The sequence below is a fragment of the Dermacentor silvarum genome, chromosome 1, assembly GCF_013339745.2.
Source record: "Dermacentor silvarum isolate Dsil-2018 chromosome 1, BIME_Dsil_1.4, whole genome shotgun sequence".
NCBI classification, from domain to species: domain Eukaryota; kingdom Metazoa; phylum Arthropoda; class Arachnida; order Ixodida; family Ixodidae; genus Dermacentor; species Dermacentor silvarum.
The window spans coordinates 222252235-222307333 of record NC_051154.1 but is presented as its reverse complement, the minus strand read 5'-3'; the positions used below and the strand labels follow the sequence as shown (position 1 = coordinate 222307333).

Sequence of the window (55099 nt, the reverse complement as noted above, 5' to 3'; positions counted from 1 at the left end):
GGACTTTGTCAGATGGCAGCGTGACGACGGTGAAATTCGACCTCTGATCGACCACTTAGAGGGCCGTCAAACAACCATACCACGCCATCTACGTCGCGTCTTGACGTCCTTCTGTCTACGAGACAATGTGCTGTACAAGAAGAACGCCCGCCCGAATGACCGAGCCTACCTACTAGTAGTTCCCAAAGACTTGCGGGACGATATTCTTTTCGCTTGCCACGACGAGCCCACATCTGACCACCTCGGCTCCTCACGAACGCTTGCTAGAGTGCGCGAGATGTATTACTGGCCCGGGCTGTCGGCAAGCGTCAAACAGTATGTTAAAGGCTGTCGTGAATGTCAGCGACGAAAGTCACCACCCCTGAAGCCTGCCGGGTTATTGCAACCCATCGAACCACCTCATAAGCCATTCAAGCTTGGACATTCTTGGGCCGTTTCCTCTATCAACCGACGGCAACAAGTGGGTGATTGTCGCCACTGACTATTTAACCCGCTATGCTGAGACAGAGGCGCTCCCACGAGCCACGGCTTCTGAGGTAGCGCAGTTCTTCATGTGTCACATTGTCTTGCGCCATGGTGCCCCATCCATTGTTATCACAGACAGAGGAACGGCGTTCACGGCACAGCTCATGGACGAAATTTTTCAACTAAGCAACACCAGGCATCGAAAGACGACCGCTTACCGCCTGCAGTCCAACGGCCTTACGGAGCGACTAAACAGGACCATCACAGACATGATCTCTATGTACATCGACGTCCAGCACAAAACATGGGATCGCATCCTGCCTTATGGGACCTTCGCGTATAATACCGCCGTACAAGAAACAACGCGCTTCACACCATTTCGCCTCGTCTACGGCCGCGAAGTACAGACGATGCTGGACGCTATGCTTCCGTGCCACGACGCCGAGCACCTAACTACTGACGCCGAAGAGTTTGCTCAGCGCGCTGAGGAGGCTCGCCAGCTCGCGCGGCTGCACATCGGTGAGCAGCAAGTCTCAGATGCACGGCGCTATAACATCCGTCACCGGCAAGTGCGCTACAGTCCCGGAGACCAAGTGTTGGTGTGGACCCCTGTTCGCCGCCGTGGCCTTTGTGAAAAGTTGCTCAGCCGGTATTTTGGCCCATACAAAGTGCTGCGCCGCATTAGTGACGTGAACTATGAAGTCGTTCCAGACAGTGCGGCGCAAACACGGCGTAGACAACCACCTAGCCCTGACGTCGTTCACGTCGTACGCATGAAGCCCTACGTTGCGCGTTCGTGATTTTTACGCTCCCATTTGCACCTCATGCACTTACCTCTCTGTTTCAAGAGGTAGAGAATTGTTTCTAGCTACGCTGCTGTAGCTATCACTGTGTTCCGTGCGCGAGCATCTTCATTGAGCGTGTTTTCTTTTTTTTTTTTGTTTTTTTTTTTCCTTTCCCACACCACTTCTTGAGCATCGAGCCGATGCTCTTTCGAAGGGGGGAAATGTCACCTGTAGTAGTGGGAATAGGGCAAGCGCAGAGGCGCAAGAAGAAAGAGGTGCGCGTGCTAACCGCCCGCGCTCGATAGTTGGCTCTCGCCGCCATTTTCTCCAGAGCCCAGCTGCTCATAAATAAACGTCGTTAGCCCCCTTTAAAGGCGCATGGCAATATCAAAGAAAGCCCGTACACAGTGACCCGTTGTAGCAAGCATAGTGCATACTACTGAAATTATATTGTATTAAAGTTGAACCGAAACTTCGTCCCCCTTTCCCCAGGTCTATACTTATTACATACTGTCATGTTTGGGCCAAGTAAACTTTTCTTACGGCTAAGCCTTCAGCTTGTATTGTACTTCGCTATTATTTTGACAAACCTTACTGATTGTAAACCTCTAAGCTTTATGGTACATGACTCTGTGTTCCCTAGTGAAACATATCTCACTTGCAGTAAAATATTTTCATATGTACTCTGTATTATTGTTACGAAAAGCATGTCGAATTCACACGGAACAGTTAGGAATTCCATGAGCAAACTGGGAACATGAAGTTAAGAATGCAGTCTGTGCATGGATTTCTGCGTCGGCATGGAAGACTACATCTCAAATTTCAGGCACACAAAATTGCAAATGACGTGTTGAATTTAGACAAAGGAGGCTTAAAACTTCCACGCACACGTTACTTTGCAAGATTGGTAAGAAAAAGGACATAGGCTGCGCAATAACATCAGCTGTGCCTCCAGTTCACCACAACATCGAAGACTACAACAGATGCCTGGAACATTTGCGCATATGCCAAAGCCCCTGTCGAACGAGCAGGCAAGACCAACGGCGCGAGATGCCGAGTGCTTACCACAGCGCCCTGCATCCCTTGCTGGCCTGGCTGGCCAGGTCCACCTGGAGGACCCTGAAAGTGATCTTTGATCAGCCAATGCTTGCTTGCTCGCGGGAGTTATTGCGGTCGTAAATAACGGCAATAAAGTGAGTAGTTCGTATCCAAGGCACTGTTTGTTCATGTTCCATCTCAAAATGTCGGTAATGGCAACACAAGCCAAGCAAGTGCAGTACACTCCAGTTAAACAGAACTCTAGGGGAGAGAAAAATGTGTCCCTTTTATCCGAAGTTTCACTTAAGCGACTGACACACAAAATCATCAAGAATCGGTCGTTTCGAAGAGCGTCCGAGTGCTTCGATATAACTGTGATAAAAAAAAAACTTTACATGCGCTCGGCTTCTAATAGTATATCTTCTTTTGCGCAAAGTTGTGTTCATGGACGAAAGAATCCCCAATATTCCTGCGCAATCCCCGCATTAAAAATAGGGATACAGACTTTCAGCTGCATCTATTGCCGTCTGATTCGAAGCAGTAACGCACACTGGAACAGTAATATTTATGTGTTCGCCACGAATATCATCGATGCTATTTGCAACTGTCATCTCACAGCAGTTAGCAAAGGCATCATCTGATGTCTCTTATTCCTGGTAGTGTGAACGAAGCAATAGTAGCAACCTGACTGCAAGATACTACCTACTCTGTATAGTGCTCTCTTCCTCATCAAGGATCATTAGTGATGTCCTCATGATGGAGACACCATTGCAACTTCAACATCGCTAGTTCGAATTAACTTTACCCCAACTGCTTGATGGATTGGATTTTCTTCATTATATATAGCATCACCATTTCATATATTTGTCTGACTTTTCCTGTTCCATACGCCGATGTGGTGGATGATGGTAGTTTCGGGTGAAATTCTGTTTAACCAAAGATCAGAAAAAGATGGGTCCCGTTTAACCCAAGTTTGCTAACATTATGCCTATGGGCGGCCAACCAAACTTGGTACCATTGTTCCGTTTATCTCCGGCAATTTCGCTTAAGCGAGTTTCGTAACTGAGCCTAGATTGGCGCATTCATAGTTCTAACCCCCCCTCTGCTTGTTCTGTGTAAAAAGGAAGCCTGTCAATGGAGCGAACACTAACTGGAGGAACTTCCTTTTCTCATTGTCTGTCGCGTTAACTCCGCGGCGTCGTTAATATCATCGTGTTACGCCTCAGATTTCACGATCTTTTGCAGGTGTGTGTCTTTAATCATTATGAAAACATCAAAGAAATTGTGAGCTTGAATTTCATTGCATCTTAAGGCCGCGCGTTTCATTGGACAGTCATTGTCGCAGTCATTTACGTCATGAGGGAATACTTCGGAGATTAAAAGATAGCGTCGTACCTGTCTGCAACATTTTTTTTCTGCCATACACCAAACCTCTTCTCTCAGTAAGTAACATACTTGCTATTTCAGAAATGCATTCTAAAAACCTAACTTGACTATTAATATTTCTTCATAGCGCCCGTGAAAGCCTCCCGTTATGCCCTCTTTATTTTAGCTGGCATGTTTCTAAAGGCACCAACTTTCTTTTTCATTCCTCCACGTGGAATTCAAGTAGGCGGACGAGTAGAATTGAAAAAAAATTGGCATTCAACGTACCGTGCTACCCTTCGGTCCCACAGGCCCTTCGGATCCCGGTATGCCCTGTAACATAACAAAGATTGAACTTTCAGCTTTGACATTTTGTGTTGTTATTCGATACCACTAAGAGAATAACAAAGGTGTGTCAGTAATCACAGGCGGTCCTTGAAGTCCTACGAATCCCCGGGGGCCTGGAAATCCTCGTGGACCCTGAAAAGCAATACATAAGCAATTATACTATATGAACACACGATGTTTCACAAATACACAATAGCAACTACCTAAAAAAAAAGCACTGCCAAGTTGTGGTGGTCGCGCAGTGGCAAGCTGTATATTTTTATAGATGTGCTGCCAGAAACTGCAACATGTCAGAATTGCTATTGTGTGAAGGCAGTATTCAACCCCTGCATTCAGTCTAAACATACGCGCACGTGGACAGTAAAGACATGATGAAAGCTACGAAACTCTATACCATAAGAGCCTTCAGTTGCGCTGCAAGGCATTCAACAGACTAGAGAAGCGGGCAGGGACGAGATAAAGTGGAGAAGTGAGTGGGGGGAGTTAAGTTTCTTCAGAGCTTTCTTTTTTTTTTCTTTTTTTTTATAACAAATGAGATTCGAAAATCAGACTCTCGCACGTTCACGTTCAATGCAGAAAAAAATGCGAAGGAAATTCTCAGTGACTGCGGCCGCGATTCTTACTGATGCAAGTTCTCTGAAATATGAATAATAACCCATAACTACGCTGCTCTTTTTCCTGCTTTTCAGTTTGTAACCCCACTTTCCGATTTTCGTTTAATCCACCCTTTTTGGCTGAAAGGGTACGTGCACGAAGCTAACTGTTGACTCTTGGAGTAATGGCTCTTTTGCGCCCAAGTTTTTGACAGAACAGAGAACGACATGCACTGCTTGTAAATTAATGAAATTTCGCGCACTCAGTGAAACCGTAAAACGCAAATAAAATGACGAATAAAAATCTGAATTTTTACCATCTCTCCTGGAAGTCCGGGCAGCCCTGTAGCTCCATCGTCACCCTGTGTTTTGCAGCCGATGAGAAAGGCAAGTGTTAACCACTGTTTCAAGCATACATTTGGAGTTCCTTCACCAGCAGTGGGCGCGTTATACCCTCATAGTTAGCTAGGCAGTTTGTATCGTTGACAGGGGCTAGAGAGGTAAAACAGTTAATTTCATTCCTGTGGAGTCATGGCACAGCATCATTTTCGACCAACGATCATTCAGTGGTATGGCTAATACAAGGTGTCTCGCGCAGGAATACCGTTGCGGGGTCCAATATGAACACAGCGTGTAAGCTGCCTCTTAAGACACTTACGTCCGTCGTACGGAACGCATCTTCCTGATGCGCGAATCCTGGAGACGATGGAAAGGTCAATGTAGTGACGTAGTCCACAAGAAGCCATTACTAATTATTAGTATTCCTAATTTTCTTGCTGATTCCGCCTGATGTTCGGCATAATATTGCAGTGTTAGAAAAACTAGGCCGAAATTCACAAAGCTCTTCCTTCGTAAGAAGGCCTTGGTATTGGCCTATTACGTTAGATTATACTTAGGTTGTCATGGTTAGGTGGGCGCCTGTTCTTACAACTATTTTGGGGTATCAACAGCTCTGTGAATATGGGCCCCGCTTCCCACAAATACGTGGACTATGTGCACAACACTGTTCAACGTTCTTCAGTTGCTTCTCTCTTACGAGCAGCGCATTAATTAGCCGCTTCGATAAACTAGATTGTCTTTAACGGGTGCTACTCAATAAATCGAAGGCTATACGCACCGGAGGTCCTTCGTGTCCGACCAGCCCCTGGTCACCCGGAGCTCCGACGAAACCCTGCAAGGTTAAGGTAGGCGTATTTTGGTGAGGAACTGTGTATATTTCGTCATCTCGAGACACCCTATAAGAACGCGAAACATCTCGTTGAATAGATTTGATGCAATGCTGACCCTTTCACCTTTCTCTCCCGGTAGGCCTGGAAGACCCGGAAGGCCGATATCGCCCTGTGCCACAAAATAAAAAAGAACAAAAAAATAAACTTGAGAACACACCTACGTCGGTCTCCAAAATATGTTATATATAGCTTAGTTCCAAAGTTCCATGCCGAGCCGACAATTTGCCCCAAGTTATAGCTTGCGCGAACTAACATTTTGTTGTCCTTGATTTTGTGTACGCTTCGCTTTCCCGCGGTTCTTCATAATTTCCATTCACTTTGCAGAGAAGGATGTATCGCCGACGTGAAACGTATGAGCCTTTCACACCTTTATGGCCAGTTTCTGAACATTCAGCCACGTTCGTCGGCACTTCACTACTAAACGAAGTGTTGCGTCGGCTCACAGTCACATGACTGTTGACACGCGACAACGACGAAGCCAAGAGAAAGCGATGCGCGCTTAACTATAGGGTAGAGTTATTTCAGGCTCATTAAAACGTAACGCTTCTTTGAAGATGTATTGTGGCACTCTCTTCTTGGAAAGACAATGCCACAAAGTGGCCATTACTAAGAGACGTATCGAAGAAGTTGCAAAAAGTGAGCAAAACAAATTTCAAACGATGACATGAAAAAGCATAAGTGCTTTTTGTGCGTCACGTATTTCATGCGTTTTTCTTTTTCATCGTTTTCTCTTGAAAACGCAATCGCAACGCTTCTTTGAAGACAGAAAGCAGGAAAACGCAGGCGTGGCATTTCAAACGCCTATGCTTTGAAACAATCAGGTGGCACCACTGAATAGCCACGTTTATATTACGATGGTTATTCACCTGTTCTAGCTTTTTCTGTTCACATAGATTGCATTATCTGTTCCCTGTGTCGCTGTGATGTATTCACTGCCGGCATAGTAAGCTTTTGTTGTTCGCACTGGATCTAAATTTCCGAATAAAATGATTCGTATTGTTTCAATACAACTCGCCTTAATGTACACGAGAGAAAGCTGAGTAACAATCCTATTCTAAATGTCTGGTTTTTTGTAAATTCTCAACATGGCGGAATGGAATGCTTCTTTTGGACACTGACCTTTGACCCTGGAGGCCCTGGCTTTCCACGTTCACCGTCCTTGCCGCTTCGTCCCTGCGGCCGAATGGCAGTCACAAATCAGGTCGCCAAGAAGAGTGATCCCTCGAAAGCTTGGAAGTTCTCGTTAGCGCTTCACGAAAGACGCGACTTTTTCATTGTTATTTTACATATGCATAGCGCCTTTATTTATGTACTGCAGAAGAGATCACTCAATACTCATTGTTAAATTATCATCAGCCTCGCAGCCAATGTTCCATCTATGGTTATGCTCTCGCGATTATTGGAACCTCCTATTCATCGTTGGCATAATCTTACGCTCACCTGTTACCGCGAAGTTCCACTTTTATCTCGCGCCATTAAACACTATACATCATCATCATCATCATCATCATCATCATCATCATCATCATCATCATCATCATCCACCTTTATCACGCTGCATTTGAAGAAACGCCGTAGAAAAGTTCAGTCAGTCGCTATAGAAAATAGGTCTTCCTAACGACAGCGCTTACCCGTCTTCCCGGCTTTCCAGATGTTCCTTGCTGGCCCCGCAATCCTCGTAGTCCCTGCGACCGGCCGCACCAAGTGTGCGACGCACACTGCATTGAAACATCTCAGCGGCTCGCTCAATCATGCTTCTACACACGTGCAACTAAGCTGCCGCCAAGCTCACAGAGCGAGATGGTGCATATATTGCTGTCCCAGTCTGCCTTCTCCTATGATTCCCTTGTTCGTACACATTTTCGTCGTGGCTTCCAAATAAGACATAAAAGAACGCGTGAAGAACCCGTGGGTGGCTCACAACATTTATAATAACTTATTTTGCCAAGTCTGCGACGTCAAAAGCGAAGACTTTTTTAATTCGAGCACGCTGATAGGTAATTACACAGCGAATATGTGTCCCGACGGCTGCGCTCATGAGCATTGCTTCCACTTTCAATTGACTGATTGCTTTATCTCCGTAATAGAAGAGAAGTTATTTATCACCACGTAGAAATCATTGCTATATTTCCCTATCCCGGATGTCGCGTATATTTTTTAAAGCTCCTCCCTTTCTTTTGGCTCGTGTTTTTGCTCTTAAGTGTCAGAGTTGTTGGATACACGGTGCAAATGAACCTTATGGTACGCTTTTGCATTCTATAGCACGCACTCTCCCACTCTTGAGCTAGGCTTTCGGGACCAGGGACCTGATTCAGAAAGCTTTCCTTTCGTAAGTTCGCGTTTCTATTGGCTGGTTGCCTTCGCTAATGCTACGTCTGCCATCCGGATTGGCTAAAACTTTTTTTCTTGCGAAAAATTCCAGCGTAAGAAGTTTTTGTAAATTCGGGCCCAGATTCTTCCGAAAAGCTACACCCACAAACGCGTTCGTTCCTAAAAATACGATTACTCATGCCTCCTTCTATTGAAAACTTTCCCGTTCACGCGATCCATTTCACATAGCAAACAATTCGTGAAGTTCAACGAATAGATTAGCGGGCCGATGCTGAACTCGGACCTCAGCCCTGTTGCAGTTGGCGCGATTGTTCGCGGGCGAAACGCGCATTTTTTAAACTCTCGAGAAGCCCCCATCTATATGTAACACTATGTGCAACAAAAGGGTCAGCGTGCAACAGGGTTCAGCGAATTAGCTATGAAATCATAGTTGCATGCACGGCGTGGACATTAAATTTTCACATCGCCGAATTAATTACTTACCATAGCTCCTTGCTCGCCACGCTCTCCTTTCTCGCCCGGTGGTCCCATGGGACCCTGAAACAAGTGAACGCATGCTAAGATACGACTTTTTGCAGACGACTGCGTACTTTATGTGGAAGTTAACGCCTACAATGACCAAGTTCTTCTAAACAACTCTTTATCTAAAATTCATAATTGGTGCTCTACATGGCAAATGAACATTAACCCGGAAAAAACTGTGGCGATGACTATAACCCGCAAGAAAGACCCTTTAAAATTTCAATACAGTCTGGGAAACCATTGCTTGTCGTTTGTTTCAACATATACGTAACTTGGCCTTGTCATTGCATCTTACTTAAGATGGAATGAACATGTATCATACATTGAAAAAAAGGCTTTGAGAAAACTGGGATACTTAAGACGGGCACTAGCTCAGGCCACCCACGAGATTAAACTACTTGCCTATAAAACATACGTGATACCAGTACTAGAGTATGCGTCGGCTGTCTGGGACCCGCACACACAAGTTAACATAGATAAACTAGAATCAGTACAGAGGAAAACTGTAAGATTTATATTTAATGCCTACCAATATGACACACCTCCAACAGCTCTCTTGGAAAGCGCAAGATTAGAAACTTTGGAATTGAGACGGTATCGTGAAAGAATGAAGCTATTTTATCTTATATATAATGACAAGCTAGCAATAGAGAAAAGTAAATACGTCCAACCAATCTTGCGCCGCGAAACGCGCTCATCTCACCATAAAAAAGTTACTGAACACCTATGCCATACCAATATATACAGGTACTCTTTTTTTCCTCGTTCGATTAACGACTGGAATAATTTGCCACCCGAGGTTCTCGATAGCGCCGATCTAAATCGTTCGTTCGCGCGTTGTCTGCACTGTCTTACTGACAATTTTATTTGATTTATTTTTACACTGTACTTTGTTCGGATCCCCCATGCAGTCTTTATTGCAATTTAACTTGGTTGACGTGTTTTATTTAAACTTGTTCGTCTGTACTTTTACCATTGCTTATGGCATTATTTCTATTGTGTGTGACATCTGTCGTCGTTTTGTTTGCGAGCATAACTGCCGAACTTGTTTACTTGTTAGACGTTAGGTTTTTGAGCGGCGTACGTATCTGCTCCAGCCTTTTTCACTGCGCTATATAAGTGGTAATTGCTTCTGCTGTGGTGCTAATGTGGTGTTAGTTATGTTCTAATATTACATAACTGTTTTGATTTGCGTGGGCTTTCATTCTATAGGATTTATACCTTTTTTTTCTGCAGTAGGATCGGCTCTGCATTTCACTTTGTTCCTTCTGTATTTTCTGTGTCGTGATATTTTCAATGTATTGCTCACTCCTGCCTAAAGTCTGGCATTCAGACTGGCAGCATTTTCTTAAATAAATAAATACAGGCGCACATTGTGACATGTTTACAATCATGTAATTTTACCGAAAGCAGGCCCTGAGGCGCACTTTTGAGGGAAGACGTTTATACCACCACAAACTACACTGGCATTCGCATTCCAGCGCCAACTCTTCGCCAGCGTCAACATTCGTTCTTACGGTTGTACTTCGTACAGTCTGAATTAACTCACTTCATTGGGCGGCACTTACCATCCTAAACGGTGCTAGATATTGACGTTTTTATTGTTTGCGTGTGTGCTTTGGCGTTGGCGCGCGTCTGTGGCGCACTGCACACAAATGCGAGCATCGCTGGGATACTGTGGCAACGACGCAGGGATATTGGAGTGCAAGTTAATTGCTTAGCGTACATTCTACTCGCCCACTACTCTTCTCTCTCATTTCATTTTATGGCTTAGTTATTCCTCAGCTCAGAATCACAGAATTTCTCTTCAAGTATGAGAGCTAATATCAAGTGCATGTCCCCACTAAACTGAACGGAAAGGACCGCGCGATGGAATCCAAAGTCCCAGTGTACGTAGTGATGGTGTTCTTACGCAGTAAATAAATACGTATAAATAAATGCGCGGCTTCAAACACATGAAACTCGGAACTTTCTTCTATACAACGCAAAATAATTTAACGTGAACAGCGATAAAGGCACACATTTAGTACAAGTACGCACAATATAACGTACCTTAGGTATTTTTGTATAGGCCGCTCGCATCATCCAGCACCCAGAGATATATCCGCGATGATCACATCAAACGTAACATTGCGCATGAAGAGGTAAGAGAGACATGGGTGTCCAGCAGAAGCTAACTTTGTACCTCAGTTGTCGCTTAAGAACGACTGAAAGTTCCGCAAGTAGGTAGGGTGATTTCTGTTAGTGAAAGGCAGGTGTGCAAACACAAACCCAAGTAGAACGAAGTTGTGCTGTCATTCTCGTTCTACTTGTGTTCTGCTTGTATTTTAGAAATATCTGCATCTTGTCTACATGCCATTAACTGTACGAAATAAGAGACGGAATAAAGATATGCGCAGGACGAACGCTCGCGTTCATTCCTTGAATGGCCACAAACCGCGAAGACGCACCATTGAGTGCTCGTAAACGAGCCGCACGTTGGAAATTGGCTAATCATCCTCCCGTTCACCCCTTAGGCTTGATTACTCCGTGGGATTTATGTTCGCATGTTTATGTCATTTAAAAATAAAAAAGTTGTTCACCTAAGGTACTGTGTGTGCGTGTGTGTGTGTCGCATATCTGTACACGTGTACTTGCGTCATAGCGTGATAGCGTTTCCTTGCTGTCACGCGGCCCATATCGCGATCAAATCACCCTCGCCCACTATGTGTATATAATCGCTGGCTTCAAGGCTGGGTGTGCATTTTGTCCTTGTATTCCTGGGCTGTAATTCTGCCACTTTTAAGTTGCCACCATGCAATAAAGCATGTTCAAGTACAGTCTGCCTCTTCGTTCATGGAAGCCCCGGAACACGACATAGTCTTGGCGACGAGGGTGGGACAACGGAAGCCAGTTCACCTCTGCAGAATTCAAAGTCTACCTCAAGCAAAGGGGTATAAGACACGTACGTACCGCACCGTATCATCCAAGCAGCAACGGCTTGGCGGAACGTTTTGTCCAAACTTTGAAGGCAGCGCTTCGAAAGACCAATCCGAGGATAGCGACTGCGGAAATAGCAGACTTCCTTTTGGCGTATCGTAATACGCCTCATGCTACGACAGGGGAAGCTCCTTCCACCTTGCTCCTGGGACGGCGCCTATGGACAAGGCTAGACCTGGTGCGACCATCGGTCGAGAACAAAGTGTCACAGCGCCAATTTCGTCAGACAAGGCGTCACCCGTGTCGTGAGGAAATCTTAAATTAAAAATTAAATTATGGGGTTTTACGTGCCAAAACCAGTTCTGATTATGAGGCACGCCGTAGTGGGGGACTCCGGAAATTTCGACCACCTGGGGTTCTTTAACGTGCACCTAAATCTAAGTACACGGGTGTTTTCGCATTTCGCCCCCATCGAAATGCGGCCGCTGTGGCCGGGATTCGATCCCGCGACCTCGTGCTCAGCAGCCCAACACCATAGCCACTGAGCAACCACGGCGGGTGTGAGGAAATCTTCGGTGTTGGTGATGACGTTCGGGTGCGCAACCTTCGACCTGGACCAAAGTGGCTCTGTGCAACAGTTCTCGCGCGTACGGGACCTGTGTCATACCGTTTAAGTGTCATGACTCCACGTGGTGTTTTCCAGTGGGTGCGTCACCAAAACCACATCCGCAAGGGTAACGCCGACACCACTGACTTCGAGCTACCCTTCGTGAGAAGACATCAAGAACCTCCAGTACAGGTCCCAGCTGCCGACTCTTCAACCGATAACGGCACCACGGCGATCATTCAGCGTGAACCGGTGGAGCCTTCAAACTCTGCAAACGAACATCGTTACCCACAGAGACAGCGCTGTGGGTTCGATTCTCACCGCCGCCGGGCACCCACTGGTTGAAAAGGGTACAAGCCTACCCCGGCCTGGCGTTCGGCTTCCTTCAGGGGTGATACGCTTGGGAAAGGAGCCTGCGCCCTGAATTCCCGTCGAAACCAACGTGTGTGTGTGTGTGTGTGTGCGTGTGCGTGTGCGTGTGCGTGTGCGTGTGCGTGTGCGTGTGCGTGTGCGTGTGCGTGTGCGTGTGCGTGTGCGTGTGCGTGTGCGTGTGCGTGTGCGTGTGCGTGTGCGTGTGCGTGTGCGCGTGTGCGTGTGCGTGTGCGTGTGCGTGTGCGTGTGCGTGTGCGTGTGCGTGTGCGTGTGCGTGTGCGTGTGCGTGTGCGTGTGCGTGTGCGTGTGCGTGTGCGTGTGTGCGTGTGTGCGTGTGTGCGTGTGTGCGTGCGTGCGCGTGTGCGCGTGCGTGTGCGCGTGCGTGTGCGTGTGTGTTGTGTTGTGTTGTGTGAAGAAGAGAAACAGAGGGGCTCAATCTTTTTTAGTCAAGACCATATGAAATCATCACCAGCAGGCAATGAAGCCAAGGAAAGCATAGGTATATAATTAGCTGCGCTTACAATTAAAATGTTCAGAATAATGAAGGAAAAGCGGTAATGAATGTGGACGAAATAACTTATCGCCGGTGGGGACGGAACGCACAACCTTCGCATTACTCGTGCGATGCACTACGATTTATGCTACAGCTATACGGCCATTCTTCCGTCCACTAACTTGATTTTTTATGTGAACTAGATCTAGCCCTGACGATGTTAGCCAGTGCCACTCATGTATGTATGTATGTATGTATGTATGTATGTATGTATGTATGTATGTATGTATGTATGTATGTATGTATATACATATAAACGTGAAGAATGGAGAAGGGGCAAGAAAGAGAAGAAGTAAAAAGTGCTGTCTCGGCGGTGTACGCACCACAGGCCCATGTAGACCAGTCAAGCCCATAGGCCCAGGGGCACCCCGCATCGCGAGCTGAAAAGAATGAGCAATAAATTGGCAATGTTAATTGTGCTAGAAGCCGCAGCAAAACATCGACTCAGTCAAACGAACACATCGAACCGACCATGTGCTGGCTGAGCATCTGTCGCAGCGATTCAGTGTTGTCAGGACCTTTGGTGTCTCCCGCTGTCTGGTACTGAAAATAGACGCAGACGAGAACTCATAGTGGCGCCAACTTTTTTTTTTCTCATCGCTCTATATTTTTTTCACTGCCCAATGGCATACCAATACAGTGAGAACTCTGCATAGTATTTAATTACCATGGTCGGAAGATACCCTCTAGACAGAGATGTTTAAAGGGACACTATAAGAGCAACACTGTATCAGTTGATACTGGCGGCACGCGTTTTCTTTTTCTTTTTTTCAGAAGTACATTTCCATTCATTCGGGAAGAAGCATTGGTTAATTACTGCAGAAAAGTGACGCCCTAACTTTCATTTGCTTAATTTCGCGCAGAATCATTAGCGAAAGTATACGTCAGTCTGGTGTCACGTACTTCAAGGTATATTCTAGTATTTATCTTATTTTGTGGGAGTGAAAGTTCTCGAAACTTGTCCGGTTGACTGATTGGTTACTTTAAATTGCAATGTAATTTTTGTTTACCCGTAAAAAATTCAGTAGAGTCAAGTAGGCTCTGTCAAAGTCCATTGTGCCGCCGCAAATTTCACCTGTGGCTTTCAGATTACAGATCACATAATAAACCTGTGGCTCTCGAGCACTTTAGCTTACCGCGTTGACGTCACTTTTTTTTTCGCTGCTGTGCTGATAATGCCGGAAACACCAGCGATATTAACAGTCGAATCGTAACTTTGTCGGCATGAGCTCTCATCTACGTACTGGTATCATGAAGATGTGTCCAGGGGCTCCAGGCTGCCCCGCCGTTCCGGCGAGTCCGTCCCTTCCCGGGTCTCCCTGAAAAAGCGCGCAAAATCTGTCACAAACAGGCACTTGCATGTCGAGGTCATGTTGGCATGCATAATTCCCAACTCTCGCAAAGCAAGAGCATCGTTCAACAAGCAATCATGCAGTTAGTGTGAACACGCACTCTTTATAACGGTGATAGGGTGGACAGTATCAGTAATCCAAATCGAATTCCCCCAGTAGTTCTGTACGTGTCATCTAGTAAAATAAACTCGGTGTTTTGCGTCACATCGCGTAATATATCATTCTACAGCAAAGCTCTACGAAAAGAAATACGCTCAGCCTTGATAGGCTGAGCATATGATAGGCATAGCCCCCCATCCACTGAAATCAATTGTGAAAAAAAAAAACTTTTCCCCTTTGATAGGTGACACCAACACCAATGTGTTGGCTTCCCACACATCGATGTGGGAGGCCACAGACCCGGCACATCCCTTCGCTTCCCTCACCTTGTCGCCTTTAAGTCCAGGAAAGCCAGCAGGACCCGGAAAACCCTGAGGGCCCGGCGGTCCCTGAGGACGGAGGCATAAAAGCATGGGAATTTTAGGACACACAATTGTTGCCGTCAATTCTTTCAGCATGATCACTCTGCCGAAATCGCTGACGTTAAAGAAAAAAATATCTGGTGTTCCAGACTATTCTGGTGTTTTTTGAGCCGTTAAGCCACATCATTATTACCCTTCTGGTCCCCTGTGGTTGCCGTTGCGTCCATAAATGAGCAACGTCAGCAAGCGTTGCTACTCAGCAAACATCAAACAGCAAAATCAGCAAACAGCAAACAGAGATAGAAAAAGCACATAAGGAATAAATGCAAGCTGTCCAACAAGAAGGGAAAATTCAGTTTTCAACCCACTACACTAGTGTAAGCCAAAGGGGATGTACGTAGAAAAACCTGTAGATTGACAGGGACGGGCACACGTAAACGTACGTGGACAAATTCTGTTTTGGAACTGTTATATGCAACTTTGGAGTTTCTTCCTATAGGTTTTATCTTTTACGTGGTACTTTGTTCCGGATGTTGAAGAAAACATGCGAAATATACAACAACAAAAAAAAGAAAGGGGGACGTCACTTTTCGTTTTTACGCTTGGACTGCGGCACTCAAGTGTATTTTCTGTGAACGACATCCGCATGATGGGAGGAACACAAGCGGACAGAAATGTTTCAATGGCTTTCATCGGAGGTCTATCGCTCATACAATGCGACCGTCGCTTCTCTGAAATAAAGTTGGTTACATGGCTGTTTGTCTCGTACTTTGGATGCCAGAGCCAGCTGCCGCTTCTTTGCGGCCTGCAGGCGCTTTTTTTTTTATTATTTCCTTTTTTTGTAAAAAAAAAAAATTAGTGGCAACGCAACATTCCAGGGGCGCTATAACGTAAAATGATTCCAAATTGTTTTGATTACAAACTCCTGACGTCAAATTTACGTAATCACTGACATCGGGCGGTGACCCGCAGCGTTGTCTGAACAGCCCAATCAAACACTCTCCTCGTTTATAGGAGGTCCCCTTTGTTCGCTTTCAAAACCAATAACATTGTCTACACTCAGCGGTTTTTCATATCTAAATGGCTGACAAGAGGCGAGGAGTACGCTCTAGTGGAGAGGGTTTCGATGGGGCCGAGCCAGCACAGTGAAAATAGCCGCACGAAGAGGGAGGTGCCGGCTTCTCCGATTGGTCCGCTGCGCCTTACTTAGCTTGCGGTGGCTGGTCGAAAATCGCGGCGGCGTGCAACGGAAGGATAAGAATGCCGCTAAAACGGATCCTCAGCAAGGAATAGTTGGCAGAGCGATGTCGTATGCATGCTGAAAGGGCTCGATAACGTTTTACTGCCACGCAAGAAAGGTTTATCACGTGCAAATAAATACGAGCTCACCGACAGGTGCGAGTAGCGAGGGCCTGAGCCATCGGCGGGCAGCCACCTTCTATTCTTTTCGGAACGGGGCAGTCTCGGGCTATTCAGAAAAATGTTCAGTTTTGTTCAGAATATTAATGCACTTTTTTCGCGTACACGTCACTTTGACGCGGTGAGTTTTCGCGGTTTTGTGAGGTCGCGTGACAGACAGATCAAGTGGGCGCAGCCCGAAAACATTGGACCAATAGCAGAGGGCTAATGGCGAAAAGGCGTTGAAACAGGAATAATTATTTTTCTTTTGTTTGGTTTAATCATGCATAATCAGTGTGTACACGTTAAATCAGGTGGGGAGCTATTGCGGTTTTCGTGACGTCGCGTGACAGACAGGCGAAGTTGGGAGTGGCCCGAAAATGTTTTGACCAATTGTGGAGGCTGATTGCAGAAATTGAAATCAAAACAGTTTGGAATCATTTTATGTTATAGCGCCCCAGGAGCGCAAACGAGTGTCGACGTCCCTTTCTCATACTTCGCAGACTTTCTTCATAGCCCGGGAAAAGAAAGGGCGTAAAAAGCGACGTCATGAAACAACCACATTGCTTGTTTCCGAACACGTTCTACACATTCAAATATATTCAAATTATATCTGAAGATTATTATTCAAGATTTTCTATAATTAAGATTTCAACTAATTGAACTGACCTAACTAGCTGTAATCTAAGGGCACCAGAAAAGAATGTTCCGAGTAGCCACAAGACGACGGTGAAAAACATGCCGGTGGTCGCATGCTCCTATGCGATGTGCGACTTTTTTCTTAAACTTGGGGCGCGATCTTGTACGCGTTCCAAAATGGAACGGAGGCGTTCCGTTCCATCGAGCCGCACACGATTGGTCAATTTGAACGTCGCGGTTGAAATTGACCAATCGTGTGCGGCTCAATGGAACGGAACGCCTCCGTTCCATTTTGGAACGCGTACAAGATCGCGCCCCTGGTTCTAGTTAAGTGAAGCGCCATACACCGTATGGTGAATTTTTTAAAACTTCCATTGTCATTGGTTTCCTTTGCATTGCCCTGCGCAAGGTTTCTTCCAACCTTGCGCTGTGGGTGTCGATAGCGCAAACAATCCAAAGGTTTGCCCTGTTGTTTGTAAGGGGTGTTTTTCACGAATTAACCTCAGCTCCAACACTAGTGTCTCACTGAAATAGTTTGACCATATGAGACGTACGTTTTGTGTATTATACGACATACTTTCTGAAGGATTATCATTCCGGTTATTTTACATATCGACCAATAGAGCAATGATGAATTTTTAAACGGTACAGGAGAAATGCACGTACACCGTGAGCAAAAGTATACGGACCAGGGGTTGCGCGAAAAAGCCAATTTTCTTCCTCTGTCTATGAACGCAACTTGAAATTGAGGACTGCAGTCTAAACTTGACACTGCGAGCTTTTCAGTGTAATCATCAATGCCACTTTATGCTTCTTAATTACGAAGAAATTCCCATTTTTCGGTGACCCTGTGGTCCGTATACTTTTGCTCACGGGTGTACGTTGACATAAGTTAAAAGCCGTACCTCAATGGGATAGCTGATCGCTGGATAGTTGGGTGGGATCGGTGTAGCCCCTCCCTCCGGATAATACGGAGTCTGCAAAGTGATTCAAGCAAAAAAAAATTAAGAAAAAAATACCTCTACAAAGCCGAACCAGTCAGTCAAAATAAATATCAAACAAGCCTTTCAAGGACGTTTTATCTTCTGCTTCAGTCTTGTCTATTTTTGCAGATTACTCCATCGGTCCTTAATATACATCACAGATGACGAAAATTTGGCTAAAACACACGCTGAAATGGGATTTTTCAGGGCACGATTTTTTCTTTTTTTTTTCCTGCTAAGGCTTTATTCGTGGTGCTCAGGAATATGAAAGTTTGAAATATCGGCGAATAGGAGCACGGGCAGTGAACTACAACGCCGGGTATCAGCATAATGTTCAGTGTCAGAACCCTGACACTCGGCTGAATAACGCTGAGCTGATTGTTTCAAGCAAGTCGCAAGCGTGAACTGACCTTCGACGCTATAAACGGGAATCAAAAAAAGCGACGCAAGGCGGAGAAAATTGCTCCCCGCCAATAGCCCACCAGTAGCTATACACAGATATCCCCGGCCCTCATGCGCTAACTTTTAACAGGTTATCTCCCACCATTTTGCTAGCAGTCTGCTCAATACCGCTGCGCACTGCATTGGCATGGCGCTCCACGCGGAAAAGGCAGCTCACAGTACGCGGTGACCAACGCCAATACCGATGCCTCGCCACCTTCAAGTGGCCGCCGAGACAGGCATTGAGCAACGTTAATTCTTCCGAGTAACGCCTGGGACCACTGTTGTCTTGCCGCGCGGACGCGTGATCATGCGGCTATTGTCATATTTCGCGCGTTTTCTATAAAACGCGAAAACATAATTACGCCGGACATAGCACACTGAAAACAACGAAATCGGGTGTTTTCAAACACAATTATTACTTTTCTATAAAAATTCGCGCCCTCAAGTCACTAATGTAAAAGTTCGTTAATTAATCTCATCTAATTATCGACAGTGCAATTATGAAAAAAATCCTCCTGGTGCGGTACGTGACAGGTGACAGAAAACCATCGGTCGCGTCCTCGTATATTCTATATTTTATTTGTAACAGCTTGGCTAACGTTAGCTGGGACACCCTGTATAAAAAAAAAAAAAAAAAGAAACGCCCGATGTCCAGCTGAAATGCCGATATGAAGTCTGCGAAAACACAGACTAGCGGCGACGAGGACAACTGGAACCACAATGCACTCCACAAGGCTGCCGTTCCGCAGTGGTGGCGTCGTGAAACCGTTCGTGATATATCTAAGCATGAAGGCAGAAAGAAGTCAATGCCGATCGAATGCTGGAAGTCGTTAGGCTATAGATAGCTCTCCTATCCTTCTTGGTCATCCTTCAGGCGGATTAGTGTCTGCGATGCAGAACACTGTTATTCATCCGCAAAGCCTCGCTTGCTTACTGCGGGACAAAACGAAGCGAAATGCCATTCTATTTCCCTGCAGATTTTGGAAACGATTGTTCTAAGCTGGTGCCAGTCTCAGGAATCCTTCAAAAGGGACATGACTGCATAACTACCTGGCTTCACTACCGCTGTTGCAACACGTGTCCGAAAATAATCAGAAAACAATTCGTGGTACTTTACTCACAATCTAATTAGAGATTGGGATTTGTCCTGCAAGCCAAGTTCAGCGCTTCTTCTGTAATTCACCAGGAGTCACGGAATTGCTTTATCTGCTACAAGTGCTTTTTTTTTTGTCTGTTCTGTGTGAAGATACAGACGATACAAGCTCAAAACTTATCAGGCAAGTTCTTTTTGTGCCTTTCTCAAATTACAAACTTTACAAATTAAAATGAAACTTAGCTTTTGATGATGATAATGATGATGGCGTTTTAGACATGAAAACCGAAATTTGTACTATACGGCTAGTGAGATTAAGCGAGTGGGTGAGATAAGTGAGCCAGATGAGTGAGTGAGGTAAGTGGCTTAGTGAACAAGATAAAGCAGCTGACTGTTTCGTTGTGGTAGGCTCCACCCGGCTGCGGCTCCTTCTCAGCAGGATCGGTTCTGTTGAGGAGCGGGTCTCCGTAGTCGGCGTCTAGCGGCGGCAGCGGGACGGCGCATCCGGGAACGTAGCTACTGCACAACTCATAGGCCGAGTCCGGAGTAGGGACCACCAGTAGTTGCTGCAGGTCTCCCTGCATAAACAGCATCGCGACATCCACCCACCGTGGCTCAGAAGCGCATCTTGCCTCTGAGCACAAGTTGACTGGTTCGTTACGGCGGCCGCGTCAGTTGTATTTTGATGAAAGCGCGAAATATATTAATTCCCGGAGTGTGTTGAAACGTCGATGCATATTGCGAGCCCCAGGTAAATTAATCCGGTTGCTGCACTGCCACACCTCATAATTCAGATTCGCTTTGGAACGCGGAACTCTATTAATCAGCAAGAGCTTCTACTGCGGCCAGCTTTAGTTTCTTTTATTGTGTGTGTGAGCGTGTGTCTTCTTTACTTCCTGGGGGGCGGGGTTGATGTCTTTTTTGGGCTGTTTTCAAAATAGTGTATTATCCGATGTGACTTCCTTTTTCGACCAGATGCCGAAACTGCACACGTCTGGATAGGGCTGTAACCCTCCCCCCAGCACATTCACTTTCGCGACAAATCGCGACTAAGCGATTTGTTCTTAGCAGAAATTGACCGTGGCCTGTCCCATCGCCTAGAATTTTTTAGCAAATGTGTGCAAATCTTTAGATATGTAGATGATTTTATTGTGTTCCTGGATTGCTCCTTTGAGCAGCTACAAAAAGAGTGTGATGACATCGTATCAGCTATACGTAATTGTCTTCCTCCCCTTGTAGTGACTGTCGAAATGCCTGCCAACGGTACCATTAGGTTCCTAGACGTGAAATTAGTGTTCACTGATCACCGCACATGTTGGTGTTATGCACCCAGAGCTAACAAAGCGCTTTTAGCATTTCATTCTAACCATTCTAAATTGATAAAACGTAATATTACTAAGATGTGCTTTAATAACGCACTTGATAAGTCTTGCTGCCCTTTAGTGCCATCCAGCTTCAACGAACAAGTTTCAAGGCTTTTAAAGTCCGGTTACCCAACTGATGTGTTGGTGTCAGTCGCAGAGGGTGTCCTTCGACGCAAGAAAACCGGTGTTGGTTCTTCCAACGCGGATGCTAGGCCTCCTTTTCAGAAGCGTAATGTAGCAGTTAAACCTTATATCCATCAAGTGTCGCACAATCTGAAGAAACTAGCTGCTCGGGACAATGTACAAGTTGTTTTCTCAGCACCTAGCAAGCTGGATAGATTATGTAGTACTACTGACCCGCCTGAGAAAGTAAAGAAAAGCTGCAAAAAGCAACACAAGAATGTGTTCACTGAGTGCAGATCGGGCGTCGTTTATCGCATTCCGTTGAAGTGCGGCCGATGTTACGTTGGGCAGAAGGGACGCTGCGTGAATGAATGGCTCAAGGAGCATAACTACAAAGTTAACAAAACGCCTTCAGATGGTTTTCTAGCTATTCATTGCCATACTTGTGGGTGTCTCCCTCTCTTTCACAAAACGCAGATAGTTGGAAGTAGCAAGTGTGAACTAACCCGTCTAATAATCGAGAGTGAGCAGATAAACTATCATGGTGACTCTTGTATTAGTAAGACTTCCCTAGCGTTGAGTGACAAGGAACTTGCTTTTTTGCGCATGTACAAGTAAATTTTCATTGCTGTTTGCACGCCCTGTTTTGTCACCCTGCTCCCCGCGAGCAATGTGGCTCACGTGGTCGGTGACGTATACTTCCATGGCACTATATTGTTTGGCGTGGTCAAGGCAATAAACTTCATTGTTGTGAGTAGCGCCTGTGTGTTCGTACGTCTCCTTCTTTGTCCTCGTCATTACTAAGCGCTGAAATACTGCCTTCATGCCATCACTGTTCCTTAGTAGATGACTGATCTTCCTGCAGGTGGATGGCACTGTATATCGCTTCAGCCTGTACAGCCCTGTCAGTCTTGTCTAAATAGCGCATAGGCTGTGTGTATTTGGCATTATGTGGCAACGCCTGCCGGTGTTTCATTGACTCTAGGCAACTTTTTAAACGGTTGATGCACGCATTTCTCGCTCGTTCGGAAAACTGTCGAAAACCAGAGCAACCCGTCATTTTGGCACGCAGAGGGTATTGCTCACACGATGCACTCTGAGTGCTTTATAAAAAGGCTCACTTTCAAAGCCAGTCATCTATTTGCATATATTATCTTTGGCTCTCATACAAGTTTATGCAGTAATGGTGTCATGTTTCAGAGATAAACGCGCCATGGCGCTTCTCGCATGCGCATGTATATGACCACACTCATTTTGTTTTTATTTGCCATGGAAGCGAAAGCAAAACCAATTTTGTGATCCTCGCAGATTCATCCCCGCACCGCAGACGCTGATGATGATACACGGCTAAGTACATGACGAGCATGGAATACTGCGTAACGTCCAAGGTAACATACCACAATCTGGAAATATCTGCGGCGTGGATGGGATAAAACCCGGAGGACGGTAAGATCCCTTCAATACAGAGAAATGAGGCTACGAAGCTTTGCCTCACCGCTCCCACAATTCCCACTTTCCATTCCACTTCATTCACCCCCTCTACATCCACAGCTGAGTGCCTGACTCAGGCCATCGCCTATCTGGGCCAAGTTTACATGACCGAATATATCAAGGCAGCACTAAGGGACAGAGCCATCGAGGTCCTTTACTGGGGGATTTGACTTTATTTTCTATTTTATAAATAAAGTGTTTACACTCGCGCCCGCACGTATTTGGCAAGCTACCTTCCCTCACGCCCAACTGCAGTAGAATTCGTGTATGGCTAACATGTGGCACGCTGAGAAACGCCTAGCGCAGTCTCTGTGAAAAAATTCGTCGGCCCTTCCACCAGCGAAGCTGAAACGTGCGGCCCCGGTGTTTATCACTGGGTTAATCCCGAGGGTTCATTAAAATATTTCTCAATTATGAGGTCACACACGTTCGGCTGCGACGGGGATCGAGAACGACGTCACTGACGGTATGCTCGCAGTCCGCCGTTGTTGCTTGTGTTCGATGTCTCGAGCTTTGCTAGGCGGTGTGGTTAGCAGCACCCGCCCGACATTGCCGCTTGCGATTCTTAAAAATGAAATCTGTCCGTCACGTTAAGACAATCAATGGCTCATACCCCCTTAAGCAATGGCTCATACCCCCGTAAACGCGGCCTCCCATTACGACGACAGAAAAGAAGTGAAATTCTATGCTGGAATGATTAGCGTTATTTCCAAGTAGTAATCTGGGTTTGGCACTTACAACGCCAAACATTTTGTCTTTTGGGGCCTGTCAATTAGGCACAAGTCAGGGATCGATGATCACTGCTGTACACAAATTTATTGAAGCATCCGGAAGGTTACGCTGCTAGGGTACCGACCGTGGGACATGTTATCTTATGTTTATTTTTGTAGTTAGTTTTCTCTTAATTTTTTATTTAATTAGTTTATGTATAGGACATCTTAAAATCTGTCTAAGGAGTTGCCAAAATCTTAATTTTGATTATTCACCTTTACCCCTTTGTTCGTTGTTAGGTGTATGTTTTATTTTATCCAGTGTGGCCAATCCCCCTCGTGGGTACGAGCCATGTTTTGAGGCAACAACAACAACATTAGCGGCAACGCAGCCAGCTGCGGAAGAAGACGATGACGCGCGAGCCAATGCTGATGATGATAGTTTTCTGTGCACAGGCGATGTCACCTAGCCATATATGATTTCGCCTGGACAAATAAAGCTTCACTTTAAAACACATGCTCCATTTTAGCATGTGACCAGGGTGGACGCCGAACCATTCGTTGGGCCTCCAATTCCATTTCTAGAGCCTAGAATAACTGCAAGCTAATTAATACTCTCGCTCTCTCTGGTGCTTTGAATGCTGTATTAACGGGGAGTGGGGGTTACACGGAGACAGACGACGCGAAGTGAGCTCTCCATGGTTACACGTCGAGTGAAGCATATGTCCCCGATGACGGCTGCACTTGACCCCTGTGAAGGCGGTTAACGTGGAAGATGTTCAATTAATCGCTAAACGCTGCATTTTTGTGTCACTTATATTATGTGTACTATCGAGATAGCTGTAGCGTCCAGAAAAAGGCGCCGGTACACCCATCAGGCGACAATAGCATGACCGCACCCACCTGGAAAGGGTCGACAGTGATGTCCAACGCCTGTCCGACCAGAGTGACACCAGAGGTGTCGACAAGCGCGTCGTCTGAGCGGGCCATCTCCTCAGTCTCGCGCACCACGCAGTCTTTGACCAGCGTGACCGCATCCCCTTTCACGCTCAGCGCCATACGGTGCCACCTGCACTTGGGGTCACAGGAGTGCGTCACACTTCGTGAGCTGGCCCCACACTACAGTTTCTTGCACGCGAGCTTGAAATTCTGGTGCACATGAGCTAAATGCTTTGCGACAGCTTTTACAAAACAGGAGCGACCACCCGTGCCAGCTCTATCGCTAAACTCAGCCGAGAATTAAGCGCTAGTACATAAACATAAACTTAAGAAATTCAATGGGTAGCTCACAATTCTGCTTCCCGTATTCGCGCTCTATTAAAACAATTGCCTTAGTTAGGCTCCTGCGCTTCTAAACATCAAGCTTCACTATAGAAGAAGCAATGATAAGGATTAATAATATCATTCAAGCATGAAGCTCCGCTAACTCGATCGTTGGGGCAAGCAGCTTCGTTCTATAGTTCTACTCAATTCTGGGCTCTCTGCAGGCGGAGTTAACTATAACAAGGACAATGGCATGGTAAACCGAAAATTTTAGGTTTAATAGCTGTATCCTGTGACATCAGTGTGGCGGGCGATAGCCGTCCATGTTTTCGCACCTGTTCTGCCTTACTACTGCCAACATTCCCCATTCGTCAGGTAACTCTCTCATGTGGAAGGCCATCGACTTATATACTAGCACGGAGCGTGTACCGCTAGCCCAGCCGGGAGGCATCAGATCCTACTAGAGCGTGCAAGTCCCTTATGTCCTTGCGTTTTGGTTTGAGCGCCGATCTCATAATAAAGGCGACCGTACTGTCATATCGGCAGACGTCGATTTATCTGATTTATGTTGCCTCACTTTATCTCATGTTAGCTTACTTTTCCTTGCTTTACCTTGCTTTTTCATAGGTTATGTTATTTTACCTACACTTTCTTTGTCTGGTTTAAATAATAATGACGCTTATACCGTCGCTACGGCCACATCCTCGGATACTTAGAGGTAATATGCAAGCTACCACTTGTGAAATGAAACAAATCGCAGAGAAGGGCTTTTCCCCACAATTGCTTTAAATGTGGAGAAGCCACCATGAACGAAAGTTTTAGAGCGTTGGCCATCCACGGACAACCTAATTTTTGAGCAGATTACGCCGTAAACCGGGAGATTGTTTTCCTTACAAGAATAGCGTTTCAGATTCAATGACGAAGGCGTTCAGTGTGGTGCAACTACGTAGCACATGAACAAAGATGAAGAGCAGGACACACAGACAGAGTGTTATACATGTATATACAGGGTGTCCCAACTATCATCCACCAAGATTTTAAATTATGCCACATAGCGGACAGAACCAAGGTAATGTTGTTTGCCGTCGCTTGGAGATACTGAGATTAGTTTTTGCATTCCGCCTAATTACATAATTAGTCCTAATTATTTAATTAACTTCTCCAGTATTATAATTAGATGAAAACTGTCAGTGCGAAAATTGTAGAGCAACATGAAAAACCTCCGATATAGCTTTCTGTTGCTCAATACATGCTACATAAAAGCTTTTCCGACCGTAAAGAAGCCCGCGAGATGATGTACCCAGACGACAATTGCAGATACTACACGGTTGATGATTTTAATCGTGATTTTTCTTGTGGCAAGTTTGTTTCTGCAATGCATGCAAACTGTCGAAGTATTCGACCAAAAGAAGATGACATTGCTGCTTTTTTGCATTCTTTGTCCGTTCAGTTTGACATTTTAATGTTCACTGAAACATGGCTGTCCGATGATGACACTAAACCCCACTTTCCGGGCTACCGATCTGAACATCTCTGTCGTAAGCAAAAGAAGGGCGGAGGGTTGGCTGTGTACTTTAGGGATACTTTGTCCTACGAGCTGTTAGATGATTTCTCAACTATGAACGCTGATTTTGAATGTTTATGCTTACGTATTGCAAAAACAGTGGTGGTCACTTTTTACCGGCCACCGATGGGACACAAAGGTCGCTTCTTAGAATTCATGGATTTGGTGTTGGCATCCCCTGTCTTTTCTAACACATCCTGCGTAATAATGGGAGACATCAATATTGACTTAGCTTCCAATGATCCTTACGTAGAAAACTTTGAGACAGTCTTATCAACATATGGCTTCGCAAACTATATATGGCAGCCAACTAGACTTACACAGCAAACTGCGACAATTTCGGATGTTTGCATAACAAACGCTAATGCACAGGAACTTAATAGTGGAATATTTTCGTATGATCTAAGCGATCATTTGCCTGTGTTTCTGCTTCTTTCAATTTCAAAGTGCCAAGTCAAACAAAAACAAGAAGGAGAAGGGCGGCGAGCCATAAACCCTGAAACCCAAAAAGAATTTTTTCGCCTAGTTGAGCTGATTGACTGGAGTGAAATACATAATGAAGATAATCCAAACGTAGCTTATGAAAAATTCTATTCTTTACTACGCGATTCCTTTAATGCTGCATTTCCAGTAATAAAGTTGTCCTCTCGTACTAGAAAGAAATTAAGGAAACCATGGACTAATGCTCAGCTTTATCAACGTATCAAAATAAAAAACCGGCTGTACCATAACTTTATTCATTCACGAGACCCAGCTACATTGTCAGAATTCAAAAAGTACCGTAATGCTTTAACTACCGACTTAAGGAAAGCGAAACGGCACTACTACCAGAATCTTTTTGAGGGCGTATATAACAATCCACGTCGAATATGGGAGGCTGTAAACTCGATAACTCAAGAAAGAAAGCCAGCGATAAAATTACGCAACTCGTAGTTAATGGTGAAACCCTCAGTGGTGAAGGGCTAGCTAATGCAATAAACACGCATTTTGTTGATGCAGGTTCCTATACCACCAATGTAAACGTGTGCGATGGCACAATGCCAATGGATGCAACACTGAGTCAATCTCTTTTCTTACGACCTACTGACCCAAATGAAATCTCAAATATAATAAACAAGCTTAAAAATACTGTAACTCCTGGTGTTGACGAACTTGGCTCAAATGAAATAAAGTTAATATCGCCATTGATATGCGAAGTTCTTAGCTATATAATTAACCTCACTTTGACTACTGGTGTATTTCCTAAACAATTGAAAATCGCTAAAGTTACTGCAGTATACAAAGGTGGTGACGTAAACGCTCTATCTAACTACAGACCTATTTCAGTACTTCCTGCAATATCTAAAATATTTGAAAGCATTATTTATGACAGATTAGTCTCATTTTTTGAAAGACATCAAGTAATAACTCAGTACCAGTATGGCTTTCGGAAGCACCGGTCGACTGAACAGGCTCTTGTGCACATAAAAGACAAAATAATCGAAAACATGGAAAGTAGAAAATACACACTGGGTTTGTTTTTAGACATTCAGAAGGCATTTGATTCTATACAGTTCGATTTATTACTCCACAAATTATCAAGATACGGAGTGCGGGGTATAGCATTAGACCTTCTTAATAGTTATTTGCATGATCGATATCAGTTTGTCAAAACTAATGACGCTGTGTCGATGCTTGCGAAGCTAAAACAGGGAGTGCCGCAGGGATCTATATTAGGTCCATTATTGTTCCTTATTTACATAAATGATATTGTAGAGATAGATAGTTCCGCTCAAGTTATAATGTATGCGGATGATACTAATATCTTCTTCTCTTCACATAATCTACTGACACTAGAACGTTCTGTAAATAACTACCTTACGCACCTATCAAACTGGTTAAGAAGAAATAGATTACGGTTAAATGCCTCAAAAACAACATATGTCATATTTCGTCCGGTAAATAAACCTTTACATAACAAAGTTAGTGTAAAATTTGAGGACACTTTAATAAACCAAGTTCAAGAGCATAAATTTCTCGGGGTTCAGTTTAAAGAAGACCTGAGCTGGTCTGTTCACATAAAGAGCTTAAGTATGGAACTAGCCCGTACAGTTGGATGTCTATACAAGATATCTCAGCTCATACCTCTGTGGCTAAAAAAGAATATTTATTTTTCCCTCTTTTACTCCAAGTTAACTTATGGTCTATTGGTGTGGGGGACCACTACGCAACACAATTACAACAAGCTCATTACTTTACAAAAAAAAAAGTGTTGCGCTGCTTTGAGTCTTTTCATGGAAGTGTGCAGGATTTAAGAACAGCTCCTCTGTTCAAGAAACATAGCATCCTAAGGGCGGACCAGTTATATTATTTAAAAGTTTTGCAAGAAATACACCAGAAGAAGCTTTACGAAAGTTGTGGCTCTGAAAACGCTGAATATTTTTTAAGGCACCAAAAACATCGAACACCAAAAATTAGAACAAATTATGGAAAGCAAACAATGACCTATCAAATACCTGCCATCTTAAACAAATTCGAAGGAATGCTAAACTTCGAATATACATCACGTGTATTTAAACGACATGTTATAGAAACATTGTTGTCCTCTGGTATAAAGTAGAATCAGAACTAAGTGTTTTCTTTGTAACACAGAAAGTGATCTGTAAATCTTGTCTTGTGTCCCTTTTATTGTGTATATTGAATAAATGTTGTCTATTATGTGAGAGGTTTTCACGATGCACAAGTGAAATGCATCTTGTTTTTTTATTTAATTGTATGTAAATTTGGATAGTGTCATGCAATGTATGATCTGTTGTGTTTACTACTGAACAAGCGAAACGTTCTCGTTGTTATAGGACGGTGCAAAATGTCGTGTTGTAATCTTTTCTTTGTCAACGCAGCTTTATTGTCAATGTTTGGTTCAGCACATTTTTTTCCCATGTTTTGTAAGTGCATCACTCTGAACTGTTTGGGCTGAGGCCTCGTCAGGCACAAACTGCCTTTAGCCTCTGTCCCTGCATCAGGCTTTATGTGCTGTCTGCTGCGAAAACTGAAACTGAAATAAAGAAGCCCGCGAGACTCTCTCTCTCTCTCTCTCTCTCTCTGTGTGTGTGTGTGTGTGTGTGTGTGTGTGTGTGTGTGTGTGTGTGTGTGTGTGTGTGTGTGTGTGTGTGTGTGTGTGGTGTGTGTGTGTGTGTGTGTGTGTGTGTGTGTGTGTGTGTGTGTGTGTGTGCGTGTGTGTGTGTGTGTGTGTGTGTGTGTGTGTGTGTGTGTGTGTGTGTGGTGTGTGTGTGTGTGTGTGTGTGGTGTGTGTGTGTGTGTGTGTGTGTGTGTGTGTGTGTGTGCGTGTGCGTGTGTGTGTGTGTGTGTGTGTGTGTGTGTGTGTGTGTGTGTGTGTGTGTGTGTGTGTGTGTGTGTGTGTGTGTGTGTGTGTGTGTGTGTGTCCATTCTTCCTATGTGTCCATTTACGCACTAGTTGTGCTGCATTAAATGCCTTCGTGATGTCATACCAACAAGCCCAAATTGCAACCCTGATCTCCGAAAGGGATAAACTAATAAGCAAAAAGAACGGTGAAATTCACTCCGCGAACCACATTACAAAGGAATACTCGCTTTCCGTCGTTGAAAGGCTCCGTGAAGACCGCCGAGTAGACGGTGCTGCCGTTGCCGTTGGCGGACCGCAGCGCGAACGTCGAGTTCTCGCCCACGTGCAGCGACAACTGCTCCTCGTCATCCCAGTCGTACACAGAGAGCAGGTAGCCTCGCGTGTTCTGTTCCATGCGAAACGTGGCCAGCACCGAGAAGTCCCGCGGAAAGCCGACTGCAGGGCGCACAAAAAGAATATTCGTATCAAGCAGCACCTTCCTGGCATGAGGACAACAGTATAGGCGAGCTGGTTGACTTTCCTTTTGATTGCATCGCAAAAGGTACCTGGGCACACTAGCAAGACAGATGACAGAGAAATTTATTTACTGAAAGGCAGAGGTCGGCCTGAGCACCGCACAAGATCGAAGCCACTGGATAGACGCTAACAACTGACATTTTTTTACTAGGGAGAGCACATAACAAATAAAGAAAATGGCAATCTGCGCACACTTATGCTCAATTAGAAGCATTTTCAAGCAAATCTCTCTCGTGCTCAGAAAGCGAAATGGGAAGGAACGACAAGGCAATTATCAAAGGTGATTTTTAAAGTGAAGCTTTCTATGTCTCACTGATTCATCCGTGGGCACCGAAAATGCACTGCAGGAAAGTCAACTTGCACAATGGAACTATCTCAGTATCTGCGCACATTATAGAACAACGGCTGCGCATCTGCGCACATTATAGAACAACGGCTGCGCATCTGCGCACATTATAGAACAACGGCTGCGCATCTGCGCACATTATAGAACAACGGCTGCGCATCTGCGCACGCAATAGAACAACGGCGCACGACATACGTATCGCAGAACACTACAGTTTACATTCGCAGTTGTACCGATAAGAACAATGGGAACTGCAACGCCACGCTATTCAGACGAACGGTTGTTGTTGTTGTTGTTGTTGTTGTTGTTGTTGTTGTTGTTGTTGTTGTTGTTGTTGTTGTTGTTGTTGTTGTTGTTGTTGTTGTTGTTGTTGTTGTTGTTGTTGTTGTTGTTGTTGTTGTTGTTGTCGTTGTTGTTGTTGTTGTTGTTGCAATATAAAAAACGGTTAACTCTAACACCTCAGGAAGCTACGAAAAGCCTTATTAATGACAACGATTACGGTATTAAAATTATTTAGTAAGATCAAATTAACGATAAATTCGCACTTCCTTACCAAGCCTTCTCAGGATTTCACGATATAGGTGTAAACAGTGACATCAACAGGCGATGGCACATACATTATGATTCATCGCTTCATTAAGAAATCCACATTAGAGTTGCCTTGAACAAAACATGCATTACCTTTTTCGCACATTTTCATTGTGATATATAGTGTGCTACTGCGGACGATGCTCTTCGTCAGAGGCTCTTGCTGTCGCGCCACGAGCTTACGCGCCATTTATGCCTAGTGCCTTCTTAATACTTGCAATAAAGCAACTCGTCTACAGTTGATTTAGCTCATGAAAAAGCCCACATACTTTTGGAGTTGGAATCGCTCGTCGCCCATGCCTTTCTATAGAAAAGTCCGAATGCAATTTGTATCATCCCTAGTGGCTATATAGAATGCACAACGAATGAAACGCAGGGAATGCCGGAACATTTCTGCATTTTACATTTAGTAGGTGTAATAGGGAAATCGGAGCTGGCCCCGAGATAGAGCTTCCTCTTAAATATGTTGGTAGTTCCACCTATTCGATCAACGGAACAGGTCACCTTTGCCAAGGACTAAATCCATGTCCACCTACCAAATGATGGGACAAAGATATAGCTTCATATAAAAACAGCATCCCGACTTTCCCAAATCGGTTAGGTTCTATTCAACTATGCCTATTCTACCCTCCCTACCGAAATAAGGAGTGTAGGGATGTTGTGTTTCTTCCTTTCTGGTTTTCTCTTTCTCGTTTTTCTTTATTTTCTTTTTTCAAGTCATGCATCTTCAGCGCATTGTTTAGCCAGAAATAAAAATAAGGAGCGATATCCTTGCCAGCCAGCGGCACGCACATGGAAATGCTTCGGCCGTTGACACTGAGAGGTTGGCGCCGCGCGAGATGCCGTAAGCGGTGTCCGGCCCGAGGAACATAGGTGTGCCATCGGCGTCCAGCCAAGCGGGCCGCTGCTCGCAGATGCCCGGCCGCACCTCGACACCAGGAGGAAGCAGACCCAGGTCAACGCGGCCAACCAGGTCGACAGTATCTGGGCACACAATCCCAACCACCACACTGGTCTTATCAACAAGCTTAAGCCACAACAGTCATTATAGAAAAGAAAAACAGCACAAAAATCAATCTATGAACCACACAGAATGCTGCGACATAGATACAATGTCACTTTCACTAAAGAAGGTTACTAAAGCTTTCAAAGCTGATCGCTGTGATGATGGGTTATTCCATGGCCCAAGCAACTTTTATATGCTGAAAGGGTCATCAATGTAGCCCTCAAAGCACATCTTTGCTGTTCAAACTTAAGACAGCTTAATAGAGCGCGTTCTACGTTCTCCCATGAATGGCCGCACGTGCAACGAGGCATATCTGAACGACGTATACGATACAAAAAGTCACCTGTATACGCCACTTATAACCTGATGCGATGAATGAGAGAGTCTGTGTCCCGGCCAGCACCATGCAAAAAATCGGAAACTGTAGATGGGGGTCAACTCTGTACAGAAGACTGTTCATAAATTTGATGTCAAATCGATAAACCTGTGTTATAGACTTGCATAAGTGTTTTGTTTTATAGTTAGCATCATCCCTCGTGAATCGAGTTAGTGCGACAGGAGTGAAATAATGTGCCTCTCTAGCAATTTTGTCGGCTTCGGTGTTGCCTGCTATACTGACATGTCCAGGAATCCATTGCAGCTTCGTTTGATGGCCTGACGACGCAGCTGTAGCTATTTTAAAGGAAATCATGTATATCATCATTGCGTTTGGATCACACAGGCAAAAGCTCCGTAAGCATTGAGGAGCCGACTTTGAGACTGTGAGAATAGACTACACGATAGGATTTTTCTGTGCTTGAATAAATTCAGTGGCCAATAGTATCGCATGGAGCTCTGCCACCATTGATGATGTCTTATGTGAAAGACGACAACTTTGACAAACTCCGAGTGATGAAATTACAAATGCAGACGTCGATCCTGACGAAGTTGTTGAACCGTCAGTATAAATGTGCATACTTCCAATGTCATAATCATGTAGGTGACACAGAGTTGACATTTTAGCAAAAAGAGTGCAAACAGCATTTTTTTTGTCCAGTCTGGCATTGTGCATGTATGACATTGTCCAATGGGAAGAGGCCGTCAGTCGCTCACTGCCACCAATCACTTTTGAGCCTTCGACTACCTGCCGTCATCAAAGCAGCATAAAATAATACGAAGACACCTCAAAAACACAGTTATGCAGTTTATATAACACATGTCAGAAAAAAATAATATTTAATTGATTTTTATTACCTTGCTGAGACAGAGTAACCCACTTCCGTCTTTGGCTGGCTGTACTGTTTGGTTAATTCGCAAATTGGAAGCATGATCCCAACAAAGCAAGATGAATCGCATGAACATCAGCTTGATAAACAAAATTGTTATTTCTTACAGCTAGGACGTTGAACTTGTCGACTGCTTCTTACCAATACCGGCGTATATGTATCGTGCTCACCTATCACTGTTTCCTGCATGTTTCCAGCATGATCGCGACTGCAGATAAACATGTTTGCGTCTGCAGATAAAAAAAATCTGATAAAAAATGTTCCACGACGTTTTCCGCGTTGCCAGTGTTGTATTTTACATTTTTTTCCGTAGCACTAAAAGACACGGGCACCATAAAAATTGGTTGTCCCTCCCTTTAAGGGTAGCCGACAACACAATAACGACACCATAGCTACGGCGATGGCCAGTATGATATGGCACATGTGTAAGAGAAGTTTTGCGAATACGGGACCTAGCTCCTGATCCGAGGATTTTACAATAACTATCTATATATCATAACCTGGAACACGACACTGGGGTGTATATGCCTCAGTCGGCGCTATTCAGTGAACGGCAGCAAGTGACAAGCTTGAGTCGACTCAAGACAGTTATGGCATCAGCATACCTGCTGTTGCAGCCCGGGTAAGAACGCAGTGCCGTGCCCTTAGTTAGCCCACAGCTGGGGCTTCCACCCAACCTAAAGCTTGCTTGTATGCGCTCTCAAGGTCAACGTGTGTCACGGCGGCGCTCACCGAGCTGTTCTTGCAAAAATCTATGCAGTTGCATGCATTCCCTTCACCAGCGATCCGTTCCTGCAAAGTCCTCGGACGAAGACGCCAGATGACATGCACTCACAAAATGGCATCTTCATACACAGATGAAAAGACACAGCATAATACAGCATCCATTTACATGCACACACAAGACACGGGTACTAAGGGAGAGCCATCATAATACGCACGAGTACTAATGGAGCGTCGCTATCTTTCGCACGAAATAGACTCCTTTATTACAGTCGCACAATACTTACGAAACGGCTCCACAAACATCTTACATTTCGTGGCCTCCCGCCAAATTTCCTGAGTCACACAAAGAGAGGTGGCCGTGAACAAGCTCAAGCCCTATCTCGCGACCCAATTAGGTGGCCAGGGTCATACACTCTCGGAAAATTTAAACCTGTACATCGAAAGGAAGTAAAACAATCCGGGCAGAACTCATCTACAATGACTATCCAAGTGTGCGAATAGCCGAAACGCCTCGTGTATGAGGCGTGTACTGCAGCCAGGTTCCTCGATCTCGCTTCCCTCAGAAAAGAATGCGCCTTCTGGCGGCGCCGCCGTGAAGTACTCCTATGCTCAGTGACACATACACAGTGGCCCAAGTTGGCGTCAAAGAGGTTCATGGAAGAGAGGCACATAACCAGTGACTTCACCCTCCCATCCCACCTTCCTTGTTCTACTTCTGGCCGACCTGGATTGCTGCACACTAGGATCTCTACCCCACATTGTAACCATGGCCAAGGAATCCCATCAAGCTAACCCAACACCACAGCGCAGGGCCAAGTCAGTCATCGACTGTAATATGATCTACAAGGATTAGGTTGCTTGCATGTAAGGCTTTTTTCTTACGAGAAGAATGTATACATGCCTGGCACAAGCTGCGCCGAGACTCTTCCAGCTGTGTGCAGCAGAAGGCACGCCACGGCGAAGGTCGCAGACAAGCGCATGAAAACAGCGACGCTGGTGTCCCGGAGTGGCCGGTGCCGCCGCCGACGCCAGCTCTCCGAGTCCGCCCACTTTGAATCGCAGCTGCAGGCTTCGCCGCTCATTTTCGATCGAAAGCGGCGAGGGGCCTGCATTTAGGGTGAACTTTCGTGAACGATGGCACACATGCAAGGGAAAGCAATTTTCGGCAGCGTAGCTAATGGCACCCTCCGGTCATGAGCCAGGCCACATGGGGATTTGAGGTTGGCGCTTATCGCAAACGTCATAAACCGCAAGTGTCATTCCACAAGCTCTAAGAAACGTTCTGCCGTTTTGAGTACATCGGATGTGACCAGTTATCGTTTACACTACATACATCAGTGGTCTGTACAAAGGAAAAGGTGTGACGAATAGCAACTGTTGGCTTCGAGTTAGATATACAGGGTGTTTCACTTAACTTGGGCCAAACGTTAAAAATATGCAAATGCTACGTAGCTGGACAGAGCCAAGGTAATGTTGTTTGCCTTCGCTCGAAGATACTCAGATTATTTCTTGCATTCCGCCTAATTAGACAGTCCTAATTAATGAATCAACTTCTAAATTATTATAATTAGATTAAAAGTGTGAATAAGAAAATTGTAGAGCAACATGAAAAGTTCTCGATACAGCTTTCTGTTGCTCAATACAGGCGACATAAAAGTGTTTTTCCGAGCGTGAAATAAGCTCACGCAAACAAAATTGCAGCGTGATTGGCCGCTCGAGGCACTTTGCGTGTACTCGCGGGCACCTGTCATGCTGTCGTGAAAGATGTCTCGTTCATGAATATATATATATATATATATATATATATATATATAGAGAGAGAGAGAGAGAGAGAGAGAGAGAGAGAGAGAGAGATTGTACTGAAGCCCTGGCCACGGTGCTGGTGAAGGTGGAAGAAGAAAAGCAGCGCTTGCTCGCCCGCTTCGCCATAGCTCCCATTGACTAGTTTCGTTTTAACGTTGAAACGCTAGATCGGGTGCTGCTAGGCAAACATGCCCACGGCATCTGGTGGAGGTGCTGGGTTTCTCTTCCACATCCCGGAACTCCGCAGTCGGACGCTACCACCTGCTCCTGCGATGAATGATATAGATAGATATATATATATATAATGAACGAGTTGCCATCACCCAAAAAATATCACGTGCTGGTGACGCCTGCGGCAGAATGGATGTTCCACATTCGCCGCCATGGTTTGTGGGTGATGGCGCTGGCTAATACTCCCAGGCTTAGTTCTAGTTGTAATACATAAATACCCCAGAAAGTAGATGGGAAAGCGGCTCCGCGGTAGCTCAATGGTAATAGCATCGAACGCGTAATGGGAAGACGTGGGATCGTTCCACACCTGCAGACAGTTCTTTTTTTTCATCAATTTTCATTTTCATTAATTTATCATTTCTTTAATTCAATTAGTAAGTACAAGTAATTTCCCCTATGTTGACTTTGGTGTCATTGTTTGTTGGCTTCTTACGATATGATTAAATATATATCATCATCATCATCATCATCAGCCTATATTTTATGTCCACTGCAGGACGAAGGCCTCTCCCTGCGATCTCCAATTACCCCTGTCTTGCGCTAGCATATTCCAACTTACGCCTGCACATTTCCTAACTTCATCATCCCATCTGGTTTTCTGCCAACCTCCACTGCGCTTCCCTTCTCTTGGTATCCATTCCGTAACCCTAATGGTCCACCAGTTATCCATCCTACGCATTACATGGCCTGCCCAGCTCCACTTCTTCCGCTTAATGTCAACTAGAATATCGGCTATTCCCGTTTGCTCTCTGATCCACACCGCTCACTTCCTGTCTCTTAACGTTAGTGCTAAGATTTTTCGTTCCATCGCTCTTTGTGCGGTCCTTAACTTGTTCTCGAGCTTCTTTGTTAACCTCCAAGTTTCTGCCCCATATGTTAGCACCGGTAGAATGCAATGATTGTACACTTTTCTTTTCAACGACAGTGGTAAGCTTCCAGTCAGGATTTTGTAATGCCTGCCGTATGCACTCCAACCCAATTTTATTCTTCTGTAAATTTCTTTCTCGTGATCAGGATCCCCTGTGAGTAATTGACCTAGATAAACGTACTCCTTTACAGACTCTAGAGGCTGACTGGCGATCCTGAATTCTTGTTCCCTTGCCAGGCTATTGAACATTATCTTTGTCTTCTGCATATTCATATTCAACCCAATTCTTACACTTTCTCGATTAAGGTCCTCAATCATTTGTTGTAATTCGTCTCCATTGTTGCTGAATAGGACAATGTCATCTGCAAACCGAAGGTTGCTGAGATATTCGCCGTTGATCCTCACTCCTAAGCCTTCCCAGTCTAAGAGCTTGAATACTTCTAAGCATGCAGTGAATAGCATTGGAGAGATTGTCTCTCCTTGCCTGACCCCTTTCTTGATAGGTAACTTTCTACTTTTCTTGTGGAGAACCAAGGTAGCTGTGGAATCCTTGTAGATGTTTGCTAAGATATTCACGTATGCCTCCTGTACTCCTTGATTACGCAATGCCTCTATGACTGCTGGTATCTCTACTGAATCAAATGCCTTTTCATAATCTATGAAAGCCATGTAGAGAGGTTGATTGTACTCCGCAGATTTCTCGATTACCTGATTTATGACATGGATATGATCCATCGTAGAATATCCCTTCCTGAAGCCAGCCTGTTCTCTTGGTTGGCTGAAGTCAAGTGTTGCCCTGATTCTATTGGAAATTATCTTGGTGAATATTTTATACAATACTGAAAGCAAGCTAATGGGTCTATAATTCTTCAGTTCTTTAACGTCTCCTTTCTTATGGATTAGTATAATGTTGGCGTTCTTCCAGCTCTCTGGTACACATGAAGTTAGGAGGCATTGCGTATAAAGGGCCGCAAGCTTTTCAAGCATGATATCTCCTCCATCTTTGATTAAATCTACTGTTATTCCATCTTCTCCAGCAGCTTTTCCCCTGGTCATGTCTTTCAAGGCCCTTCTAACTTCAGCGCTAGTTATAAAAGGAGCCTCTGTATCCGGTTCATCACTATATTGAATGAAAGTAGCTTGGCTGTTTTGGGCACTGTACAGGTCAGTATAGAATTCTTCCGCTGCTTTTACTATGTCATCGAAATTGCTGATGATATTACCATGCTTATCTTTCAGTGCATACATCTTGCCTTGTCCTATGCCAAGCTTTCTTCTTACTGATTTACTGCTGCGTCCATATTTTATGGCTTCCTCAATCTTTCCCACGTTATAATTTCGAATATCCCTTACTTTTTTCTTGTTGATTAGTTTTGACAGTTCAGCGAATTCTATCTGATTTCTTGAGTTGGATATTTTCATCTTCTGTCGTTTCTTTATTAGGTCCTTTGTTTCTTGGGAAAGCTTACCTACTGGTTGCCTTGGTGCCCTACCTCCCACTTCAATTGCTGCTTCTCAGATCAACCTAGTTACGGTTTCATTCATTACCTCTATGTTGTCTTTATCTTCCTTTTCTAAAGCTGCATATTTGTTTGCGAGCACCAGGGTCGGCTTTTACTCTTACTGCCTCTAGGTTGGCCTGTTTCCTCTTGACTAATTTCACTCTTTCTCCCTTCAAATTGAGAGAAATCCTAGACCTCACTAAAGTGTGCTCACTGCACTTTACCTTACCTAACACTTCTACATCCTGCGCTATGCTTGGATCGGCAGAGAGTATGAAATCTATTTCATTCCTTGTTTCTCCCTTGGGGCTTTTCCAGGTCCACTTCCTGTTGCTGCGCTTCCTGAAGAAGGTATTCATTATTCGGAGCCTATTCCTTTCCGCGAATTCTACTAACATCTCTCCTCTTGCATTCACAGAATCGATGCCGTAGTTGCCAATTGCTTGCTCACCAACCTGCTCTTTCCCCACTTTTCCATTGAATTCGGCCATAACTACAGTATACTGAGTTTCCACCTTTCTCATTGCTAATTCAACATCTTCATAAAACTGTTCTATTTCTTCATTATCGTGACTAGAGGTTGGGGCGTAGGCTTGTACTACCTTCATTTTGTACCTCCTATTCAGCTTTATTACGACGACTGCTACCCTCTCATTAATGCTGTAGAATTCATCAATGTTGCCCGCTATGTTGTTATGCACTAGAAATCCTACCCCGGATTCTTTCTTATCTGGAAGACCTCTGTAGCAGAGGACGTGGCCGTTAGTCAGCACTGTGTAAGCCTCACCAGTTCCTCTAACCTCATTAAGGCCAATAATATCCCAGGAAATGCCTGATAATTCTTCAAATAGTCCTGCTAAGCTAGCCTCACTCGAGAGGGTGCGCGTGTTGAACGTTGCCAGGTTCAGTTTCCATTGGCGGCCTGCCTTGACCCAGAGATTCTTAGCACCCTCTGCCGCGTAGCAGGTCTGACCGCCGCCTTGGTCAGGTGCTCCGCAGCCACTGGGAACTGAGGGCCATGGGTTAATTGTCGGAGTCATGAGGGAGTTAGTGGCCGAATACTGCACCAGGGAGGCCAATTCCTGTTCTGGTGAGGAAGTGACTTTGATGAAGCTTAGTGGGCCTTCCTAGTTTGGTTGCACCTGAACTAGTATAGCCCCACTAGCTCTCGGCGATATATTTTTTTCTTGCCGGTGTCAGGCACCACTCCATGCCTAAATATATATATATATATATATATATATATATATATATATATATATATATATATATATGTATATATATATATACATTTATCATAAGAAGCTAACAAATAAAGACACCAAGGACAACATAGGGGAAATTAGTTCTACTGACTAATTAGTAAGTACAAGAATAACCTCTATGTTGTCCTTGGTGTCATTGTTTGTTGGCTTCTTATGATATAGTCATATATATATATATATATATATATATATATATATATATATATATATATATATATATATATATCATAAGAAGCCAACAAATAAAGACACCAAGGACCACATAGGGGAAATTAGTTCTACTGACTAATTGAATTACCGAAATGATAAATAAATGGAAATCACAATGCAGGAAAATAATTAGCGTAGCTTGCATTGGAGGCGCAATGCTAAAGAGACAGCGGAGCTGATGGCACCTAGCTAGTCCTGGCTTTTGGGCTAGGCTAAGCACTACCAAGTCATCCCCAGCATTTTCCGGAATTTATTTATTATTGATCGATTATGCATTAGCTATTGATTGGCTATAGATTGGCTATCGCAAGGTATTGGCCACGTATTTGGGCTGAGGCTAAGCACTAACAAGTCATCCCTAGCATTTCCCGGAATTTATTATTTGTCGATTCTCGATTAGCTATTGATTGGCTATCAATTGGCTATTGATGAATGACTGAGCTTAAGTAGTCCCAATCATGCTTAGCTAGACTTAGCCAGGCTTAGCTTCGCTAGTTCATAGGGGCATGTGCCATTGCGCATGGACCTTTTCTGCACTACCGCCCGGATCGGCCCACATTTTTTCCGACGCATCACGGACTTACGGCTGGCTTAAACAGCTCCGCTGTTGAAAAGAACTGGCCGCACGTGGGGAACGATCCCACGTCTTCGTATTACGCGTGCGATGCTCTTATCATTGAGCTGCCTCGGCGCCATTTTCTCATTGACTTTCCGGGGCATTTATGTTTTATTGCGATAGCAATTATATGGACACTTCAACCGGATTTTTGCCGTCGGCGTCGCCGTCGCCGTGAGGTTCCGTATAGATAAAATCTTCGCCGCGCGCCGTATGCCCCAGCGGAAGCGTGCGGGGACGCGCGCTATCACGGAGAGCGAACGCACTCAATCTCCCACGCGCAAGCAAGGAAGCGGGAAGCCAGCGCCGGAGGGAGCGGGGGGGGGGGGGGGGCGCACTTCCACTCTGCCAACAACCACGCTCGTCGCTCGCTCGCACCGTCTCTTATCTCCACACGGCTCTGACCTTTATGCGCCGTGCATTCGCCGCTCAGTTTCCGTTGAAGCGATAGACCGCACGTACCTTCGCCGCTGCGGCGTATCCGCTTGCTGCCAGAGTTTTGACGGTCGTTGTCTGCAGTCATTCAGTGTGATCTATTCATGTTTGTTTGTTTGCGCTCACACCACGCTTGTTCATTCAGTTAGTAATAGTCGGGCCACATTTTCCAACGCACGCTACACATGCAATGCTGCCCGGATCGGCAGTGCAGCGCTACAGGTGTGTCCCTTCGCACGCGCTGCCCACGGGAAGCGCTTCTCATCAACACCACCGTTTCACACGCGCCTTCTCGTGGTCATCGAGTCTCTCTTCATGTCGGTCTACTTACGCCGCAGCACACCTGCTTACTTAATCAGCTCATGTTTACTACAATTCATATTGCTACCAAAGCCGCTCACCTTACTTCGTATGACATTGCAGTGTTGCTATCGCATTCATTGCTTCGCCCTTAGGGCGAAACTGTGACATTTTTTTACTACTGGAGGGTCTCGAATCCGACAACACTGATGCCCTCAGGTATCATGTGTGGATGTATTGAGAAGTTGCCTTCACCCCAAAAAGTCACAGTCCTGCGCAGCACACGCAGCACAGTCACAGCGTAAGCTGGTTGAGCGGCGCAAGAGCAGCTCCAATTTCGGCACCACGTACAACAAGGTTTTCGCGGCAAAGTGTCTTCGCCTCGATTTTGACGAGAACGATCTGAACTGTCCACCCGGCGTCGGCGTCCACGGCGAGCTGCGGCTTGTAATGCTCTCTGCACAGCAGTCTGCTGAGCCCGATGATGCCTGGTTGTAGCCGCGCACGTAGCTCTACGATTCGCTTCTTCAGCAGCGGTTCGTACCTTGCGAGGAGATGCCATAACGTGTACCGAAGAGGTACCCAGAATACGTGGCGCACATCTAACATCGGGATAGCGTTGATTGCGCGCCTCGTCTGAATCGCATCGCGTCTGAATCTCGTCACACGCTTCGGTTGCACGCATCTCATCACACGTGGCGGTTGCAGGCACGTTAACTAGATGGCTCCACCATACTGGCGGAGGCTCGGGTCGTCTGTGCCTGCGCGCCGGCCTATAGGGCGCATATAAAGGGAATTTTTCATCTGTCTTATAGCAAACGCTTGCGTGGCTCAGTGGTAAAGTATCCGACTCCCACGCAGCGAGCCTGGGCTCGATGCCGGCAGTGAGCGGGTACTTTTTTTCGCATTTCCAGCGACAGCGATTACGGGGCGGCGGGGGCATCATCGCGACCAGAAACGGCCATTGGAATGAGCCCATAACAGCTTACGCTGTAAAAAAGATCACGTGCTCATGACGCTCTGACTGCAACTTGTTGTTCCCGACAACAACTGCGTATTTCGCGAACGCGCGCATGGAGAAGCGGTGACCGCGGCTCAACCTCGCGCGCGCAGGGAGGGGAGCGGGGAGGCAGCACGTGAGTGAGGGAATGGTGGAGGGGGCTGTGTTCGAGTCCGGCACCAACTGCATACTTTGCGCGGCCGCGCGTCATCGCGCGCGCCTTATCTTGAAAGCGATCTGTAGGCGGCTCATACCTTTGTGCGTGCGGTGTTCTCGTCGCTCAGTTTTCGTTGAATCATAGCACAAAGGTCATTTCGTTCGCTGCTGTTTTCGTGCTTGCTCACGCCAGCGTTTTGACAGCGAGTGTGCGCGGTGATCGAGTGTGATGTGTTCATGTTTGCCTGTGCGCGCTAACACCATGCTTGCTAATTTAGTTAGTAAGCGAATATTTTCATGATTACACGGCCCATAAAGCTACTGTCCTTACTGATTCGTATATAGCTGTCTACTAATATGCTATCACAATCGATGCTTCGCCTATCGGGTGAAACTGCGGCCTTTGTAGTTAGCCGCCTAGACAGTTCAATTTACTGCGCATGCAACGTTGCCTCTTCAGGAAATAGACTTGAACAGGCCATATTTCGTTATGCGCTCCACGCGATCTTTATTTATTTATTGTCAATACACTCAAGGCCCATAGGGCGTTACAGAGAACAATAGTATGACACGATATGGTTGTGGCACACTTTCTTAATTTGATACTGCAGGTGATAGCAGCGATCGAGGCAGGGAGGTAGCTCCTTCGTGTAATGTGCATCCTATTGTATACCGTATCGTAAACTGCTGAACACTGTCGTTGCCAAGTTCTGCTAGCTCTTTACGCGATTGCCTTGTAGCCCGACCGAAGTCCTCACCAACTGAAATGCCAGACTCCCTGAGCTTGCCGCGTTGGGCAATAATAGTCCCTTAAAGTTTTGAAGACATAAATTTGGCAATAATTGTACGGCTCTTATTGGTTGTTGAAATAGGTTGTTGAAAGCGCGGACCGCGGAGAAATAATTGCTGAATGTTCACGCATGCAAGCGCCTATACCTTCGGCTGCAAAATAAACGCCTCGTGTGGGCCTTGAGAAGCAACGTAGCATTCGCTATGAAGGTTCGCGGTTCCCTCGATAACACTCCTGCGCAGCACTACATCGCTGCAGCGACATCATTTTTAATTTATATTTACTTTACATGCTCCCGCCTATACTCATCCACGGCAGCAAGACAGTATTTACTAACGCCGGTTTCCATTTCAATTGAATGTTATTTTCAACGTTGGAAGCCAATGATGCTGTTGGCAGTGGACAAAAAGCCTCGAAAATTGGCTTGAAAGCGTCCACTGACCATCACATTTGACAGACAGCATTACAGCAGGGCAAAGGGTAATACAAACTAGAATTGCGCATGCATGTTGAAGCTGCACTCCGTAGGCGTTAAATATATTAAATAATGGACGGAGTACGTACTCTCAAGCTTACATGTCATACGTGCACAGTTCAGCAAAAAAAGAAGACAATCAAACAATCAGTCAAGACGCAATAAGTGCTGAAGTAGCTAGTACAATTTTAAAAAATGAGAACATAAAACTATGCGTGTAACAAGCGTAAGGAAAATCGCACAAAATTCCATACTTCGGGTGCGTAAAATGTGAGACAGAAAAGAATACAAAAACAGCACTAATACGGGGCATACTAAATATAAGTTTTTTTTTATTGAGTAGTCATGGTAGCTGCAAGCTGAACATTGGATCACTATACCGGATTCGGCAAAGTGGAACGTCCCAAAGTTTGTAGAATCGAGTTTCACATGTATTTTGGTTATATGTCAAACAAGGAATAGTTTGGAGTGAATTTCATTATTTTCTCAGTTGCACTTCTTAAAGAGCAACTCCGGCGATTTTTGACCATGTCAAGGTAATCGAATATTTAGGTTCCCAAGACCCACCTGTCACGCGTCTGATGGTAGAATTATTCCGCAACTTCGACAATACGTTTAAATAACCAAAAAAGCGCAAAAACGAAACCGTAACCTGACCGAGCAGCCGAGCGAACCTCTTCATGTGCGACTTCACGAGAGGTAGTACCATGGCCGCTGGACTTTTAAAAAAAAACTTTTTTTTTATCCAGTGGCCGTGATAGTACATAGCGAGGAAGGCGCGCAAGGCATGCCGGTTTCGCCTGCGGAGCGAGCGAAACCGGCGAAGTTCAGAAGTTCAGCTGATTCGTGATCCCGCCGAACCATCGGGTGTGATACAGTGACAGCTATGATTCTGACGAATTCAATAGCCATGAATCGCCATTCGCATTCGACCCACCACCACGAGAGCCAGCGCCCATGCGCAAGGTATTGTGCTGCAACATGAAGACCGAGGGTAGCCCTAACCACTGATTTTATACGTGCTGCTTCCTATTTTAGGTGTTTTCCTCCGTCTCGAGGAAGAGCTTCGCATACTCACTATAACATGTGGAGCACGAATTTCCGCATTTGTATCCCGCAAGAACGCCGCTGAAAGTCCAAATCACCGACCGGTGCATTTATTTACATCGGCAGCGACCGCTCGTCGTACGCTTGAGATATAATGCTCGCCGCTCAGTGACCTCAATTAATGTCAGAACATAGCAAAACACACAGCTTTTTTTGCATTTAAACACATTTGCATCACTCTGAGTCACGCTGATATGAGCGACCACGCACTTTCGAAAACAGCGAGCGGGAGACCGTAGTACATGGGAGGGTTGTTATGCTTTCTACTTATCGTTCTTCGTATTCTCTTCATGCACACAATTAGTGTGTTCCGTAAAGAAGACATAGATTATAGGACGTTGCGCGTATGATCACTCATTTAGAAAACGCGCAGTTTTCTCGCGGAAACGCCGATGCCAGTATATTGACACCGTTTTGACAGCTGAATGGCATGTTCGTTTACGCTGCTGTATTGAAGGGACCTTCGCGTGCCGCCCATTTGGGATACGAGGCAAACAGCGCGCCTCAGAATCTAAATAATAAATTTTAGCACTGCCATTTGTTGGGCGTGTTGGTAAATTGACTTGGAAAGCATATCTAGCGTCAATAGCACATTGTGGTGTCGTGTCCCTCTTGTCCTTGTCCGCTGGCGCTAGAAATGCTTTCTGAATAATGAGTGGCAGCATAACAATACGTTAAAATACACCCATGTACGTAGTCACATTTAATTTAGGGAAGTGCCGGCTAGTGCGTCTGGCCGCTTTAGAACGGCAACGTAACCATGTTGACATAGCGCGCCGCATATCGTCGCTTCTAGCGTTTTGGGTGTGCACTGTATACGAAATGAGGAATAGCTTATTTCAAATCCGTATGATCAAAACTGAACTACAGAAGCAGTTTTCTTCATTCTAATGGCTTATTAGCTTCAGGTAAGTCGTTCAAGTCCGCCAGCAGAAGACGCACGAAATCGCGGCGACTGTGATAGGCTTAACTCGGCTGAGAGCGATCGACATCGGCTCAAACTGTCTGTGCGAATGGCGAGTACTGAAGTACGTGCAGCCAACAACATAACGCCACTTGCCTCCCATCTCTTGCCCGTCCACACAGAACGTAACTTTTCGCCACAGCAACTTCTCACGACAAACACTAGCGTACTCCTCACGATCAGGCCTGTCGTCTGCCATTCATTTCCAGCATGCTCTGCGTATACCTCCTTTTGACGTGATAACGCAATGTGGCCAGTAGCTGAGGATCAGGCAAGGCAGGTGCTTCGAGGGAATGAACAAATTTCATTTGAAAAAATCTGGGCAGCTCTCAAGCCTGATGTTTCAAGAAATGACGGAAGCCCCCGTGCAGAAGCACGCACTCAGCAAATTTCATTCAGATTCTTCGACCTCGAAAAATCGCCGGAGATGCCTATAACGCCTAATCAGCGCACTGAATTTTTCTAAACATTTCGAAAGCACTAGCAAGATGGATTTAGTTCTATACGACTTCAGGCAACCTGTAACCTCCTTGGAAAAATTCCGTGAGACGAGGAGGGGAGGAGGAAATAGAAAAGCAGAAGGCAGGGATGGTAATCAGAATAACGCCCGGTTGGCTACCCTACACCGGGGTAATGGGAAAGGGGAACACAAAGATTACAGGGAGAGAGAGGAGGCAAGGAAATAATGAAATTAGCGGTGAGTTCGCTGACGCGTGTGGTCTAATAGTAATTACACTAATAGTCACAGACGTTCACACAAGCCCGTCGTCCTCAAGAAGCACAAAAGTGCCTTCACCGCTTTATGGGCCGACGAGCGATGGGGGCGGTGTTCTAGTAGCACCTGCACGGAAAGTGGCCGATTGCCCAGTTTTTGGAGCGCGTTAGCAAGTTCTTTTCTTTCTGGGGCATATCGTGGACAGTGGCTCAGCAGGTGGTCGATAGTTTCTTCGGTGCCACAGACCTCGCATGCTGCACTGTCGGTCACTCCAATTAATGTAGAGTATGCCTTTGTAAAGGCAATTCCTAACCAAAGGCGACAGAGAGGCGAAGCTCCACGTCGAGGAAGTCCGAATGGAGGTCGGAGTTGGAGTGAGGGGTTTAATCGATGCAGTCGTGTAAGTCTCGAGTTTGGCGAGTTCCACTCGGTCAGTGAGAAACAGCGTGCCAGGTGTCGAAGCTGCCTTGCGGCGTCTGTCCTCGAAAGCGGAATTGGAACGCTGTGCTCTTCTTGATGTGATGTGCGAGCAGCGTTATCTGCGGAATCATTGCCACTGATTCCACAATGACCAGGTAGCCATTGAAAGACAACCTCGGGGCCTTTTTGTTGGACGTGTTGGTGAAGTTTTACGATTTCGCATGTCAGCTGTTCATGACATCCGCGTCGGTGAACTGACTGCGTGCACTGTAATGCCGGTTTTGAGTCAGAAAACAGCCCATTTTCTAGGTCTTTCAGAATCAATGAATTCCAGTGCACGACGCTGAGCCGTTAGTTATGCCGCCGTTGAGGTTGTGACATGCGATGTCTTGAACCACAGTGTTATTCCTCACGTTGGTATAACCACCGCACCACCAGAACTGGAAGACGTAGACGATCCATCGGTATAGATGTGCACGTGGTTGCTATACTTTTCATACAAGAGGAGTAAGCTCAGTTGTTTTAGAGCAGGCGCCGGTAGATTTGACTTCTTTTGTAGTCCTGGAATCATTATATGTACTTGTGAACGGCTCAAACACCACGGCTCGAGGAAACACTGGCTTGGCCGCAGGTGCGTACCCTGAAGTAAACGATGCACGATGTGCATTGACAGTAGCGCTAAATGTCGAGCAGGGGCTTTCAGCAGTGAGGCTCGCCAGGTGGTGGGAAGGGGTCCTAGCATAGCGACTGAGATGCGTACGCATTGTCTCAACGGTAATGTGCGTCGTGATTTGGTAATCCTGCGCAATGGCAATAGTTTCAGCCGTTGACGCACTGCGTGGTAAGCCAAGACATATCTTAAGGGCTTGGGCCCGAATGCTCTGAATCGTACGCAGGTTAGTCTTGCAGGTGTTGGATATTGCAGGCAGGCTGTACCGCAGGAATCCGACGAACAGCCCCATGTACAGCTTTACCATAGCGTGTGCAGCTCCCCAACTTTTTCCTGCAAGGAACCTGAACAGGTGACAGATAGCAGTCAGCCGCTTTTTCATGGAATTCTCGTGCGTAGTCCAAGACAGGTCTCTGTCAATTACGACTCCCACGAACCTGTGACTTCTGCTGTATGGTATAAGTTGTCCGTTAATTGATATGCCGTAAGCAGACATTGGCTTCCTGGTGAATGCCACCATTGCGCACTTTCCACGTGAGATTTCAAGTCCTTGTTGACGAAGGTAGCAAGATGTCATTGTGGCAGCCTTCTGAAGCCGAGCGCGAAGCTGAAGTCGTGACTAAACTCGAGACCTGATGCCCAAATGCAGATGTCGTCCGCATAGATGGAAAGTCGTACGGTGCTTGGCAGGTTGTCAACTCATCCAATCAGGGTTAGATTGAAAAGCGTCGTGCTAAGCACTCTGCCTTGAGGCACTCCTCGGCTACCGTAATGCTCGGATGTCGGGCCATTTTCTGTGTGCACGTAGAATGATCGCCTTTGTAAGTAACTGCACACCCGCATATATATCTTACCACCAAGTCTTACGGCTTCTAATGTGCTAAGGATGGCTTCATGGGTGACATTATCGTAAGCCCCTTTAACGTCTAGAAACAGAGCAGCAGATAATCGTTTACAGGCCTTCTGGTGTTGCGCAATAGTTACCGTGAGAGAAGACAATGAAACGTATTCCAGCACAGAGGCAATTATGTCTAGGACAGATTTATTGATACGGATTTGAAATCCATCAACGTCGCACCAGTTACTGTTTCTTATTAATTTAAACAGACTACTATTTTGTCTGCGCACATCAAAACAAAAAGCGCACTTTCCTTCTGCCTGACCCACGGATTGTGCACGTGCATCTTTGGATGCATGCGCCCGAATTTTGAGCTACACTATAACCCATGTTTAAAAGAATTTGCCAAGTACGCCAATGGCAATATATTACCGTGCATGCAAATTTCTGTTTATGTATTTATCTCGTTTCCGCTGTACCCAAAGAACCTATATTAGTCGCCTCCACGCTTGGTTCAACTTTATCGCGCCGTAATATGCTGCTATTATTTTTTTTTCACTTTGATATTTTTTCAAGATTCCTCGCTCTTTGTAGCTGTGAAGAGCTTGCATAATGTATTTTTCCTGTGTATTTCTTTCATGCAATTCTTCGTTATCCATGGTTTTTACTATATGCGGTAAGCTTTTAGAGTTCTCTGTAAAAAAAAAACATTTGGCATAGATTTCAACATGTAAAAAAGCTATCATAAGCTAATTCAGGACCTTCGATACAATAAACATTCAACCAATCAACTGTTGACAATTCTCTAGGGAAATCAATACAACTAGAATAATTAATTTATGCCTTATGACAATACCAGTACAGTATTTATTCCGAGTTGCGCTTCTATTATGTCTGGGGTGATAAAAAATATGGGCAGGTGATCACCGATATGCGTGCTTATTACACATGACAACAAACCTGAATCATCAAGGTTTGCGACAAAAAGATCAATCAACGTTTATGAATTATTTACAATTATTGTAGGTACTTTATTGCGTTTGAGAAACCATTTACCTCGAGATTCCTGCTCATTGCCTTTTCCTACGCAGAAACATTTTGTAAGTCACTATACAGGTCGCCTGCCAGAACTAATTTGAAGTTACTGTCGTTAACCCAACTTAAGTAAATGTAAAGAAAACAAATAGAACTCGGAACACTTCCTGCCGGGGGCTGATAAAGAACACCAGAAAACACATAGATTTTCCGCTCATACATTCTCACATCAGAACACGCGTTGTGTGGACCGTCTTCTTTCAGAACCATCCTATATATCAAACAGAACCGACTGGCAGCATTAGGTACACGTACCCTTCTCCCGGACTAAGTGTTTTATTCGGTTTTGCTGCCAATACATCCGGAGAAGGGAACCACTTGCCCGCCTCTGTCGCCGAACTGACTGATGTACTTGCATTTAAGGCTTCCGTTGAAGATTACGTCGAATGCCCATATATCGAATTGCTAATAAATACAAGTCACTTTGTTGTAAAAGTCGTGCACCGCACAGATTCCGACAGCATCGGGACAGAATTATTCATTCGCTACGCAGTTCATTTCATTGTAGAGGCGTTCGTTGTCGAGGCGCTCGACTGTGCTTGTATTCTTAGAAGCCGCATTGTTGTTTCTGCCTGTAACGCTTGTTTTCCACGGCGTTCAAAATAGATGGGTAATTAGGATTTTTCCCAATAAATTACGCGTGCAAGCAATCTAGTGTGTGCTATGAGTCTGGCACATGAGTGGGGCAGAATTGACGCCACTGCCCTGACAGAGCTGTAAACGCCACCAAGACAAAATTCAGCGAAAATTGGTGGTACGCTATGAAAACTCTCTGCGAAGTTCCGTGAGGTTGAATAAAACAGTCTTTATAAAAAAAATTCTTATTCAAGTGTTAGAGCGTGTGACATGGACACTTTCAGCTATGCTTCCCAGTGTCCCGACATAGCTGTTGGTCACAACATATTTATATTTCGTGGAAAGGAGAGGGAGGTCATGGTAAGTGCAATGTGCGACAAAATTTTTACGTTCCTGGTCTAGTTATAGCGTTGCGAATAATTACTCAGCCGTCGTTTTGCCCCCCCCCCCCCCCCCCCATTTTTCATGGGTCATAGGGCGTTCCTAATTGCTTTCCGTGATGTCCTAGGTGAACTAAACAAGACACTTTGTTTACATTTGGTGAAAACAAAGGGCGTGGTATTGGCACTGTGTGAGTAAACTTCAGTCAGGGGACTAATTATATTTGCAGTACATTACGCAAGCAAGCGATCCGGAGCTTTATGAATGTGTTTTACGAACAAATCAGAATTTACCCCGCTGTTCTGGGAGAACTGTTAATTCAACTGGTATCAGATCTAGAGAAATTTGTGTGGGCAGGGAGAAGGGGAGGTGGCAGTAGGGAGGGTGTACACCATGGTATATGCTATGGCGGAGTAACATGTATTACTGGGTTTTTAAAATTTTCCACCAAGAAGGGTTGGGTAACTTTTAAACTATGCGATATAATTCAGGAAACTAAATCTTTTTATTGAAACTGTTCGAAAGGAACAGCTTCGCTGGAAATTTGGTTGTAATTCTCCAAGGTCGCACACATCTGCTGTCTTTTTTCTTGTGAATATTGCAAGTCATTCATGTTGATTGTACTTCGTTGTGTATAACCCCGACAATACTATTACCTTAACTAGTGGTACATGTGTGCTGTGTGTAGATTTAAACTGCAAAGTACAATTCTTTGGTAAATTAGCAACATCGGGTGTAACAAATGTGCATTTTTTTTATGTGCGTTGCGCTGCTGCTGTTGGCAGGATAAGGGACCTCTGGGCACTCACAGCCTTTTGTCCCTGCATCATATGTAGATTTTACATGGCGTCAAGAAATAAAGGCAAATGCAAATTTTTCTGGCCCCCGTGGCTCACCATGTGTGATTGATCAATAGGTTTATGTCTTTTAAATGTAAAAATAACTGACAGACGCATTTCCAGGCTTTTTCACTAATTGTGATTGTAATGCGATATATATATATATATATATATATATATGTATATATATATATATATATATAGAGAGAGAGAGAGAGAGAGAGTCAGATCGTTTGTGGTCTGTCCCCCCCCCCACTCATGAAATAGTTGGTACGCCACTGGACGGGATCAATGTACCGAATGTGATATTGGGTTTATATGTAAGCTCTGGGAGGCAGCGCCTACGGGTGGCAAATCCTCTTCTTATCTGACAACGGCATCAAATCGTTTGGCTCACATGCGTGAATGTCGGTCATGTTCCGCACTTAAATTTCTGACAGAGCTGAATAAATTTCGCAGAAGCCTGCCGTTCCTGTGAATCAGCGGGAAATCAGGCGTTTGAATTAGTAATGACTCGAGATGGACCACGCGAGGTTACATTTCTTTCAGTGGCTATCACGTCTGCACACATGTTATTTCTTGCATCAGAAGGCCATCAAAAAAGAAGCCCGCGAATACACGCAAAATTGCCGCGCGACTGGCCGCTCGAGGCACTTTGCGTGTATTCGCGGGCCTCTTTTACGCTCGGAAAAACACTTTTATGTAGCCCGTATTGAGCAACAGAAAGCTATATCGGGAGTTTTTTATGTTGCTCTACAGTTTTTTCATTGACAGCTTTCATGTAATTATAACATTGGAGAAGTTGACTAATTAATTATGGCTAATAATTTAATCAGGCGGAATGCAAAAAATAATCTGAGTATCTCCAAGTGACGGCAAACCTTGGTTCTGGCCAGCTATATGGCATTTGTATATTTTGAAAGTTTGGCTCAAGTTACGTGAAACACCCTGTATAGTTGCGTCGTTGGCTTTCGTAAATGCTTCGCATTGAGTTAGAAAATCATCACGGATGATTATATCGTAATTTTTCTTTTAAGTGTCACAGCATTTTTCTTTAGCGGGCCGGCCGATTGGCCCTTGTCACCATTGGCTGATTGGAATACATTGCCCGACTGCCTCCTTAATGACTTTCAACCTGCATAAGCAAGAAAAAGGTTGCTCAAGATAAGGTAAAAAAATAGTTAAAAAATAGTTGTAATTATTCCATGAACAGCACAAACAGCTGGTTCAAGGCTCCTGTATAAATATAGAAAGTATTCCGCATTTAGCACTGAAAGGAAGGGTGCAAGAACTTCGATTTTCTTTCACTTGAGCCTCTCTCTCTCTCTCTGTATACGCGCGCGCGCGCGCGCGCGTGTGTGTGTGTGTGTGTGTGTGTGTGTGTGTGTGTGTGTGTGTGTGTGTGTGTGTGTGCGCATGTGTGTGTGTGTGTGTGTGTGTGTGTGTGTGCGCATGTGTGTGTGTGTGTGTGTGTGTGTGCGTGCGTGCGTGTGTGTGTGCGTGCGTGCGTGCGTGTGTGTGTGTGTGTGCGTGCGTGCGTGCGTGCGTGCGTGCGTGCGTGTGTGTGTGCGTGCGTGCGTGCGTGTGTGTGTGTGTGTGTGTGTGTGTGTGTGTGTGTGTGTGTGTGTGTGTGTGTGTGTGTGTGTGTGTGCTGGGCGCTTGTGTTTGGAAAAACACAAGTCTACAAAACCGAGTCATCCGCTATACCCCTTCCCACGTCTCGTAGAATACGAGTACGTCGCATATAGTAGAGACCAGAGGATATACAGGGCGTTTCTACGAAGACTTTGAGTAATGTTTATTAACAGTCGTTTTGAAATTAAGGGGAGGTTCCTTGAACATTATTTAATTTTACCGTAAATTAACAAAAATCCACTATGTACATTTTAAACCTTTGCTTTCAGCGAGCTCAACGTGATAGGCAAATTGCGGCTCCTCGCTGTCGCAGCACTGTGGCTGCCCGCTGCTGGGTGACGTAAGCAGAACGTCGCCTCGAAGGGCGCGGTTTTACGCTCACTGCAGCCTTCCGTTTCGCGCGCTTTGATGGGCGAAATTCGTCGTGTCGCAGTTCCGCGGTTAACTGAATTTTTCCAGATCCATAAGCTGATATGGCTGTTACGGAGAGCTCGCTTCAATTCCCCAATTCGATGAGCCCGCTGAGACAATGTTTAAAACTTAACTATGGGAATTTTTGTCAATTATCCACCAATTACCCCGTATCACCTGTCACCCCGTGGGCGCCACTGACGCCATGTCTTCGAAGGAACCGTTCTTTTATTTCAAAAAGGCTATATTTAAATATTACTTAACGTGTTCGTAGAACCATCCAGTATATAGCAGTCCTTACATGAAACAAAGCAGAGATATATAAAACCTGTCGTCCTTGAAGACAATAAACAACAGTAGGAAAACCATTGACTACAACATATACGCAGTCGATAACGGGTACATAAGAGACCACATACAAAAGCTAATCGTACACGAATACCGCTTGACGACTCTAAGACATTCTCAAGAATCTACGCGAATCGTCAGCCGGCTCAGAGAACAACGCTTCGAGTACGCCAAATCGCAGTCAGTATTGATATTTAATTTCCGTAAGGTAGCGCATAGTTTGGCTCTTATTGACCTACGATGTCAAGTGAAAACTAGAGAAAGACCCAAGAACACCAACAGATTTTGTCCCTTTGGGTCCCATGTGTGACAAGGGTAGTTCAAGGGTGCGTTACAGGTCCCCGAGCTCACAGCTAGGGGTATGTGCCATTGAGCTTGGACCCTTTCTGCACTATCGCCAGGATCGGCCTCCTTTTCATCGTGGCACCACCACCACCACCACCACCGCCGAAACAGGCTTCCTGAAACCCGATCAACCTGTCGCACTGCTCCTAGCGTGTTCACATTTTGAATGCGGCTTTTTACAGCAAAGCTGTTTATGGCTAGGCTTCAGTGCATTTTTCGTGTGCGTGTGCAAAAATGTGGGCCGATCATGGTGATAGTGCAGAAAGGGTCCAAGCGCAAGGGTCCTCGTCCGCAAGCCGCGCCTCCCACTGCCTGTTAAAATTTTGTGCTTTAGTTGTGTGGAGTTTATATGTGTCGGTCTGTTTGGGCATATCTACGTGATGTGCGTTAACGTTGGCGTGTCCCCGCACCACGGGCATTCGTCAGTGTATCTAGTTTGGTGAATACGGCTAAGTGTATGTAGGTCCGGGTACGTCTGTGTTTGAAGTCTGTGCCGATTCCTCGCCTGTTGAATGTTTAACTTTGGGTGAGGGCGTCCATATTGCCTCCGCTTGTGCCTTTGGTGTTCGAGGATGCCACGCGGTGTAGAGGGGGGCTCGTCACTAGGTCGGTCCGCAACTCGGATGCTTAGTACGCGAGCTAGCCGGTCTGCCCTTATTTGCCCTCCATGCCCTCGTGTGCGGGGCACCAAGTGAGGTTGTGGAATCCGATAATTTGACTCCCTAGAATATTTAGTACAAAGCGCGGCGCCGTCCCGGAGAGATACAGGTGACAGACGATTTGTGAGTCCGAGAGTATGGCCCCAGATACGTCCCTATTCTCCGCGTCCCTAATTGCAAATGCAATCGCTGGGGCTTCTTTGCCCTGACCGATGCAGCTGTCATGCGATTTTGGTTCGTGGCTACCACCGTATACTTGTCCCTGCCCGTTTGACTCGCCTCTGTGTAGTGCAAGTCCGGTTACCCTCTAAATCTCTGGTGCAAGGTTCTCGCTCGGGCCTTCCGGCACCCCGCATGACATCTCGGACTCATATTTTCCGGAATTGGGGACACCACTATGTGCTGCCTGACATGCCGGGTCATCTGCACTGTCTCTTCTGCACTGAACTGGGGGCGGAGTACTAAGCCGAGTTTGGTTAATATGGTCCGACCCTGCGTTGTTGCGCAGAGCCGTTTCTTTTGCGCGATGAGGGTGGCCGTCGCATATTCCTCGAAGGTATTGTGGATTCCCAATTTCTCGAAACATTCTGTACTGGTATTTTCCGGGAGCCCTAGAGAAGCT

At 45.4% G+C, this 55099-nt stretch overlaps 1 protein-coding gene across 1 annotated transcript; it reads right to left on the bottom strand.

The window, feature by feature from the left end:
* Positions 1-2189: 2189 nt before the first annotated feature.
* On the bottom strand, positions 2190-33286 carry LOC119437344 (collagen alpha-2(XI) chain). Its single transcript, XM_049660256.1, has 20 exons — positions 33268-33286; positions 31619-31810; positions 29604-29811; positions 24089-24254; positions 19890-20075; positions 17883-17954; positions 14905-14967; positions 14372-14446; positions 13599-13670; positions 13451-13507; positions 8638-8691; positions 7455-7508; positions 6943-6996; positions 5879-5932; positions 5712-5765; positions 4912-4956; positions 4080-4133; positions 3942-3986; positions 2316-2369; positions 2190-2237 (listed from the first exon to the last, which is right to left on the bottom strand). Exons 1-20 carry the CDS (start codon positions 33284-33286, stop codon positions 2190-2192), a joined length of 1626 nt encoding a protein of 541 aa, XP_049516213.1.
* Positions 33287-55099: the final 21813 nt, after the last annotated feature.

Excerpts from the sequence above, each read along its gene's own strand:
- LOC119437344 (XM_049660256.1), bottom strand. Across the intron at positions 6,997-7,454 it reads CTGGAAAGCCGGGAAGACGG|GGACGAAGCGGCAAGGACGG; the intron begins GTAAGCGCTGTC and ends ATTCGGCCGCAG. Across the intron at positions 3,987-4,079 it reads TAGGACTTCAAGGACCGCCT|GGCATACCGGGATCCGAAGG; the intron begins GTGATTACTGAC and ends GTTATGTTACAG.